General features: G+C 41.4%; 2 protein-coding genes across 3 annotated transcripts; one reads left to right on the top strand and one right to left on the bottom strand.

The window, feature by feature from the left end:
• Positions 1-2095: 2095 nt before the first annotated feature.
• On the top strand, positions 2096-6392 carry LOC147894148 (pentatricopeptide repeat-containing protein At2g33680-like). 2 transcript variants are annotated; one of them, XM_087385438.1, is made up of 4 exons: positions 2096-5197; positions 5264-5745; positions 5896-6032; positions 6244-6392. In XM_087385438.1, exons 1-2 carry the CDS (start codon positions 2572-2574, stop codon positions 5311-5313), a joined length of 2676 nt encoding a protein of 891 aa, XP_087241564.1. In that variant the 5' UTR covers positions 2096-2571; the 3' UTR covers positions 5314-5745; positions 5896-6032; positions 6244-6392. The 2 variants fall into 2 exon arrangements, with proteins under 2 accessions (XP_087241564.1, XP_087241563.1); XM_087385437.1 differs by having other exon boundaries at positions 2096-5745.
• Positions 6393-43707: 37315 nt separating this feature from the next.
• LOC147894147 (phosphoenolpyruvate carboxykinase (ATP) 1-like) lies at positions 43708-48366 on the bottom strand. The gene is made up of 12 exons (XM_087384510.1): positions 48107-48366; positions 47832-47992; positions 47598-47751; positions 47282-47366; positions 47048-47148; positions 46479-46777; positions 46214-46387; positions 46072-46137; positions 45518-45696; positions 44979-45148; positions 44405-44573; positions 43708-43940 (listed from the first exon to the last, which is right to left on the bottom strand). The coding sequence occupies exons 1-12, from the start codon at positions 48364-48366 to the stop codon at positions 43785-43787; spliced, it is 1974 nt and encodes a 657-aa protein (XP_087240636.1). The 3' UTR covers positions 43708-43784.
• Positions 48367-72089: the final 23723 nt, after the last annotated feature.

Below are 72089 nucleotides of genomic sequence, written 5' to 3'. Positions count from 1 at the left end.
CATTTTGAACTAGAAAAAATGGAACCACAAAGCACCATCTCACCAGACATAATCAGCAAGTATGCAACCAAATCTTCCCAGCTAAGGGACTTATGCCTTGCAAAGTTTGCGAGCTCATTCACAACAACCGAAAAATCAGAAAAAAAAAAAGAAAACTTGCAAAGATCATTTGATTCAACAACTACAGCAACACTAAAGACCCTCAAAATCACTACAGAGAATTGTACTTGCTATATCTGCCATTCATTGACAAAGAGCCTGACCTTGACGATGCAACACACATGGTATGATTTGTACGTGCACAAACAACAAGCAATAAACACTAACAAAGACAAGTTTAATCAAAACATCATTCCACAAAGCTGGCTCAACAACTGAACAATGGTAGCTACATCATCAAGCTCCCCAAACACTCAACAAACTTCTGGCAACGGTTTCGACCCGCGTGTTGAAATTGATGGTTTGCGTGATTTCACGTTCATTTGCATGCCAAACGCTTACTACTACAACGACCTAGGGAGACTAAACACCAAACAACGTTTGCTTCTCAATGACATACGACTTAAGAAACGATTGCAAAACACAACACCTATTCACCTTTTTCTATTTGGCGATGCCGGTACAGGCAAAACATTCACACTGTTGCTCTTAATACAAGCTTTGGTTCGCCATTACTCACACGAACAAGTGATTGCTACTAAGTTACCAAAAGTCTTGCTCCTAAAGTTGCATACAACATAGGTGGAACCACATCCACTCTGTGCCCCACCTGTCGCTGCTTGCAACCACTTACAAAAGCCTAGCTATAGAGAAGCTAGAAACACTATCGCAGATGTATAAAGATGTAATGAGGGCTTCTTATTCCCATTTGTACGAAGAAGGAATTCCAAAAACATGGACACCAATCTTCCAAATATCGCGAGAGGTTTCAAGTTGGCAAGAACCAACTCAACACTGTGTGCAGGTACTAATTCCCTATTCAACCATCTGCTGCAAGAACAATTCATCGTGCACAAGGACTATCTATGGACTCCCTCGCATTTGATATTCTAGAATAAAGTCCCATGGGCTTGTGTACACAGCGCTCTCTCGCGTACGTGATCTGTCAAATTTGTATATCTTACAACCATTGCAAAACTCGCAAATCAAAGTAGACAAAACAGTAATCAAAGAACTAGCTCGTTTGTGCGAGACGCGTGCATGACAAGCACAACAAGTTGACTTCAGCACATCAACGCTTGACACACTATCGTTGTAGTCATTGAACACAAGGTCTTTTGTAGCTCACTACGACAAAATAATCAAAACAACTAGCATGTTGGCAGCTTGCATCCTGTGCCTGCAAGAGGTACGTCTAAATGAAACCACCACATGTTCGTTGCCAGCGCATGCCTGTATCGTTGATGGAAAAGGCGTTGGCGTAGCCACATTCCACAGGAACGACATCGTGCTTATTGTGAAACATTTTATTCGCTCCAAAGGAGTCGAATGTTTGCTGACCACCTTCAAGAACATCAAACCTAGCAACGTCACCATCATCAACGTGTACAAACCACCGAAAGCAAGCACATTTAACCTCATAACCGCTATAGATCAACTCCTGCGACATGTCCATCCCCAGGAACCTCTTTACATAGTCGGTGACTTCAACATTTGCTTTAACAAGCCTAGCCAAAATCTCCAGACCCTAAAAGGCTTCATGGAAAGCCAAAACATGCACCAATTAATTGTTCAACCAACAACTATTTACAACTCCACGTTGGACCACATATGGGTACGCAATAGTCTCAGTAGTCGACACACAGGAGGCACAAACTATGTTCATTGGTCTGACCACTCATTGGTATACACCATCATCCCCAACACATGAACATATTGATTTCTTGTGCACCAACGACAAGAAAAAGTAGTCAAGCCTTGTAAACCAAGAGGTAACTTCAAGAAACCTAGGCAGGCCATATGAATCATAGTATTCGTCAAACTTGTGTCATTACGAATCACACGTACTGAAACCTTAATGAGACAAAGAAAACATCTCTGATAAAAGATCCTCATTGCACATCCAATGCTATCCTATTTGCTTACATGTGGAGGATCTGAATTCTTGTTCTATTGCCATTTACATGGAAGCTGTGGATTGAGTCAAGAACCTGTGTGGATTATCACGCAAAAGAAAGCTTTCGAAATCCATGCGTAGACGATTCCTCAATTCAGAGATGCAGCAGCAGGAAGCGAGCCTCCTTCTCCTATCCCATCTCTCTCAGTCGTGCCTTAGCATGGCTTTTGTCAAAACTAGCACGGCTCTCATCAGATCCAGCAGCACAAATCATCTGCTGCTGCGTTCCATCCGTAGTGTTTTGCATAAACCGTTTCTTGGGCGATCTTGCCCAGCCTGTGCTTCGCAGCTTTTCTGCATCACAAGAGTTTGTAGATGGAGTAGACTCGCTGATGGCACTCCATTTTTGCTCTTACGCAATTACCTTCTTCGTCTTCATGCTTGCAGCTCTCTGCGTTCTACTAACTTGACCTTATCTTGAGTTGTCTCTGCTGGTTGACGGTATCTCGTTACGCATGGGCTCTCAACTGAGGTTTGCCCTCCACAGTCACGTCTTTGGTGCAAGGAATGATGGGGATGCTGTAACCAGGGGGTTGCCTCAGCTGATGGTGGGTAAAGACATTTATACGCTTCCGAAGGAACGCTTAAATGAACGGATTAAGACAAACGATTCCATGCATATGTATGTGAAGCGTGGCAACATGGTGGATGCTCGTAAGATGTTTGACAGCACGCCAATGCGAAATGTAGTCTCATGGAACATCATGATCTTGGGGTATGCCCAACAGGAAGAAAGTGAGCGGGCCTTGGAATTGTACGCACTGATGAAGGAAGAAGGTGTCCAGCCGGATGACCGCACCTTCGTTGGCATATTGAAAGCCTGCGCTGGCCTGGCAGCACGGGAAGAGGGGAAGCGAGTTGGCGGGAAATTTGTTATAATAAGGTGCTTGGCAAAAGGTAGAGCCATCCACTCCCAAGCAGTAAAGAGTGGCTTTGAGTCAGATCTATTCGTGGGAACCACTTTGGTAAATATGTACGTGAAATGTGGTTGCATGGTGGATGCATCGGATGTGTTCAACCACCTACCTCATCGCAATGTGGTTACATGGAACACCATGATCCTGGGGTATGCTGACCTGGAAGATAGTGCACGCTCTTTGCAGTTGTATGCACAGATGTACCAGGAAGGCGTCCAACTGGATACTCGAACTCTGGTCGGCACATTGAAAGCTTGCAGTAGCTTGGCAGCACTGGAAGAGGGGAAGCAAGGGGATGAGAAATTTGTGAAAACATTGTGTCTGGTGAGGGGAAGAGCCATCCACTCCCAAGGAGTAAAGGCTGCCTTGGAATCAGACGTGTTTGTGGGAACCGCCTTGGTAGACATGTATGTGAAATGCGGTAGCATGGATGATGCACGGTGTGTGTTTGACAAATTGCCTTATCGTAATGTGGTTACATGGACTGCCATGATCCTGGGGTATGCTCAGCAAGAAGACTGTCCACTGGCTTTGGAATTGTTTGGGAGGATGCATCTGGAAGGTATCCAACCAGATGCTCGAATCTTTGTTGGTGCGTTGAAATCTTGTAGTAGCCTAGCAGAAGTGGAAGAGGGGGAGCAAATCCATGAAAAATTGGAGAAAGTAAGGTGCCTAAAGAAAGGTAGAGCCATCCACTCCCAAATAGTAAGGGGTTGCTTTGAGTCAGATGTATTTGTTGGAACAATGTTGGTGGATGTATATGCAAAATGTGGGAGCATGGAGGATGCAAGGTGGGTCTTTGACATGTTGCCTCATCGTGATGAGGTTGCATGGAATACAATGATCCTGGGCTATGCTGAGCAAGAAGACAGTGCCCGGGCTTTGGAATTGTATGGTTGGATGCATCAGGACAGGGGTGTCCTACTGGATGCCCGAACCTTCATGAGTGCATTGAAGGCTTGCACTAGCTTGGCAGCGCTGGGAGAGGGCAAGCAAAGTGAGGGGAAATTTAAGAACAAAGAAATCCTGGCAAAGGGTAGAGCCATCCATGCCCAAGCAATAAAGAGTGGGTTTGAGTCAGATATATTTACAGGAACTGCCTTGGTGAATGTGTACATGAAATGTGGGAGCATGGAGGATGCATGCCGTGTGTTTGATGAAATGCCTTATCGTAATGTTGTCACATTAAATACCATGATTCTGGGATATGCTGAGGTTGAAGATGGTGCACAGGCTTTGAGGTGGTATGCATGGATGCAGCAGGAAGGTGTCCAACCGGATGCTCGAACCTTTGTTGGACTATTAAAGGCATGCAGTAGCCTTGCATCCCTGGAAGAGGGAAAGCAAGGAGAGGAGAATCTTGCAAAAACAGAAATTTTGGCGAAAGCTAGAGCCATCCACTCCCAGCTAGTCAAGAGTGTCTTTGAATCAGACGTATTTGTGGGAGCCACTTTGGTACATGTCTATGTGAGATGTGGGAGCATGCAGGATGCATGGTGTGTCTTTGAGGATTTGCCTCACCATGATGTGGTTACCTGGAACACCATGATTCTGGGGTATGCTGAGCAAGAAGAAAGTGAGGAGGCCTTCAGACTTTATTCACAAATGCAAGAGCAAGGTCCGTCACCGAATAGCAGCACCTTTATCGCCACCCTGAAGGCATGCGCCAACGCAGCAGCTTTGGAAATTGGAAAGGAACTGCATTGTCAAATTAGCAGGGCTGGTTTTGAGACAATTGCAATCGTAGCGACTGGCCTTATTGACATGTATGGTAAATGTGCGAGCATGATTGATGCTCACCACTTGTTTGATGCATTGCGCACAAGGGATGCTGTAACGTATTCTGTATTGCTTGCAGGATATTCCCGCCAGGGAGAAAGTGAGCTTGTGTTTCACTTGTTTGAGCAAATGAGGCAGGAAGGCATACAGCCATGTGAGTTCACATTTCTTACTGTTCTCACTGTATGCAGTCATGTCGGTCTAGTGCGCAAGGGCCATGAGTACTTTCAGGCCATGAGCAATCAGTATGGCATTATCCCCACCACTGAGCACTACTCCTGCATGGCCGATCTCCTTGGCCGTGCAGGCCAAGTAGATGAGGCTGTGGCGATGGTAGAGAACATGCCCGTCCAACCTGATATTGTTGTTTGGATGGCTGTGTTGGGTGCTTGTCACAAGTGGAAGAATTTAACGGCTGGACTGCATGCCTTCGAACACCTGGTGAGATTAGACGAAAAGCTTCCTGCAGCTTATATCTTGATGTCCAACTTATATGTGTGATGTTCACTTGTGGGAGGTCTGTGATGATGAGATCCAAGTATGAGGAAGAGTGCCTAGCATGTACAAAGTCTGGACAGACATGGTTTATTGATCTTGGTGTGTACATCTGTAGGGTGGGATTGGAGAAATCCTTAAAAGCAAAGATCTCTTTGCAAAGCTTTTCAAATTCAGGGACAAAGGAAGTGTGCCCAATTTACGTTGCATGTTGCATGAAGTGGTCATGAAGACTAAAATGCATGGTTTAGGCACACTGAGAAGCTCGTATTTGCTTGTGTTCTGTCAGTATGCCTCAGGAACACGACACCGTATGTTGGGTCAAATGGGTATCATTTTCTATAAAGGTCACTGCCATATACAAAAAAGAGCAAATCATTGCTGATGGGTTCAAATTATGGTCAGAGGAACCCCAAACATCTTGTTGTAGAATGCAAGGTAATGTTAACTAGAGTGATGCTCAAAAGCCACGAGCATATTATTATTATTATTTCTACCATATTTTATTAAATATGCTGCGTGCTTTTTTTTCGCTTTGAGACATCTGGATCTAGAATTCTATCTTGTTTAATAGGTGGAATCTTGCAGAGTATATAGAAGTGAACTCCTGTATGTACAAGGCATGATGGTACCCGAACCAGTTGCTATCAAGAAAGTCAGGCTGGATGATTTGGAAAAAGACTAAGGTATATACAGGAGAGCTGAATAAGCACTCAATGCCAAAGGTATGACATGCACTTTTTACTCATATATATACATACACAAGCAATAAACTATTGTCCAAATTTATATAGAAGGGGATCAAAGCTGCAGCTTGCTCACAATAATTTGTTTCTACTTCCAGTAGAGCAATGCCGTATCATATGCAAATTTTGTAAGCTTTTGTGCTTCGATTTGTATTTTTGAGGCTGACTAAATGTAATCACCTCGTTGCAGGTAGCTTTGGCTCTTATGAAGAGTATGTGGACTATTTTCTGTTAGCTACCTTCGGGAAATTCCTGAAGGCGTGCACCTCCCATTGGGCACCAATGGCACTCATTGGGATGCCATGGACGCTACTTGTGTTATGCGTGATGGAGCTAATAGCTTCCACCGCTTTGTGAGTAGTTTGTGTGTGTGAGTGTGCTCTCTCTCACACTATGTTCAGATGTCGTTGCACTGGGGATGTGTACTAGCAGAAAGAAAGGAATCTAAGAGACTGCCATATGGGCAGATCTAAGAGAAAAGGGAGGTCTGCCACTGTTGGAATGGTTACCTCCCCATCTGTAAGCCCCCATATGAGGAGAGCATGGGGGAGGTAGACCTGGAGATATTGGGGCTGTCACATGGGTAACACATGAGCTGCCATGTGGGTAGCTATCAAAGCAAAGGACAGGTGTATGGCTTGCAACAGGGCCCTGTGAAGGACACACTGACATTAGCAGGGTACAGCCCCATTGTACGGAGGTCAACTTGGAAAAGAAGAGATCTTGAATAAAAGATAGAGCTTGCTACCAAGCTAGAGGCAGAGCAAGACACGCATCTTAAGAGGGGGAAGTTGACATACACGTGGGTGGAGATAGAAGATTCTCCATGTCAGGCTCCTTGGCTACTGGTTGGTTTTGTTATCTCGATCTCTTTCTCTCAAAATATGCAAGTTCATGATTTTGTCTATGTATCCCAATGTATACTCTGTTGAGAGTTCACGCTCAACATCATGTGATCATGTGTGCATAGCACCATCATGTGATTATATGTGCATAGCACTAACCCAATAGAGTGCTATAAAGAAAAGGGTTAGATATCCTAACCCTAACTCTAAATGGGGTTGTATATATTCAAAATTTTCAACTAAATCTAGTGTACAGTTAGTCATTTGTGGTGTGCTCTCTAGCTGTGTCCTCTCTCCTCATCTCCACTCTTCTCCTCTCCCCTCTTCATATTTTGTCATGGTATCAGAGCTCCCTTGCCTTCCGCTAAGACATTGTGATCCTTGAGAGCGTGAGAGATTGAGAGATCAAAAGAGATCGAGTGTCGAGTGTTCTCATCTTTCATTCCGTTGATGAAAGAAAAATTCCGTTCAGTCCCGTTCGTTGAGTATTCATTCTTTGAAAGATCTTTGTTCTTTTCGTGAGCATTTGAGAGAGATCAAGTGAGAGTTTCTTATCTGTTCTTATCCATTTTGAGAGAGATTCATTTAGCTGAGTTTCATTTTCTAGTTGGAGAGAGAGAGAGCTTTAGTGGTACTTCGACCTACAACTACAAGCCAAGGCTACAACAAGCAAGGCTAACAAAGGCAACTCTATCTCTATAGCGTGACAAGATTGTGAGCTTTCTCTTCAACAAAGACCAACGCAAGCACACGGGCGGTAGTGCTCTCAACGATCCGCATGCATCGCTCTTCGATAGACTTTCAAGCCATCCAGTCTCCAAACGACAAAACTCACAACCATAGCCTCTTCTGCAGCAGCAAAGAGCAACGTCCTCTAAGACACCAACAAGATAGACATAAGCGGTGCTCAAAACCGTTACGTGATGTTGGTTATCCCAACTCCGTCTCCAATGGCGGCTCTTGCAGCGACGCTCCATCGCCTCGACTAAGACTGTAGAATGTAAACCAGCTCCTTAAATGACCTACGTCACCAACGCCTTCTTCAACGAGCTTATGCAAGCTCCATACAAGCTGATGGGTCTCCAAACGATAGACTCAGCACCTCCAAGTGAATCCAACATCGACTAAGCTCCTCACAGCTTCGACGCACCTTCAAATGATTCGCATGCTGCAACAGACAACGCTCCCGGCTCCCTACAACGTTCTATAAAAGAAGCTCCTCTGTTATCTACAAGCGCCTCTCCAATAGCTAGAGCCTTATGATGGCTCCAGCAGCATCAACACACAAAGCACCTAGCTCTATAGCACACAAGAGGCTACTACTCCAAAGCTTCCACGTGCTACCACGCTCTCAGCAGTCGCCTCCTACGTGCTTTCCTAGTGGCCAATTCTACCATATCCAGCGGCTCCTGCAGACGAGCTCACAGCGCACCCGCATCTCCAACAAGATCGCCTCTCTAGCAGCAAACGGCTCACCTCTCTGTAACATGACCTTTAGCTCTCCAACAAACAACCGTGACTCTCTACTCCAACCAACACCTTCACCTTCGAAGTTCCATAGAAAGAATCTCTCAGATTCCATAAGTATCTTGCAAGATTTCGTTGCTCAGAGATGAACACGTGGCAAGAACTCCATCCAAGGGTTATCCTCCTGGGTTGGTCACCAGGTTGACACGTGTCAATCCCTATCTACCACGTGGCCCTCTTATCTACCATGCCATCACTTATCCTTCCACGTCAGCAGGCTATCAGCCACATCATCTTTGCCACATAAGCAGTCCATGTCAACAGGCCACATCATCATTGCCACTTGTCATTGCCATGCCATCACTTGACCCTGGTCAACCTGACCTTGGGTTAGTGAACTTGACCTTGGGTTAGTCAACTTGACCATGGTTGGGTCAACGTGACCCTGGGTTAGGTCAATCATTGCCACCTCATCTCCCAAGTGGCACTGACCCTCTGCAAGCACACACAGTACTCCACAGGCACTTCATGTGAACATAGGTGCCACTTCACCACATGGCTCCACAGGCACAATCCTTGCTAGGCACAATCATTGCATGTGACCCCTTGATTGCCACATCATCATTGAGCACATTTGCACCCTTCGCCTAGATCAAGGCGTATCTCTTGATCCAAGAAGAATTTGAGGGTGCTCCAAAAAGAAAAATAGATCAATTTTTCATGCTCTACGCGTTCGTCACATTACGTGCACATTTCAACACAAGTATCACTAACTTTTGAGCCTCGCCCAACAAATCCACTTCCTACACGCACATCAGCCTCTACATTGATGCATCTGACCCAGCACATAAAAAGAACCAAAGAAAATAAATTATTTGCTGTTCTTTCATCGATCAATGGTTGGTATAGATCTAGATCAGAGTAGACTAGATCACCATAGAGGGGACACTTTGAATCTCCCCAAGTTACCAATCTAAGCCATGCCCGAAATTCCCGACTAGTTCCTACTCGGAGTCAATCCCTATGCTCACATATGGTTTCACATCATCACATGACCTGAAACCTTACGTTCATCAGTTGAGTGAGCAGACTTCAGAGTATTCAGAGGCATTGCAGATTGATCAGTGGGTAGCTAGCACATGATTTGATTTCACATACACATGCCATCATTTCATGGCTATTTCATGGCATTGTGCACATCATTTCAACCTTGTAAAGCCTCTTGGCTATTCCTGGCATCATTTGCCACATGCCTTGTAATTGAGATTAGATTATATATATTGCAGTTCTACCTTCACCAATAGTTCAGATTTCACTTGCCACAGTCAGTGTTTTGTAGTTGATTCAGACAGTGATTTTCATGACACTTTGAGTCCATTTCTTGCACCATGTCTACAACTAGCAACCTCAATTTAGAGGCATTTACTAAGCTAGACAACTCCAATTACGGCACATGGAAATATCGACTGGAGACCATTCTTGTACTTCAGGACAAATGGGAGTATGTTGATGAATCTACACTTAGAGCATTGGACGATCCAACCAGCAGTAGCTCTACTCAACCTATTGTCGTGGGATCTACAACGGGGTCTCCAACTACACCAATAGTTTTCGCACTTGTAGTAGATCCTGCCATTGCCCGAGCTTAGGTAGAATGGGATACGAAAGATAAGTACACATATCATCATCTAATCAATTAGAGTGTGTAAGATGTCATGCTAGGACAGCTCAATACCATCAAGACATCAAAAGAAGCATGGGACATGTTCACAACTCTCTACGAGTCAAAGAACACTTCCAAGATTCTCACACCGAGAAACCAGATCAACCAGAGTTTTCGCAACAATAGTGAAACCGGTCATGCATACGTACTCAGGATCAAAGACTACAACAATCAACTCGCAACAGCAAGAGAGACTATGAATGTAGCAAAAATGGTCCAAGTTATCTTGAATGGACTAGGAGAGGGATACAAGAATCTAGTCCAGAGTATTGCCATTCAACGGAAAATTGTGACATTGGAAGAACTTCATTCAATCTTACTTGGTGAAGAACTCAGGACTCGAGCCATTCATGCAGGCAAAGGTCATTCTAATGATCATGAATTCATAGCTTCAGACAGAAGTAGAGGCAGAGGCAGATCATTCCAGAGAAGTGGTCATCACCAGCAACAGAGTCATCAGCAAAGACTGAATTAGCATCAGCATCATTCTCAGAAACATCAGCATCAGCAAAGAGAAAATCATTCCAATCGAGAAAGATTCTAAGGACAAGGGAATGCATCCACCAACATGTCAAACATCTAGTGCAACTACTATCATAAGTTTGGACACTATGAAAGAGATTGCCGCAAGAAACAGTACGACCAAGGCGGTCAGTCCAGTAGCAATCGAGGGAATTTCCACGGTAGAGAAAATCATCATGGTGGACATTCTAGTCACAATCATTTTGCAAATGAACATGGAAATATGTTTCTTGTAAACGAGGAAATGCAGCAAACTAATACAGTGTACCTAGACATGGATTGCAATCCAAAAGAGGATTTCAACTATCAAGACGACCAAGCAAATCAAGATCCTTGGTACACCAATAGCGGTGCATCATCTCACATGACAAATCATCAAGAATGGTTCACAGAGATGAAACCATTAGAAGGTCAAAAGAATGTCCACTACACAGATAATACACCAAATCCAGTTCAAGGGACAGGTGTTATCCCTATGAACAATTTCACTGGTACGAAAGGATTGGTGAAAGATGTACTCTACGTTCCAGAGCTCAACAAGAACCTTTTGTCAGTAGGTCAAATGATGGAACACAATCTTTGATGGAGATGAATGCACTATCAGAGACAAATCCAAAAGGTGTCAGCTAGTAGGAAAAGTCTCATCAAGAAAGGACGCTTGTACAGAATGCTAGCTACAGTACCAAATAAGCATGCCATGTCAGATCAGCTGCAACAGATGCCATTATCCACAAAATGGCATAAGAGATATGGTGATGCCAATTTCAAGAGCTCGTTAGATCTCATAAATTAGAATATGGCAATCGGGATTCCAAAGCTACAGTTTCTTGGAAAAGTTTGCGAAGCATGCATGCTGCGTTGGAAAAGAAAAGCGAACCAACTTTGGAGGAAGCACCTCTCGAGCACGAGGTATTCTTGATTTGATACATACAGATGTATGGGGTTATGCCCAGACCTGCAGCATCAATGGTTCACTTTACTAGTTGACTTTCATTGACGACTATAGCAGATATTGTTGGGTCTACTTTCTGAAAGAGAAATCTAAAGTGTTTTCCAAATTTCAAGAATTCAAAGCCATGGTATAGAACCAGATAGGAAGAAAGATCAAAGTCATGAGATCAGATAGAGGAGGTGAATACATGTCTTCAACATTTATGAACTTTTGTAGAAGTCATGGCATTCGAAGACAATTCATATGTGTAGATACTCCTCAGTAGAATGCAAGAGCTAAAAGGAAGAATGGTACTTTAGCAGACAGTGCTAGAGAAATGCTTAGTGAGAAGCATCTTCCAAATCAGTATTGGGCAGAAGCAATAGCCACTGCAAACTACTTGCTTAATCGGCTTCCTACTGAACCGATATAGGGTATGACACCTTATGAAGCATTCACTGGAGACAAGCCACACATTGGGCATCTCCCCATATTTGGTTGCATGGCATATTCCCACATACATGATGATCATTGCAGGAGATTGGATGCGAAGTCACGCAAATGCATCATGGTTGGCTATAGTGAAGAAAGCAAAGCATACAAGTTGTATGATCCCATCAATTGCGAGGTCATTATCTCTAGAGATGTAATCTTTGATGGGGAATCAGAATGGAAAACCCCAACACAGGAGATAGACACACCAATTTCACAGTCATCTACAAAAATGGTTGATGAAGAAGGGTAAGAATTGCCAGCAACACCCCAAGTAGCGCTATAGCAACTCATATGGTCTACTAGGGAAAGCAGACCTCCAGCAAGATTGACATATGCTTAGAAAGGCAAAGCAATTCAAGTTGAAACCACCAACTATGCTCTTATAACTACCATCATGGCTACAGAAGAGCCAATGTACTTCAAAGATGTAGTAGACAAGTCAGAATGGCAAACTGCTATGAATGAAGAAATGGATGCTTTGTATAAGAATAATACTTGGGAATTATGCGACCTTCCACCAGTAAAGAAGGCCACAGCAAACAAATGGGTATACAAAGTGAAAAGCATATACAATCCAGATGGAAGTATTCAAAGATACAAAGCGAGACTAGTTGCAAAAGGATTTGCATAGTAATATGGTCAAGATTATGATGAGACTTATGCTCCAATAGCAAAGATGGATTCCATATGGTTCTTGATATCACTGGCAACACTCAGCAGATGGATTGTGTGTCAGCTCGATGTCAAGAATGCATTTCTCGATGGTTACCTAGACGAGGAAGTCTACATGCAACAACCAGTAGGTTATGTTGAACCAGGAAAGGAGAATAAGGTTTGCCATCTTAAGAGAAGTCTCTATGGCTTAAAGCAAGCACCCAGAAGTTGGTACTATAGAATCGACAAGTATTTTATTGATCTGGGATATATGAAGTCCAATGCAAATCATACTCTCTACTACAAAGTTCAAGGGGAAGACATCACTATTGCACTTTTGTATGTAGACAATCTGATTGTGACCGGAAGCAAGGATAGCTTCATTAGAAAGCTAAAACAAGACTTATCTATAGAGTTCGACATGAAAGATCTTGGACTTATCCACTATTGTCTTGGAATTCAGTTCTAGAGAGATTCAGACATCACTTTCATGAGTCAGCTCAAGTATGTTGACAATCTCTTGAAGAAGTTTCATATGTTTGCAAGATTGTAGCCACTCCCATAGAACATAGTTTGAAACTTACAAAAGATTCAAAAAATCCTACAGTCAATGACAGGTACTACAGGCAACTCATCGGATCTCTTATATATCTGACTATCACACGACTAGATATTTGTTATGCAGTAAGCTCACTAGCACAGTTTATGGCAAATCCAAAATAGTCTCACCAGAATGCAGCCAAAAGAGTCTTGAGATACATCAGAGATACAAGATAGTTAGGGATAGAATACAGAGGAAGTCATCCATGGTTGCATGGATACTATGACAGTGACTATGCCAGAGATCATGAGACCAGGAGATCCACACAAGGATATGCATTCTTCCTTGGTCAAGGTGCTATATCATGGTTTTCAAACAAACAACCAATTGTTTCTTTGTCTTCGACTGAAGTAGAATATAGGTCACTCACTACAGGTGCATGTGAGGCTATACGGCTCAGAAGACTATTGTCAGAAACAGATTACTTTGACGAGTAAAAGCCAACAACAATATACTGTGATAATCAATCAGCTCAAGCATTGGCCAAGAATCCAGTATATCACTCTAGGACAAAGCACATTGATATCAGAGAGCAATTCATAAGAGAAAGAGTGTTACTTGGTGACATCACACTACAGCATTGTGATAGCAAAGAGAATGTTGCATACATTTTTACCAAACCACTCGGTAAAGAACTTTTCGAGAAATACTGACTAGGTCTTGGTTTGACGTAGAGAAGGACATTCCCATGAAAAAAGTGTGATGGAATGTAATGTTCAGTCCTTCTTTGATTCCCCAGAATCATCATCTTGAGGGAAGGCCTACTTCATGATGTTGATCTTAAAGGATGGTGTTGAGAAGTTCGCGCGCTCAACATCATGTGATCATGTGTGCATAGCACCATCATGTGATCATATGTGCATAGCACTAACCCAATAGAGTGCTATAAAGGAAAGGGTTAGATGCCCTAATCCTAACCCTAAATGGGTTTGTATATATTCTACATTTTCAACTAAATCTAGTTAGTCATTTGTGGTGTGCTCTCTAGCTGTGCCCTCTCTCTGCATCTGCTCTCTTCTTCTCTCCCCTCTTCATATTTTGTCACACTCCAGTTGTGAACATCTACTCACGTTCCTTCTCCTCCATATTTCAGTTCTTCTAGGGGTTGGTACCAAACTTCATCTAGCTGGTGATGGAGCTGGAGGTGCTTTTGATGTGGGTCATGGAGTTTGGTGTGTAGAACTTCTATTTGTTGTTGCTGAGCGCCATGAGCCCTCTTAGCATTAGTCAAGTATTCCTCGAGAATTTCTTCAAGATCTACACATTTTCTTTCCAGTCCATCATTGCAAGCCTTTTTTGCAACCAGCTCACTTTCCAGGGACATGAGTTGCTCCCTGAATAATAGGGTTGCTGTGCGGTCGTTTCTTGATCTTCCTTGCAATGTCATTCCCACTGCCTGGAGAGTGACGTCCTTATGCGGTTTGATCATTAGATCCTGTATGAACTGGCCGACCTTGGATGGCGTAAGGCAAGGTTTGAAGGCAGGTTTCTTAGCATCTATTATAAATATTGAGGGACATCTATGTACTCTAGACCAAGAAGTCCATGAACCTATCTTCCATTAAGTTTACCTTCTTTGGTGCCTTCTCTCTAAGTTCTTTATATTTATTGGGAGAGCTATAGGCTGGAGATGCACAATGGCCTAAAGCCTCTTATATCTATCCAATTTGCACTAGAGGAAGAAGCCTATTGTGGCATTGGAGCGTTGGACTGAAAGCTCAATAGCAACAACTCCATCTATTTGGAAATATCAAGGAGCATGCTTCGAGTGCTTGGGCTAGTAGGGTCGTCAAAGGAAAAGAGCATGTTATTGTAAAGTTGATCACATCGAGTGACCAGATGCAAAACACACTAGAAATAAATACATTTTGGGAGCCACGGATTATTGCACTAAGTGGTGGATAGAGGCACAAGCCAACAGGATAATTCATCTCATAGCATAACAAAGTTCTTGTACCATAACATCATAATATAGTTTGGATGTCCAATAGAGCTAGTATTGGATCAAGGAGGACACTTTCTAAATAGAACCATAAAAAAATAGACAAAAGTACATATGATTGTTCACAAAATAGCATCAACTTACCATCCACAAGTAGTCGGGCAAGAGGAAAGTTCCAATAAAATCAAGAAGCAGATTTTGAAATTGACAGTTTTGGAAAACAAAATAGACTGGGACACAAATCTAGATTCAACATTGTGGGCATTCCGAAGAGCATTTAAGATTAGCATGGGAATGACGCCCTTCAAGTTATTTTATAAAGTTGAGGTGGTAGTGCCCATGGAATTCATGACCACTAGCCTATGGGTTTCAGATAAAAAGCTGAGTCCGTAGGAGTTAGTGGATTTTTGACGACAACAGTTCAATCAATTGGAAGAAGAGTGACTAGAAGATCGACACATAGCACAAGTCATCCCATATCACAAAAGTCTTAGTGACAGAAACATAAAATTCAAATTGTTTAAGGAAGGAGATTGGGTACTCATGTTTGATACAAAATTGGGGAAATTCCTAGGAAAATTAAAATTGAGATACGATGGACCATTCAGAATTTTGAAGGACTTAGGCCAGAGAACATTTTGACTGGCTGATATGCATGGTAATATATGATTGAAATTGCTCAATGGTTTCCTACTAAAGTCATTTGTCGGTCCAAGGAAAAAGTATTTGGACCATTTTGTCAGAGTTTGGACATTCGGCGATTTAACGGTTGGGCACATTGTGCCTTTAAAAGGAGGAATCATGCAAGGGAGTGGTGATTGTGACACTTTCCTCTAGATTTGCTTCAATCGATTCATGGGGAAAGTCTTACTCCACCCACATCTCATTACACAGGTTTTGGTGTTGCAGCACATGCAAAAATTGGCAATTCAATTCCTTCACAAGAGTCATTATAGCTTTCCAATCGTCCTTCGCTTGCTTTACCCTACAAAGAATTGTCCATCTTATTCCCATCGATTTGTTAGCATGTGGACTACACTTAAAAGCATTATGGAAGAGCACACAGAAGGAGAAGGTGCCATTGCGATGGTCACTTTAGACTCAAGTAAGTGCCAACGTCAAAGAAAAGGCAGTGGAATCTCCTCGACTGCAGCAAAGAAAAGGTCAGTAGTAGCAGAGTATCCAACTTGTGATTTTTGATATTTTAAGCATGATTTAGATAGTACCAGTCCCCACAACATGCATGGTTGAGCAAGATGGGATCACATAAATACTATCACTTGCCTTGGTGGCAATGGGCCATGAACATGGAGGCATAGAGGTCATTGAATCACCTCTAGGAAACAACAAGTGTGCTGGCACCGAAGATTCCAGTCATGATAGAGTTAGTTGCATACGTGTCCAAGCTACCGATAATTCCAAATGTGCCCACTAAAGCTCCCATTAGATACCCCGACAAAGTGATGGTGTAGGAATTCAGGGATTAGGTGCACTCAAAGGGGTATTTTTATGTGAGGAATGCACTCAAAGGCTAGAGAAGAGATCAATGCAAGTGGTTCCTAGAGAGAGTCATGCTTCTAAAACTAAGTATGACTATATTTCAAAGGATAATTATTATTGGATGCATTTTTCCAAATTGGGCAATCAAGTTAACTAGGCAACAGTCATGCATGAGAGAATTATGGGGGAGATCATCAGAAATGATAAGAGGAGAAGTACAATGCACAAAAAACTTCGGTCTGTTTTAATGCTCTTTTCATTCAGATTTTGGATGCATCACGTCCCCACCAATGTTTACCTTTCTCTGATGAAGAAAACAAGGGAGAAGACAAATGCATCATGAAGGAATACCCTTGACAAGAAACAATGACTCTAGAAGGAGGTAGGGTATGCTCCAACAGATACAGAGGCAAGGTATGCTCCAACAGATATAGAAGCAGTAGTGGAGGCAAAGAAACACTTACAAGAATTGTTAGAGGTTGCACAACAAGAGGGTAAAGTGTATTTTTCCAAGCAAGCCAAGTTGAAAATTAGGTATAAAGCCACAAATAGAACACCCTGCAACTGAATGAACAAGCATCAAAGAAGGCAGTGAAGCAAGAAGCAGAGGAAAGAATGCTAGAACAATCAGCATAGGAAAACCAAGAGGACAAGGTACCAGGAACATAGGAGGGGGTACCACTGGTGGAGGATATGCACACAAACCCATTGAAACCATATAGTCCTACATAGCAATCACCACCAATATGAGAGAATGTAAATAACTAGGAGCAGATCCCTAAAGAGAAAGACAAAGGTCAAATTACATTTGTGGATGCTGATGAGGCAATTGCCTTGTTATAGAGATTCTAGATGCAGTAGAGAGAACAATATAGGGGAATGGAAAAAGTGTATACAAAATGGTAGTAGTTGAAGGAAGACAATGACATTTTGATTGAACAAAACCAATGTCTGAAGTAGGATATGTAATATAAAGTGGAGGAGCAAAAGTTGCTAGTATAGCAACATGAGAAAGAGAAAATTGAGTTGTAGTAGGCTGTAGAGCACCTAAAATTAAATTAGTGGAAAACCCCAGTAGATTTAAGAATCACTCAAAAATGGCCTATTCAAATTCAGCAAGGTTTATTAATGGAAATGGGTAATTTGACTGAGGAACATAGTAAAATACTATCTAAAACTATTTTGTTGAAGGAAAAGGTAGCTGCCTTAGCCCCACTTGAAGAGCAGCTGAAGGCAATGCAAGATGAAGAAGAGTTAGAAATTCCTAGAACTTTCATGCATGTAGTATCATTATCTAAGATGCAAGATAAGCTGACAGAGTCTCAGGTAAGCAATCGACTTTTACATCTGCAAACACAACCAATACAACACTGGGATCAACATACATAGAACCTATCTAAATTATTATTGAATTGGGAAGATTAGGAGCTGAAAAAGGAAATTTATACACTTAAGACCAAGATGGCTAGAGCAAAAGATTCAAAACAGACATGCTCTTTACTCTAGGAAGGATTCGATCAACAAATAAGGGAGGAACCCAAAGCCTCCTTGGCCCAATTTTTATCACCTGTCAAATCTTTTCTAGCATTTTCTTCAATTGAGCTAACAGTCATAGTAACTCCAGTGAAACTAGCTCAAGGAGCAGAATGTCTCACAACTACTGAAGAACCCTTGACCTTAGTAATGGAAAAAATATCCAAAAAATCAAACATTGTGATAGAGATACAGGATGTTCAAGATGATGACACAGAATTCACACTTATAGAAATAAATAAATCCTTGGATCTTTTAGTTCAAAAACATACAACTATTACCAATAATGACCTGGTTCTGGATGATGGACACCCCATTAACACAACCTAGGTACCAGCCCTCAAATTGGTTGACTATGTAGATTTTTATTTAAAAGGAGAAGATACCAATTTGGTTAACGCACTCTCACCACAAAAAGATATGAAGTTAGTGCACTCTGCCAAAGAAACCACTAGCCTTTGAATAATTTCTCAATTTCATTTCCTACAAGTAGTTTAATTCTGTAAGATAGTTTTTCAGTTTGTGCATAGTTTACAATAATGGTGTGATAGATACAGATGTTTAGATTTTTAAAACACAATATTGTAAATTTTGGTTTCTTCTTAGGTAGTGGATGATCAATAGTGTATGGGATCTACAAGCACCTTGGTACTGCACCAAGCTATGTTAGCAGATAACCACATAATTTCTATCTAATGGGATGTTTACATTAGAAACGTAAGTACATGACTTTCCAAAGAATAAAAATATGAAGCTTTGAGGTGGGTTTAGGTCTAGGAATTTAGTCCAAATTCCTATGCACTTGGTGTACCAAGTGTTAAAGGGTCAACTAATCAACCCAAAGCTAGTATTGGGATGGTTAAGTGTTTCGATAGTTAGAAGTTGAAACCATATATACAACTACCCAGTTTGGTAATAGAGAGAGTGTGTGAGCCAGAGGAGGAGAGCATGAGAAGAGAACACATAATACCTGTTCTTGTAATGATCTATTCTATTGGAAAATAAAGACTTGGATCTCTGACTCTCTTATATTATGTACATTGTTCATCTATTTTTGCTTCGATGCAATGTCTTGTGTGTTCTCTTTTAAATATGAAATGAGAGACAATAAGATGCATTTTTTTCATAATTGAGAGATTTTAGACATTTTGCAAACACCAGCATTCCATTTCAACAATGTGTTAGTAGTCTTAGCAATCTATTTACACAAAATCACTGGAGTCTTATATTCCATCAACACCTACTATGAACGAATTCTTGTGAGTTTCTTCTTACATCAAACTAATTACCTGACTGCTTAGTTTTGTTGTTGTTATTGCTAATGGTTTAGCAGATGCAGTCATATGTCAAGTCATAGTTATTGAACACTTCTCTTCCTGTCTTCCCCTTGTATCTCTCCCATAATCCATAAATGCATAATTTTTTCCATATCTACTTTTTTCTCTTGATTTTCTATAAAATAATGAGTGATTGTCCATAGACACATTATGTGAGAAGCAAAACTCTCTCCAAGTACCACAATAGTTGTGTATCTACATCGTTTTCTCAATCCAATGGTCGACACTGTCACCTCTTCCATCCTAGCTTCTTCACCTCCTCCCTTCACATTTTTATGTCCTCTCTCCCCCCTCCCCTTAGAGCTTCTTATCCTCCTAGCTCCAACCCCCTCACCCATCTCCACTCCCTCCTCCTCCTACTCCCTATTGGCATTCTTATAGTTCTTGATCAAATAATAATTCCATGGAGTGACTACTTTACCAAACTCCCTATTAGTAGTTATTGTGTACACTTAATTGGTGCCTTATTAGGAGCATCACGGACTAACAATTTGTAATAATTTCCTCTGTGATATAAATTTTTGAAGTTAATGCCTTCCAAAATTTTGCAAAGTATGAAACTATTCTGTAGCACCACGACTTATGGCCAATTTCCACCAATGCAAAGAATTATATTCATATAATCATTCACAACCAAAGTATGTTTTGTGCATTTTTGTTTTCAAGATGAAATTTAAATCTCTAAATCATCTCTGGCTAACCTTTCTCTGACCGGTGTCTAGTTCTACAATTGGGTCATCATCATTGATGACCACATGATTTGCATAGGAATGCATATTCTTATGAACTGTGAAAGAAAACCAATTTCATGCTAGATGAAGTGCTTCTAGCTTCTCCTTAATCAATATTTTTTGGGTGCATTAGCATCTTGATATTCCTCTCATGTTGGACAACATAGGTAGTGATTTGATGGGTCACACAACAAGGATGAGAGTGAGGACATGTACAAATTGAAATTGATAGTGATTTTGAGAGAAATTCCAACTCAACATCTAGTTTAGGTAGTCCACACATGCCACTAGTCAACTAATGGTATATGACAATACAAGCCACGTCTTATCACTTCTACACATCTGACTATAGGTCTCGACTGAGTGACACTTCCACATATCTGAACATACTATTTGAGGAAAAATCCATACATTGCTTTTTTCATCACATTATCATGAAGATCCATGAGCTAGAATGTTCCATATCTCGGATCCTAAATTATATGGAACAATTGGTCATATCTTAGTTTCAATTTCTTGGATATATTCCCAATCTAGAATTATACATTGAGACAAAATTCCCTTCTTTAAAGATTTTAAACTGTATGCTACAAGTCACCCAGGCCTTTTGCATCTCTTGGATAACTTGACTTGTATATTGACTAAGCAATAAGTCTTCATCCCACTACAACAATTGTTGTCGCCGAAACTCCATCAACTCTTTTGAAGTTAACTTTTTTGCTACAATTTATAAACTATAGACTGGAGGATATAAATTCTATTGGCACCACCTCTTCCATTCCATAAACTAATCTGAATGGGGTCAATCGTATTTTGAATTTGAAAGCTATGCAAAATGCGCACAACACAAAATCCAATTTTGTATCCCAATCTTTCCTATTTTCAAAAACCATCAATTTTAGAAGCCTTTTCATGAGCTTGTTGCTGCATTTTGCCTAACACTTTGCCTATGAGTGATAAGTCTTTATCATGCAAAATCATATGCATTTCCACCAAAAATTTTGACCACCCTATTCAAGAAATGTATCTAATCCAAAACAAATTCAATGGGGCACCTAGACTAGGTCATGATGTTCTCATCCAAAAACTTTGCCATGTTATTAATGGAATTCTTTCTTAGAGCTGCACTAAAATATATTTGTTGCTTGTAAATATTACTATTGGTTTGAAGGGTCTAACAAAAGTCGCTCATGAATGTTGCTGAACTCCTTAAGAAATGTTATTAGGTCATTTAGGTACTATCCCTCCACATGAACATTGACTTTTAGGACTCTAGGATTCTCCTCCCTACCCACATTGAGCTCATGGAGATAATCCTCCTTGACACATGATGTTCTCTGCATCTGTTTTCATAGGTTTCTTGTTAAATGACATACTCATTCCATGTTTGAGAAACTTCCTTGATAATAGATTTTTATTCTAGATCTGCTCCCTTTTCTCCTACTTTCTTCTAGTTTTATTTTGTATTATAACTCAAAAAATTGTAAACATCTCAATTTTATTCTATTCCACCCCATACATCTTGGTGAGCAGTTTGTCTCACACCAACATCAAAGATAAAAAACATGGATGGATTACCATCTAAGAATTGATTTTTCTCATCATCATCTAACTTGGACACCATACTAACACCTTGAGCCATCAATAGATTCACTTCCTTCTTCAACTCTACCTTTGATGTAATCTTGTGTGCACCCCAATCCTATTTGACATCTTGAACCATGATCTTCCTAGAAGCATTGGATATGGTATGTTACCTTCTATAATTTTCAAGACAACAAGATCAACATGAAAAATTAGGCCCTATTATCATGATTGTTGGTTATAGATTATGTTGAATGCTGCTTGAACTTTTTGTTAATCTGCCATCTTTACTTGAAATGGGGATGGATCCAAACTTGATTGACCCATGCATTCATACATGAACTACGAAAAAATGTTAATGCTTGATCTATCATCTTGTAATGTCTCGAGTAGCTCTTGACCATTTTAGTGCACCTTGAGCCATCAATAGATTCACTTCTTTCTTCAACTCTACCTTTGATGTAATCTTGTGTGCACCCCAATCCTATTTGACATCTTGAACCATGATCTTCCTAGAAGCATTGGATATGGTATGTTACCTTCTATAATTTTCAAGACAACAAGATCAACATGAAAAATTAGGCCCTATTATCATGATTGTTGGTTATAGATTATGTTGAATGCTGCTTGAACTTTTTGTTAATCTGCCATCTTTACTTAAATCAGGATGGATCCAAAGTTGATTGACCCATGCATTCATACATGAACTACGAAAAAATGTTAATGCTTGATCTACCATCTTGTAATGTCTCGAGTAGCTCTTAACCATTTTAGTGCACCTTCAAGGTTGGAACCTTGTAATCAACATTCTTTGATTCAAGTATCATTCAACTTGAAATGTTTACATGTGTCTAGTGGCTACTGCAATTCTTTACTAGACTTTTTCTCATCATCTAGATCATTTTTTAATGAAAGCTATTGTATCAAAATTTCTAAGATTCTTGTACCATGCTCAATAGCTAGTTCAATGTTATTTGGACATGTGCTACTTCAAATATTTGAATAGATTAGTAAAAAGAGTTTTCACCATAGATAGCCTACCTCCAAACTACGTTCCTCTAGCCCGCCAACATCACATTATTGGACTATACACCACTATGTAGGGATGCTACTATAGGTGGCCAAACTACCTTGCGCTCATCTTTTCACTACAACTTCTAAATCTCATTGAGTACCCCCATTCCTATTTCTTCTTGGACCTTCCAATAGATTTGTTTATACTTCAAAACTAGTTTTTATTGTTGGGATTCTCAAACTGGACCTTTGGATCAGGTAATTGTGAGAACATCGACTTTGTTCAAACCTTCTTGGAACTCCTCTATCTTCATGCACTCTGAGTAGTTGCATCATTCATGGAAATCAGTTTGATAAATAGAAGTCTTCTTATCGGATGTACTAGCAATTCTTGAATGATTATGGCATTTACTTGTGAAGCTTGTTGCTCCTATCTGTGACTTTTTTTGCCATAAAAAAGAAAAGTATTGGAATTCTATGCTCTTGTATGTTTTGCACCATAATGTATAATTGATCCTACATGATGTCCTTCTACTTGGTAGGAATTGAATACTTTGTCCATTCCTTGATTCTAGCTCTAGTTGTTCTTTTGCTAGTTCTACTTATTCCTTTGTTGGTTTTAGTTATTCCTTTACTAAGGTGCTCGAGGACCCACACTTGGTTCCAAGGCAATTTGATTTGCACTAGACCTCGGATTCATGTTACTTGTTGTGTTGAATTGAGTGATGCATTAGGATTGCACCAACACACCTCTATTGGGTGGTTTTTTTGCTTGTGGAAAGAAGAAGAAACCTTCAACAAGAAAAGGTGAAATAGCATGGATAGTAAAAGATGAAAAGGCTCTAGCAATTATTGCTTTGGGTCTTATTGATGAATATATTCATCACATTGATGGGAAGAACACTTCAAGAATGGGTGAAGTGCACACACAAGCACTTGCAGTAAAGTTTTCATCAAAGAGCAAGTACAAGGCATGAAAGCATTGTGGAAAGACCAATCATCTTGGAAAACATTGCTACAAGATCAATCCTTGCACTTATTGTGGCAAGAACAATCATTCAGAGAAGTTTTGCAATGAGAAGAAGAAACACATGGCAAATCTGGTTGAAGAGAGAATCCATTAACAAATGAAGTATCAAACTTTGTGGTAGAATATAAAGACTATGCCTTTTGAGCACTTTGTCTTTTGAACTTTAATTATCATCACTTGGTCAAATTTTGAGGTCCTCTGCCTAGAAAAGTACTCCAAAAAGAATGTGATGTGTTTTGTCTTTTGTAAATCACCTCTGGTCACCATATGATGTAGGCCATGTGATATGTGCTTACCCCCATGGTACCTCTTGCAGATATAATAAACTAGGTCCACACAAAGGCCTAAGATTCATCCTTGTACATGCAAGGGAGATAACCATTTGGGGGGTCTATCCCATTTTGTAAACCTTGACCCTTGGGCACCTTTGCTAGCATGAGATCCTATCCATAGATTTATCCTTGACCATCATGAGATAGCATGTGAAACTATGTGACTAGATGTATCCTTGACATAGCAAGAGGCAAACCCTTAAGGGGGCATATGTTGGGATATGTGTGATCAAGGGCTTGCTAGGTGCATGTGTGCATCCACTAGCAGTCATATGGTTGTGTGTGTGTGTGTAGGAGAGGCACACTTAGTGCCATAGGCCATGACAGAGGTGGTGATGTAATGCAAAGCCCCCACATGGGGTGGTGCCTATGATTGTGGAGTTCCTATGATTTAGGAGCTACCTCCTTTGATGTAGGAGAGGTGCCATTGATTTAGGCCACCCTCCCATTCTATAAAAGAGAGGACTTCATCTCAACTCAATGGAACAATTTTGAACTTGGTTCCCACACTCTCTTCCATGATGTCCATCTTCTCTCCCATTCCCCAAGACTTCTTTCCACTCGTTCCACCAAGTCAATGATTTGCATTAAAACCTCTTGCACCCACCATTGATATATCCAATCATTTATTTACACTTTGGATCTTTGGATAAAGGCCTCCACTAGCATTTCATTGGTCGGTCTTTCTTCCAGATCTAACCTTGCATTCAGGTTATGAAATTTATGGGCATAAGCCTCCACCAATAGTTTCCTCTATTTTAGCTCCCTCAACTTTTCCTAACATTGTTCAGGGTGTCATCCTTTTGAAATCATGCTAGTAATGCTGTTCTCAGGGTGTCATAATCTAAGTAGAGAGCCACAATACCATATGGACTAAACCAAATCATTTCCTTCCTTTGAGACATGCTAGCAAATTATTGCTCCTTTTTGGCATCCCTGAGCATCATCTCAAAGCCACTTGCTGTAACCAATGGCTCAACCCACGGCTATATGCATTACATGGTCATTGCCAGCACTGCCTTCAATGATTTATGCACCTGTGTAGTATTGTGCCTTCTTGCCAACATAAGATAGGGTTGGCTTGAAACCTAGCACACCCTCTATCTTAACCCAATACACTCTTCATTCCACTCCCCCACCCAATTCTTCTAGAATTCTCAATGCAGCTGGAGGGAAGTGTACCGTTGTATAGCACATGTTGGCAAATTTTGTGCATAGACCTATTTGTGCCTTGCCGTCTTGACTTCTCGGGTCAATCCTTTCTGAGGAATTGCCAGCAATCTGGGTATAATATTGGATGGCGACATTTGATAGGCAATCTGCTGCCCCTTTCTTCTTTTTGTTTTTTGTATGAATGGCAGCGCGGGATTCTTTCCATTCTATGAGCCACCTATCTAGCTTTGTCCTTGCTTCATCTATCAATGGTTCTAACTACTTTACCATTTCCCATTGTACAACCATATCACCCAACAGTCTAGGTAGGAAGTTTAGTACATCGTCTTTCTCCTCTGCCCACTCCACCTCTCTACACCTTGTCCAGTTGCTTTAAATTGAGCAAATATGCATTCTTGCATTTCATCCCTAGCATGGTATGAGGAATCTCTCTTATTTTCTCCTCATGAGCTCCTCACTCAGACTAATAATATGCCGAACACATACTCTACGGACAAGGTATTGAAACTCGATTCTCCAATTGTCTCCCTCTCTCTTTGAGGAGGTGGCTACCATGAGGAAAGAAGAGGTGGCCTTATTCTAATAGTTAAGCACCGACGTTTAGCATGCGTGGTGCTCTAATCATCGGTATGTAAGGCGGGTTTAAAAAGGTGGGTATATAGCAACCTTTGGTTGGTATATAGCGACGTTTACCAGACTTGTAAATGGTGGGTATATAGCAACGTTTACTAAACTTATAAAAGGTCATTATATAACAACTCTGAAACACTTTCCTATAGCAACGTTTTCCAGAGAGTATTTTTCTCCATACCAACCTTTGAAGAGAGTTTTTCCCAATGACAAAAAAAAAATCTTTTCATACATGTTTGATCCTTTGAAAGAATAAAAGTACAAGAGGATTACATCAAGTTTGAAGCTAATATATTCATGTCCAAGTTTGAGATGAAAAAAATCAATGCAAAGCATTTACATCAATGGCTTCATCCTGAGCCAAGTCCAACGTGCCAAACAAGTATATCTCCAATCAAGTTGATCTCCTATATCATCATCGTACTCTGGCATCATACGTTCACCTAAGACTTGATCTTCTTCAATAAATTTGGGTGATTCTTGATAATCATCATCTTCTTCCTCAATATCATGATCTCCATCTTCCTCCCATACAATGTCATTATGCGCATCTTCCTCTTGGCTCATATTGTGATCTTCATCTTCTTCGCTAGATCCATCTCCCCTACATTTTAGCCTGCATCACTGATACCTCTCTTTAAGTACTCATGGTACCATTCGAGGACATATCCAACAAGTACCATGTGAACCTACAAATGGAGGCAGAATATGCAAGCACACATTCTTTGGGATATAGTGGAACTCCTCAAAGTGTGCTCCACAGTCTTCGATTGCAAGGGAAGAAGCATCTTGACCTTTGGGTGGATGGAAACTTGTATCCTTTAGACCTTGCCACCCAAAAGAGTCCTCCTTTTCATACAGTGCATGATGTTGTTCGGTTTGTTGGCAATGGACATGCTGGATTGCTCACTTATTGCAATCGATTGAACCATTCTCAGACATTGGCTATGCAAGCAAGCGAAGTGCAAAGAGCCCAAGCAAAAGAACTTGCACATTTGGGAAATATTACTACTATGGCAATGCATAATAGTATGTAGGATCTCCAATTGCAAAACAAAGAACTCAATGATAAAGCACATGCACTGGACTTGGAGTGACATGAATTGGAAGAATCAATCCAGAAGCTTGCTAAAAGCAAACAAGATTTGGAAAGGTCTATCTATGGCCAAGTTCAACGTGCTATGGAGAAGGAACGAGAGAAGTTGATAGAACGAGTACAAAAGTTGAAGGGAACACCTTTGGGATTGAAGGAGAGGAAAAGACAATTGCAATCTATGGATACATTGTCAACCAATAGTGGTGCCTGAAAGAGGAGAATACGGGCTGCAAGGTTAGTTCCCCAAATTTTCAATGAAATTTCTTACCCCAAAATATTTGTGGTGTTGCATTCTTTCCACTAAGACTCATTTGTACTCTAGTTTAGGAATTTCATGGAGGATATGATAGGAACAATGGAAATGGATGATAGTGATCCTTCATATGTTCTAAGAAGTTTAATAAAGCCAAGTGATGTCATGGAAGTGTTGAAGGACCCTAGACAAAAAAGGCTACGTAAACAAGTTGCTAGAGAGGTAATGAAGGATTTCAAGGGCCTCATCCAAGCACAGGAGGTGCTTGGAGAGGTGCTTGGAGCTTGTGATGCTGCTGGTGTAAGTCGTGAAGCTTACAACTCTATTTTTAAAATTTTCAAGTCTGCCATGGAGGAAAAGTATAAGATATCTACAATGCCATTGCCAACACCGTGGTCTATAAGGCTTGCATGTCAAGAAACAAACCAATGTGCTAGAGAAAAGCTTGGAGGATACCATTGTGTAAGTGGCACAATGACTTGGAAGAGTAAAAAGAAATCTAGCATCCAAATGTTTGAGATGAATGCTTTTAATAATGTTTACGTGGATGTAGAGAATTGGCAGAGAGCCATGGTCAAATTCTATGGGATGAGAGAAGAAGGTAAGGGAAATTCCCTCTTCACATTCAACTTTATTTCTTCTGATTTCTATATCCTTACTGAATTTCTCTTTCATTGTACAGATGGCAAGCTAGTATCTATTATAAAAATGGATGAAGCTCAATTGGTAAAAGAGCACAAGCTAGAGAGGGTGAGCATTTGTATTATGAATGATGCTTGCATTTTGCTCAAGGGGATGAGGAAGTTGAGCAGGGTTTCTCAGTCTAATCTGAGAAGGACATATGGTGGCTTGCAGCCTTTGAGACCCCAAAGGAGTGCCACGAGACATTGAAGTGGGTTTTGGAGAGAACCGGCATCTCGTCGATTATTCAAAGACAAGAGGTAGGGCAAACATTAATTGTGGATGGGCATGGAACGTTTCAAGTTGAATGGCATCTAGCTGGTGATTTGAAGACCCTCAATTGCTTGTATGGTTGTGATACAGGTGTAGATGCAAAATGGACATGCTTGTATTGCACCCACTCTTAGAAGATGCAAAAAGGAAGCCTACAGTGGGAAAATGGCCTCCTTTCCTGCAACCAAAGTGCAGCCCCTGATCATCACAAAAAGGATCCTAAGTGGGATCCCATTCTATCAATTCCATTGGAGTGGGTACACGTGTGTACTTTGCATGCTAAACTACGTATACTTGATAAGTTACTCTATCTCCATCTAGTTTATGCTTGTAATTTGAGGCCACCGCAAGTATCTGCACAATGCATTGCAAAAGCTGAAGAACTACTCTCACTAATGGGACTTCATGGAGGCAATGTGAAGCTTAAGAAGGACAAGAAACAATCAGGAAAGACACAAAATCTTCCTGCTAAAGTGTCCATGGGTGGAGGAAAGGCAAGGAGGTTCTTGTCCAACCACAATGCTGATAAAGAAAAACATGCATTGGCTCAAAGCACCCTAGGTTGGGAGTATTGGAAAGATTTGTGTGAGTGCACCACAAATCAAGCTTCACATCCGCGAATTGCTACTTTGAGAGCAAAACTGTGGACAAAGCTTGATGCATTTATAAAGTTTCTTAGACAAGGTCAAACAGATGAGCTTTATTATGAGAGATTCAAGACAACATTGGGAGAATTCATATCATTGATGGTAGAAGCATGGGGGAAGTCACATATTACACATTACATGGTAATCCTCCTTAGGTTGAAATTTTGTGCATTAAAGTTGAGTCAGTTTATGTTTCTAATACAATGTTTTTCTTTACAACATATTCTTTATGCACATGCACCATGGTTTGTGGAGCAATGGGGCCCTCTGTCCATTTGGAATACTCAAAAAATGGAGAAATCACACTAGAGAGCAAAGGCAGCATACTTCAAGAATACAAGGCATGGGGGTGGTATCGTGCGAAGCGATGCACTACACGAAATGTTCGATTGGTTTTATAGATGTCTAGATGCCAGGACTCTCAAGCACGATAAAGTACAGGTCTCAAGTCTTGCAAAAGTGGTTCAACATGTCAAGAAGACAAGGAGATGTGCTACTTGGAAGTCCTCAACAGGGATCCAAGGGGTTGCACTTTGGTTGCAATGTAGAGTCAGACAGGGGAGGCGTTGGGTCCTAAGAAAACCCCAAATGTAAAATGTTTGATGAATAAAGTTAACACTATTTTGATTCAATTATAGATTCCAAAATTCACAAATTTGCTTGGAAATTGCAGAATTGCATGTGCAACATGGCAGGGCAGAGGGGTGAGTGGGTTGGGAGGGAGGGTGGTGAAGATTAAGTATTACTGAAGTGGCAACAAAAGACTGGGGGGGGAGGAGGTGCACTTAAAAAACCCTAATTTAAAAGAAAAATCCTAAAGTGCTTTAAAAAAGACTATATAAAGCACTTCAAAATCCTAAAATCCCTCATTTCTATGGCACGAGTTAAACAAGCTGCTAGACCCACTGGACATCATTTAGACACTACCCGTTGTCCTTCTCACAATGCCATGGCCTCTGAACACACTGCAAGCCCCAGTGGCCAAGAGGGCAATGATCACCAAGGATCTAAAGGCGGTTCTCATCATCAGGAGTCTAAGCAACATGAGTCCCCACCATTGACTCTCATGGGGGATCCCAGGGATCTCAGCACCATGAGGAATCCCAGCACGATAAAGGATCCAAGCACGATGAGGGGTCCTCTCAGTCCTTCCACACAACTAATCGTGGAAGTAGAGAGGTCTCCCGAGAGGGGCAAAATAGTCCAGTCAATCCTGATCAATTGCCCCTCCCTCCTCTGTGTGGTCTTGGCGTGGAGCATCTAGACCAACAACGGGAGCAAGAAAGGCAAAGAGTGGAGATGGAGAGATTACAGGGGCCACAACAAGAGGAAGTATTTGGCGGGCTAGTAGATATAATGAACCTTGGCCCCAATCCTCCAACCAAGCAGACCGCATGGAAGAGCACCATCAACCCTCTGTGCCTCAAGATGATTAGATATGAGGAGCCTCTAGTACGAGCTAAGCAAGAGCCTCAACCGACTGTCTCACAACCTCGTGAAAAGAAAAAGAGACCAAGGACAAAGCAGACCCCTAGGCGTGAGAGGCCACCTCAAATGACCCAGCAGACACAGGAAGAGGAGTCTGAAGAGGTGGTTGCAAGGGAGGAGAGGCAAAAGAAGTTCAAAGCAAACAAGCGGCCATGGAGCCATGTCCAAAGGCTTGTTTGACCAAGTCAAATAGGCCCCATACGTGCCATAGCAGGTTTTGCCATTTTTGGGCTCCCCGCGCGATGCCGAACACATTTGCCTTCTGCCGCGCAGTGAGATTCTTACTGGATTGCTAAAAAATGACCATTATAGCACAAATAGAGCGCAAATATTTATCTGATCGCATGCTTTTAAACAGAATAGTGAATGAAAATATTAATGCCAACAATAATTAAAGTTACAAAATACACTGATAGTATAAAATAAATTTTGTAAAAGAACACAAAATGCACTGTATAAAAAGTATAGCTGTATTCATATAAAATAAAATTTCTATACAATAAGGCTTCAGAGCGTTTCTCTCTTCTCTAAAACACTAAGAACATTGGGCTTTGAATTCCCAAATACACTCCTAGCTCTAAACCTAGTCGATAGAGAGTCAATTGCTATTGTCGTTGCTGGCCAGGTACATGGCTGCTACCGTCAATGCCATACCTTGAAAATTGGTTCCAAAGGCATTGAGGGTAGCCATGCGGTTCACCAAAATGACCTTGTCAGCATTGCGATTGATGTCAGCATGACCAATCACTCTTGACAAGGCCTTGCACTTCAGAAGGTCATTAGTGCCATGTGGAGAAAACTTTTTGTGGATAACCACAAAGCGCCTTTTGCTTGGCCAAGGTAATGTGCCAGTGAGTGATCTCGGCCGAAGCTACTGCAAACAAGGCGTTGCCGAGATGAGAATAGGTCGACCTCAAATGCCTCTTGCAACAGTCCAATATTACATTAGAATTCCATTAAAGCAAAAGTATACCAAGAGAGAAGAAATTCAAAGCTCATAGTTTCTTACCACTATGGAATCATCATGCTCAATCCCTTCCTCTTTGTCAATGAGGATGGATCCAGAGGCCTCCTGCTGTCTGGAGTGAGATGTGGTGGAACATCAGGTAGGTCGGAGTAGATTGATGTCTCTGCATCTTTGATTTGGGCCAGTGTTAAAGCAAGAACCTCTTCTATTGAATCATCTGCTCCCAAAAACCCAGGTTCTTGCATAGTCATGTCCACCTCATATCCACACAGGATACCAAGAGCTTCATCCTCCCGGAGACCAAACATAACCTCTATGTCATGGAGAAAGAGGTATTATTCTCCATCAACAAGAAGGGGAGCAAGAAACCATATCATTGTTGTGGGGTCAACAGAGGTGGTGCCCAAGGTGGATGGAATTTGAGAAGTAGAATGGGGTTCAGGAGGTCACTAGAGCACTTCCAGGGCCAATGCAGCTTCCCGCTCCTCAGCTTCTTCATCTATGGGCTCTTCATTGTAGATGTTGGGCTCATCTATAGAAATAAGAGGATCGAAAAGGGCAGGGGCAAGGTCAGGGCTTGAGGTTGAGGCCTCCTCTTCCATTTGTCCCTCCTGGAGAAGGAAAATAAAGGTCATTTCCCAAGATAGGAACCTATTTCCTATGTTTCTGATGACTCCACATGCTAGGAGGTCATCAGTGTCCACCTCCCTAAACCCTAGGGGTGTGAGCTGGGATCGAAAGCGATCTAAACGCTTCACAAACCTGGGTTCTTGATTAAACAAGTACTTCAAATAATCAATTGGGACCCATATTTTTGTAGACTCATCAAGTTGATATGCAAAACTCGCGATGTAGTCTTGCATGTACTTGATGAGGTCTTCAAAATCATCTTGAGCTCCCAAGTAGGTGCCTAGGACATCTATGCTCTTATCAAAGATTGGAAATAACTCCTCCTCTCTATCAATTAATGGAGTACGGGAGATGAAATCATCGAAAGCAGACCTAGTAGAATCCATGGTAGTTTGGTAGCTGGGAGAACTATGGCTATGATAGTGAAACTTTGAAACTAAAGTAACTTTATAACCTATATATACCCAAATGTTCTAAATATAAAAAATAAAAAGAATTATAAAATTTTTGGGAAAAACTTGACATTGACATGAAACAAAACCATTCAAAACATCAAAATTAATTGCACCACTATTAATTGGAAAATGTCAAAATCCGAGCAAAATCCACAATTGTTCCACCCCACATTTTCTAGACAATCTTCAATATTGTAGGAGGGATAAAAGTGGCACTATGCACGATCTTCTCTGCACGCTTTCCTACCTTTTCACCATTTAAGGTAAAGTGAAAGGACTCAGACATGCCATCCTCCATGACCAATAGGTGTTCCTGCATGTCCCTGAGAGTCCATTGTGATGTGACAGTCACATTCTTAACATCTCCTAAATGAGAACCAATACATAAACTTACCCTTGTATTATCATCATCGTTAGAGTCAAGGGGGAGCCAATTGTCACCTATTTTCTTCCAGCGCCTATATTGGAAATCAAAATATAACATTTGGCAGGAGATGTGGTACTTGACAACCACATTGTCCTTACATACATGGCATTGAAATAGATCACCCTTTTGTTCACCTGACCTGCTTCCCCAATTCACCCGAAGCAATTCCTCAAGGTCGAAAAAGAAATGTCACTATATAAGCATCGCTATATAGCAACTCTGATAAACGTCGCTATATAGAGACATTGATAAAGCGTCGCTATATAGCAACCCTTAACAAAACTTTAGAAAAACATTAGTGGGGCTAAACAGGGCCATAGCAAGCCCTGTTTTGCCCCACTAATGGTTTTTTTTTTGTAATTACAAAAGAATGTTTACAAGTGCACAAGCGAGATAAAACTCTCAAACCTTGGTTACAGAATTTCCCTTGTGAAAGGGGTGATACAAGATCGCTCAAACGAGTAGAGAGATAGAAGCATATATATGCTGAAGATATACAACCTTATTTGTTACAGAATTTCCCTTTCAAAAAGGGTGATACAAAATCACTCAAACGAGCCGACATACAAAAGCATATACATGCCGAAGTATATACAAACTACTACTAATACTACTACTACTATTGCTCATCTGAATCGTCGTCATTGATGTTGTGGTCATGCTGGCCTGGTGATCCCTGGCCCTCGTCAAATCCTTGTAAGACAAATCCCTCGAGATTTGCCTCCTCATCATCATCGCTCACCTCTGCTGATGGGACGTTCGGGCTTGCACCCTAAGAGTGAAACCATATTAATTGGAAATTAGATTGGAACTTAAAGAATAAAACAATTTAAAAAGTGAGATTACAAGTAGGAGTAGACTTATACCATGTGAGCAGCCATCTTATCCCAATCGACTATCTCTCCCATGTCCTCCATCTCAATAAACCATGGCTTTACTCCTATGCAGAATGTGTGTCTCGTGTCTTTGTCTGTGGGAAGGTGACCCATAGCAGCTTGCGGTGGGCCCAATTTATGAGAGTTAGATAAAGTGCATATAATATGTAATAAAATAGATAGAAAAATAAATTAAAGAAGTAGACTTACCACCTATGCCTCGAACACCAACCGTCTGCCTGCACCAAAGTGTGAAGTAACTACGGTGTCCAATCGTCTCCTCGCAGCCCTCCTCTGATTGTCGAACTTTTCGGGATGGTCCCTGTACTCCTTCTTGAAAAACTTCCAGTCAGCTTTGTCTGCCCAGCTGGGTTTATCCTTCCCCTTTGTGATGGAAGTTTGCAAGGTTGACCTACAATGCTTCAAGACAAAACACATGCGCTCTTTCATGTAAGTGTCATTGAACTCCCAATTTAGAGGGTTAGGGTATTGTATTTTCAATTCACCAATGATTGCCTTCTTCTTTTCGCCATCCTGGTACCTCCAGTCAGTAGCTATGCCGCTCTTGAAGTGGTGGCTCATCAACCGCCTCATGGTGACCAGCACTTCTGAGCCCTTTTTATTTTCTATTATCTCTCCACCCCTAGTGATTTGATAGTACAGGTCCTCGAGCAGGAATGGAGTCATGGGAGTGGCAGAGCTAGAGCGAGGGATGTTATTGCGAGTGCTTACGGAGCGAGGAGTAGCAAAGGGAGTGGCTAAGGGCAAGGGACTTGACTGGTACTAGGTCTCATGACCAAGTGGAGAGTTGTAGGGATGTGAGTGTGCTGACTCATCTACATCTCCCGAGTCTGAGTAGTAGCTTCGATGCTTCCTGCTCTTCCTCCCCTTATGATGGGTATGCCCAGGTGATGGACCCTCGATCGAAGGGGCTAGAGGGGATGGCTGTCGAGTAGGTCCAGTCGTCGATGTAGGAGAGGGAAGATTTAAGGTCCTCTGGGATAGCAAAGAGAAGAATCTCGCTGCCTCTGCATCACTCATCTGTGTGACAAGCTCGTCGGGACTCCCGGTGATGTCATGGGCTGCTAGAAAAGGAGTTCCCCCCGGGGGTAGTCACAGTGCTAGGCCCAAGAGGAGTCGGGCTAGGGGTAGTCACAAGTAGGCCCTTGAGGAGTCGCCTGAGTGGAATCAAAGTCCTCTGGAGAGTAGCGATCATGACGTCTCCTCCTACGAGGATTTCCATACTCATCAAACATGCGACATGATCCCATGTCTAATTTGGAAGGATTGGAAAAACGTAGACACAAACACGAAAACAAAAACAAACACGAGCGGGTAAGAAGCGGAAAGATAATTAATTAATTACTTAAGACAAATGAAATTCAAACTCAAGAAATTATGAAAAGATAATTAATCACTTAAGAAAATTATGAAATGACATCAATTATGAAAGGACAATTATTTACTTAAGACAAGTGGAATCCGAGAAGGTTTTCATATTTAAAAAACATCGCCAAAAATATTATTATTAAATAAGAGTTCTCATGTACAAAAAGAGAGCGTAAAATATTTCTCCAAAAGTATGCTTAGGCAAAATCTGTCTCCGCGGCTAGAACCCACTTCCAGGACCCTCGGACCAAGGCTCTTCTCTTCGACTCCTTGGTCCGACCAGTCGGTATATCGGAGCCACTAGGCGGGTCACTCGGACCTCATCCTCCACTTCTTCTAATATGAGGTCATGCTCTTCATGGATTATGAACTGGCTCTCCACGAAGGCCTCCACACAATCCATTATGTCCTTTATACATTCATCTTTGGTGCTCCAGCGGTCATGGCGGTCTCTCCAAAACTACGGAGATCCTGTAGGTTGTGTCGTGCATTCCTCAATCACCCCTGCTTCACTACCCTTCGGCTTGGACCCCACCCAAGCACACAAACTTGGACGTTGTACTTCACCTAGCCACTATCATGTGCAATCTTCTCTTTTACAAGAGCTAGCAAAGAAGAGATGTCCCGAATCACCCCAACGTGGGGAACCGGGTTGGGGTTTTGGGAGGGTAGTCATGGGTGAGGGTGTGGTTGTTCCATTTAGAATCTATTTGAAAAAAAAAAGAACCAAATATGGCTAAGGAGCAAAAGCAAAAAGAACCAAATACGGCTAAGGAGAGGGAAAAAAGAGAGAAATCATATGCTTATGCATGAGCATATGAGCATATGCTCATGCTTAAGCATAAGTATGTACTTTAGCATATGCTTATGAAAAGAGGGAAAAGAGGATGAAAGAGAGGGGAAAAGAGAGGGAAAAAGAAGAGAAGGAAGAGGGGAAAAGAAGAAAAAAGTGGAAAAAAGAGAGGGGAAAAGAAGAAAAGAGAGGAAAAAAGAGAGGGGGAAACGAGAGAAAGCATAAGCATCTACTTTAGCATATGCTTATGAAAAGAGAGAAAAGAGGATGAAAGAGAGGGGAAAAGAGAGGGAAAAAGAAGACTAAAAGGAAGAGGGGGAAAAGAGAAGGAGAGAGCACATATGCATATGCTTATGCATGAGCATAAGCATATGAGCATATGCTCATGCCTAAGTAAGTATAAGCATATTAGCATAAGCATATGCAAATGCATATGCATATGAAAAGAGAGAAAAGAGGAAGTGAGAGAGGGAAAAAGAAGAGAAGGAAGAGGGGAAAAGATGAGCATATTCTCATGCATGAGCATATGCTCATGCATAAGCATATAACACAAATGCATATGCATATCAAAAGAGAGAAAAGAGGAAGTGAAAGAGGGGAAAAGAGAGGGAAAAAGAAGAGAAGGAAGAGGGGAAAAGAGAAGGAAAAGAGAGAGGGGAAAAGAAGAAATGAGAGGAAAAAAGAGGGGAAAAGAAGAAAAAGAGAGAAATCATATGCTTATGCTCATGCATAAGCATAAGCATACGCAAATGCATACGCTTATGAAAAGAGAGGAAAGAGGATGAAAGAGAGGGGCAAAGAGAGGGGAAAAGAAGAAAAAGAGAGAAAGCATATGCTTATGCTTATGCATGAGCATATGCTCATGCATAAGCATAAGCATACGCAAATGCATATGCTTATGAAAAGAGAGAAAAGAGGATGAAAGAGAGGGGAAAAGAAGAAAAAGAGAGAAAGCATATGCTTATGCTTATGCATGAGCATAAGCATACGCAAATACATATGCTTGTGAAAAGAGAGAAAAGAGGATGAAAGAGAGGGAAAAAGAAGAGAAGGAAGAGAGGGAAAAAGAAGAGAAGGAAGAGGGAGGAAAAGAGGGAAAGAGGGGAAGAAGAGGAAATAAGAGAAGAGAGGAGAAGAGAGAGTTCCTACGCCTATCATTGCAGCTAGCGCTTAAGGCTAGCTGCGCTAGCTGCAGGCCAATGCAAATCACAGAAATAAAAATAGGAAAAGAGATTAAGCACTTTCTTACCTGAAAAATCCCGCTCGGTGTTTCGTGGGCTGGCCCTACGAAAGAGAGGAAACATACCATTTTTCAATTAACTAGTTAGAGATTTTTGCTTTTCCCACAATAGAGTTGTGAAAGACATCGTCGCACGGGGTTTTGGGTTTTAGCCCCCGGTGTCGCTATATAGCGATGCTATATATCCTAAAAGCATCGTTATATAGCGACGGCACAGGGTAAAACGTCGCTATATAGCGACGGTTCAGAGCACCAAATATTGCAAGAGAGAAAAGGAACTCATAAGTGGCTATTTTTTGGATCTTAATGGATTTCATTGCATTTTGTGTTGAGATTTTGGAGGTGTGCAGACAGAAGGGACGAGTGGAAGCTCGTCAGATGATGCACCAATGCCTAAGAATGTAGAGTGGCTTACGAAGAGGTTGTATTGTCATTGCACTCATTGCAAGCGAGAATTATGACATCAACACCGTATGGTCATGCGCCATTTGCGAATGTATGAGGAGGAGCCCGCACCAGTACCCACCGTTGGTGGTGCACATGGTGATGGATCATCAGTAAGTCAATTCTATTTGATTTTGTGATTAATATTGCATGTGTACACGACATGAAACCTTGAGATAGGATGAGGAGGATGGCGAGGGTGCACGTATATCCTCACACTTTGAGCAGGAGGATAGTCTCCCGGATGTGTCAGATGATTTGACGAGGGTATGGTGGACATGATGCATTCTATTTTTAGGAGCACTACATCACATTTACACGTGTGATGTCTGAGTCTGAGGCCAATATGCGAGAGTTGCAATCAACACAGTTGTATGAGGGTGCTAGGATGTCAAAACTACAAGCTTGTCTCTCAATCTTGAATCTGCAAGCAAAGTTTAGGTGGTCGAATACAAGTGTCTCAACCTTAATGAGGTTAGCTCTTGCATTAATTTGTCTCATTATTTGGATATTGTTTGTTTTGAGAATCGTTATAGTTTCTCATTATTCGAAGCCTATGTATGTTTGAATTGCAATAGGTTGCTCTAGAAGATGTTGCCTGCACCAAATACCATGCCCGCATCAAGAGATGAAGCAAAGAAGATGCTGACAACGGTGGGTATGGATTATGATACCATCCATGCTTGCCGTAATGATTGTATTCTCTTTTGTCATGAGCATGGAGATTCGGCTAGTTGTTCGGAGTGTGGGGAACAATGATATAGAGATGACTTGTAGGGTGAGCAGATCCTAGTAAAGGTATTGAGACACTTTCCCATCATTGCTAGAATACAGCACATGTTCCGATGCAAATCCATAGCGGAGTTGATGACTTGGCATGCTACACATCGATCCATTGATGACACGTTGAGCATTCCTGCAAATTGTGCAGCTTGGAAGCACATAGACAATCAGTGGCTGAACTTTGCGAGGGAGCCATACAACTTACATCTTGGACTCGCCATGGACGGCGTGAACCCTTTCGGGTTATGCTTGACATCTTGGTTGACATAGCCCATAGTCTTGGTGAATTACAATATCCCACCATGGCTACTAACAATAAAGAAGGGACACCTCATGCTTGCACTGCTTGTGCCAAGGAAGTACAAGGCCAAAAATATGGATGTGTACATGGCACCTTTGATAAAGGAGTTACAGATCTTATGGAGAGGAGTGCGGGTCTTTGATATTTCCAGAGCTCTTAGACATACTAATGACATTTTGGTCAGGGGAATCTTGATGTGGACCATGCATGACTACCCAGCATATGGAGAGTGTGCGCTAGGGTGGACTCCATCAAAGCCGTATGCTTGCTTGAGAAGCACTTTCCCTCGAGCATTATGACAACTCAAGTGCACTTGCTTGTGCACATAGTTGATGAGGTGGCCATTGCAGGTACTGTTCATAGTCGGTGGATGTTTTTTTCTCAAGCGGTTTATGAAAACTTTGAAGGTATTTGTAAGGCAGAGAATAAGATCGGAAGCAAGCATGGCAAAGGGATGGCTTGTGCAAGAGTTATTAGTATATATCATAGAGTTTCTTACATCCATGGATCCCGTGCCACAAGCTTGGCATAACAAGGATGATGATCGCATTGTTGGCGAGCTTCCCCAAGGAAAAGGGATTGAAATAAAGATGAGCGAAGAGCAAATGGGGAAATTTAATAAGTTTATCCTCAATAGCAAGGAGATGTAGACGTGGATTAAGAGATATGAAGCGGCCAAAGCAGAAAGAATAAATACAAGTATGAGATTCAGAGTAATGTACAGGCGATCGCAACCATATCCATGGGATCTTGCCCTTATCCCACTCACATGTCACTTGATTGGCTACAACTGGCTCTACATAAAGCCGAATGCGATGGAGAGACAATAAATGAGCGCGAGCGAGACTTATCATCTGGATGTATGATGTATTGACGTAATTAAGTATATATTTGTGGCAATATACTCTCTAAAATAGATGCATCCTCATTGTTTTAATGATGCTCTTTTGCAGTACAGTGCATTATAGTCATATGGACGACATTTTTGCATGGAACGCATCGATTCAAAGAGAGTCACATATGATTGTGGAATCATGGCTAACTTCACACAAGATAGCCGAGCAAGTGCTTCAGATACCAATCTTCTCTCCTCGCAGTTGAATTATTGTGGGACCATACGCAAAATCTATGAAATTGATTTAAGCCGATTTAGTATTTTCATTCTTGATGTAAAATGGTTTAGAACTATTTACAATAGTCCCCATGTGACAATGAGGAAAGATAGTAGTGGTTTCCTTGCGATAGACTCCACCAAACTTTGGACTGATGAAAGTGATACTTTTGTTCTTCTCGAGCATTGTGAGTAGGTGCATACTAATGATTTAATTAATCGAAGCTTTCATTTTTAATGATCAATTGGTACATGTAGTTAAGCATAAATTCATATAATTGATGGCATTTGACACTCATTTTCAATATAGGTGGTTTTTGATCCGGGATCGTTCTAATCCAAGATGGTGATACATGATCCAAGTTGCACCACGAAGTAAACTTTTGAAGATAGAGATGTAGATATGGAGATGCCACTACCAATGCTAGATCCAATTGGTCCGGATGGATCTAGCGAAGAAGATGATCACAATATGAGCCAAGAGGAAGATGCGCATAATGACATTGTATGGGACGAAGATGGAGATCACGATATTGAGGAAGAAGATGGCGATCATCAAGAATCACCCAAATTTATTGAAGAAGATCAAGTCTTAGGTGAACATATGATTGTGGAGTCATGGCCAACTTCACACAAGATAGTCGAGCAAGTGCTTCAGATACCAATCTTCTCTCCTCGTAGTTGGATTATTGTGAGACCATACATGAAATCTATGAAATTGATTTCATACGATTTGATATTTTTGTTCTTGATGTCAAATGGTTTAGAACTATTTACAACGGTCCCCATGCAACAATGAGGAAAGATAGTAGTGGTTTCTTTGCAATAGATTCCACCAACTTTGGACCAATGAAAGTGATACTTTTGTTCTTCCCAAGCATTGTGTGCGCAGGTGCACACTAATGATTTAATTAATCGAAGCTTTCGTTTTTAAATATCAATTGGTACATATACTTAAGCGTAATTTCATATAATTGATGGCACTTGCCACCCATCTTTTATATAGGTGGTTTTTCATCTAGACGATTGTTCTGATCCAAGATGGTGGTACATGATCCAAGTTGCACCACAATGTAAGCAAATTTTTTAAGGTAGAGATGTGGATATGGAGATGCCACTACCAATGCCGGATCCAATTGATCCAGATGGATTTAGCGAAGAAGATGATCACAATATAAGCCAAGAGGAAGATGCACATAATGACGTCGTACGGGAGGAGGATGGAGATCACGATATTGAGGAAGAAGATGATGTCGATCAACAAGAATCACCCGCCTTTATTGAAGAAGATGATCAAGTCTTAGGTGAACCTACAATGCCAGAGTACGATGATGATATAGGAGATCAACTCGGTATAGAATTGGAGATAGACTTGTTTGGTGCGCTAGACTTGGCTCAGGATGAAGCTATTGATGTAAATGCTCTTCATTGATTTTTTTCATCTCAAACTTGGACATGAATATATGAGCTTCAAACTTGATGTATATGCTCTTGTACTTTTATTCTTTCAAAGGATCAAACATGTATGAAAAGCAAATTTTTTTATCATTGGGAAAAACTATCTTTAAAGGTTGGTATGGTGAAAAACACACTCTGTAAAGTGTCTCTATAGGAAAGTGTCTCAGAGTCGCTATATAACGATCTTTTACAAGTCTGGCAAACGTCGCTATATAGCGACACTTTTTTAAACCCACTTTGTTTACCGACGATTAACGCCCCACGCGCTAAATGTCAGCACTTAACCGTTGGAATAAGGCCCATCTGTAGTAGTGGCAATCATAATTCACATAACCAAGATGATCTAGATCAATGATTGTGTGATCACACATCTTGATGTGGTTGGGAAGCATTTGCAAAGAAAAAAAAAATATCCAAATTAGCTAACAATCTATTAATACACCATATACATATTACTTGTCATTTTAAAATTATTTCTATAGATTATATATAGCAAATAACATTTTATGTCCTCCATACTTTTGAATTTATTGTAATCTCCATTTTCCCCTCTCAAATGCATTCAATGTTTTACTTTACTCATAAAAGATACCTATAGGCTTATGGCATTGGAAAGGAACAAGAAAGGAATTTGTGATTTACATGAACCTATGGTATACCTTGCAAATGGGATGGTGACATTCCAAGAGCAATCATGCTTTCAAGACATTTAAGGGTGAGTTTGGAATATGATAAATCTCAATGACAACTCTTTGGTCCCATTTTGAATTTATTGTAATCTCCATTTTCCCCTCTCAAATGCATTCAATGTTTTACTTTACTCATAAAAGATACCTATAGGCTTATGGCATTGGAAAGGAACAAGAAAGGAATTTGTGATTTACATGAACCTATGGTATACCTTGCAAATGGGATGGTGACATTCCAAGAGCAATCATGCTTTCAAGACATTTAAGGGTGAGTTTGGAATATGATAAATCTCAATGACAACTCTTTGGTCCCATTTTGAATTTATTGTAATCTCCATTTTCCCCTCTCAAATGCATTCAATGTTTTACTTTACTCATAAAAGATACCTATAGGCTTATGGCATTGGAAAGGAACAAGAAAGGAATTTGTGATTTACATGAACCTATGGTATACCTTGCAAATGGGATGGTGACATTCCAAGAGCAATCATGCTTTCAAGACATTTAAGGGTGAGTTTGGAATATGATAAATCTCAATGACAACTCTTTGGTCCCATGCCATAAGACAATAGGATTATTGTCTCTACTATTAATAAATTCTTTTACAAAAAGACAAAATAATGTATATGCAAAGTCATTAGACTATGACAGCTGAGGGTGAGTTTGGAATATGATAAATCATTCCTCTTTCAAGACATTTGAGGGTAAGAATTTGAGGGTGAGTTTGGAATATGATAAATTTCAATGACAATTCTTTGGTCCCAAGATTATTGTCTCTACTATTAAAAAATCTTCTACAAAAACGTAAAAAATATATATGCAAAGTCATTAGACTATGGCATTTGAGGGTGAGTTTAGAATATGATAAATCTCAATATGGCATTCTTTGGTCCCATACCATAAGACAATAGGATTGTTGTCTCTACTATTAATAAATTCTTTTACAAAACCGTAAAACAATATATGTGCAAAGTCATTAGAGTCTTAGACTACTAGTACTCTCTAATGATGCTCACCTCTTATTTTAAGGTGATAGCCAAAAGGTTGAGAGTTCAATGTAATACTTTGAACATTGCATGATCTGTTAACTAAAATCCGATGTGATTTAATCTAGCTAAACTCTGTAATATGATTTGGCTAAGTGTGTATTACTCACGTAGTTGGCTATACATCGGTTCAACTTGGCTAACTGTGTATTATTACTCACGTAGTCGGCTATACAATGGTTCAACTTGGTTGAATTCTACTAGTATTCAAATCGTTGCAACTTTGCAAGACATCGAGATGCACGCTTCCAATGTAACGGAGAATCACGTCTCGACTCTCATGCACTTGCCTCCACTCAGAATTCGACACTGAATTTTCAGCAAATACAGGCCAAAATTCTGAAATGATTGGTGTGCCCGTCGTAGTATTCAGTCTGACCGAATGATTGTTAATTGCGCACCAGCTGTGCATTACAAAGAGAGTTCATTGACACAAGTTGCAACACTGATGTGCTGATCTGAAAGGAATTTCTACAGAGATGGAGTTATGAATAGAAGCGACGGCTTACATTCAAAAGTACTGAGGAGATAAGACGTGGAAAAACAATTATGTACAGAAGAAGTGAAGAGATAATGTAGTGGGAAAAATGTTGCTTCTCCAGATGATCACTGCAAGATGATGATGTTTTGGAGGCAGTGAGCTATGATGTTTCTTCCAGCTGTGGACCGGCAGCGAGAATCTCCTTGGTCAGGCTCTCGTCGTTCCCCACTTTGTAGTCTGCAAACACCTCGAAATTCTTCTTGAATAATGTTGCTAGGCGCTTTAGCGTTTCCATGTAGGCTTTCTTGTCCGACCACTGCAACAGCACCAGTTCATCCATATCATCGTTTAGACACCCACACTCGATCATTTCAGAACTCTCTCGGTGTATTCCTGTCATTATTAGCAACCGAAGATGCGAGAAAGAACTGTCTGGGACGGTGCATGACTCATCTACATGATGCAGAAGCTAATCACTAGAGCGAGCCTCGCTGGGACTGAAGAGTCCGCTGGGTGAGGAATAAAGATGGATGTAGAAATGATACATCCGATCAATTCAACGAACAAAAAACGAGCCACTTTGCAACACATTTGAGCGCCTAAGCAAATCTAGAAACCATGCAAGATCGGAGATCCGTATGACCTCCACCGAATATGTGTGTTTCTTGAGATGTAAGGATTTACTGGAGAGGATTCGTGTGCCTTGTTTCTGCGAAATACGGAGTTGGGACGTAGAAATGCAGCAAAGAAATGGAATCAAAGAGAGGAATCGATGATCACCATATTCTCCGGATGGAGGATGTTAGACGGGACACCAGGCACCTCGCCAGGAATTTGCAAGCCGAAGATGGGCGTCTTGGAGTAGTTTGCGCTGCCGAGGGATCCGTCGTGGATTGCGTCGATAATCTTGCGGGTGTATTGCAGCTTCATCCGTTGTCCGACACCATAACTGTAAGCACGAAAAAAGCATGACGATCGACGGATTAAACGATGCAGACGGTGACAGATCATTTAACAATACAGATTGTCGGCAGCTGATCGATCAATTAACGATACAGATTGTCCGAGGCCATAACTGCAGCATGAAAGATGAATATCAGAATATCACGATCGATCGACGAACGATTAAAGACAATACAGATTCTCGTGAACTGATAAATCAATACAGATTGTCGGAGGCCATAGCTGCAGCATGAAACATGAATTGACGACCGACCAAATAACGAAACAGATTCTGGCAAGATGATTAATGAGAGAGTTTCGCAAGATAAGTGAAATGCGAATATACGAAAGATGGAACTGATTGTTGAAAACTGATGGGCCGGAAGGAAGTTTATAGAAACTTGAAAGTTACCTGCCGCCGGACCATCCGGTGTTGACAAGCCAGGCGGTGGTGCCGTGCTGCTTCATCTTGGTAGCGAGCATGGCAGCGTATTTGGTGGGATGCAGCATGATGAAGGCCGCCCCAAAACAAGCCGAAAATGTCGCCCTCGGCTCCTTCACTCCCTCTTCTGTTCCCGCCACCTGAGTAAAATCATCGATCAACATCCATCACCCTAATTCCATCAATCAATTGCTTCACATACTAATCCTCAGCTCCACCCTTGACCCAATTCGTCGTATCATAGTAATCATAGGTTTTTCTGTCCTCGCTCCATGAGCCTCCATCTATCTTCCCTATTGAAGTTTCAAAGTTCAAGCCCATCACATGATCTGGCTGCTCTTTCAGTTCTTATCTGCCTACAGCCTTTCATTCCGGCACTTTTTCAATCCAAACTTCCTCTCTATACTATTCTTATACGAACCCCAGCAGCTACTCATCACCCCCAATAATTTGCAAACAAAAACTTTTCACCCAATGACCACGTCAACGGCTGACATCCCCAAACTCACCAGTGCAGTGTAGCCGCTGATGAAATGATACATGGTTTGCGCCAGCGTCAATTTGCTGACGGGAGGCAGAACACCGAACGCGTCGCAAGCTAATAGAATCACGTTCTTGGGATGAGGCCCGACGCATGGCATCTTAGCGTTAGGGATGTATTCGATAGGATACGAAGCTCTCGTGTTCTCTGAGAAAGGGTATTTTGCCCGTTAGCAAGACGCACAATTCCACAGACGATGATAAATCAACGCAACACTAATCGCATCATCATTCTGTGTCTTTAACAACGTTCTTGGGATGAGGCCCGACGCATGGCATCTTAGCGTTAGGGATGTATTCGATAGGATACGAAGCTCTCGTGTTCTCTGAGAAAGGGTATTTTGCCCGTTAGCAAGACGCACAATTCCACAGACGATGATAAATCAACGCAACACTAATCGCATCATCATTCTGTGTCTTTAACACGCATCCAATTTGCTTGTCATCCATCCTAAACTCCACGAAACATCATAATCACCAATCAGCGCATATCCTACCTGATCTTACACAATTTGGTGCTTACCAGTAACGGATTTGTCAGAGTAGTCTATCACCCGGGTATGCTCCTCAAACACCACATTCTCCACAACTGCAGATTATCAAACCGCATCAGCACCACCCGACACAATTTCAAACAGAAACTTGCAAAGACTCCAAAGATATACCAGTCCCGAACTTGATAGCGTTCCAGATGTCGGGCTCCTTCTCCAATGACAAATCGATGCACTTCGCATAACAGCCACCTTCGATGTTAGAAACGCCATTCTCGCTCCAGCAGTGCTCGTCATCTCCTATCAAATATCTGTTATGATCTGTGGAGAGCGTGGTCTTCCCGGTTCCTGCTCACGCCCGAACGAATCTCAGCTGCCAGCCATACTTCGACGCAATTTATTGCAGCAAAACCAATGTATTCCTACGGGACTGTTATACCTGAAAGTCCAAAAAATAATGCAACATCCCCGTCTTTTCCCATATTGCATCCGGAATGCAAAGAAAGGACTCTCTTCTTTGGCATCAAATAATGCATTACGCTGAACAGACCCTTCTTCATCTCTCCCGCGTACTGCGTTCCCAGAATGACCATCTCCCGTCGTTTCAAATTCAGATCTATGCTAGTTGAAGAAGTCATATAATGCGTGTATCGGTTGCAAGGGAATTGGCCGGCATTGTAGATAGTGAAGTCCGGCTCCCCGAATATTTCCAGTTCTTCAGGGGTGGGCCGGATACACCTGCGACTTATATCCTTTAATCCCTCTCGGATCTCACTAAAAAGCATTTCCGTCTCAGATCATACTAAGGGCGCCCTTTCTTACAGACGACCCCCGGAAAAAGCGTAGATTGATTGAAATTCTCTCTTGCTAGGATTCTAATTAAATCAAACAACTCTTTGGAGAGAGCACCTCGAGAATCGGGTGCACAAGCCTTACAGCTACACTCAAATGCTGGCCCTGAACGAATGAACGTCCTCACCGCGAGCTCAAAGTGCGAAATGGACTTACATGTTGTGCATGAAAAGGGAGTGATAAGCACGCGCAGATATGATTCGGACTTTGATACGATGCTCCCGATCCCAATTCAGAAACTGGTCGTTCACAAATACCTGCATGCACCCCAGTGGCCCGCGAGAAGTCAATAAGCTGTTGACCTATATTCCTTCTTGCAGCAGCTCGAACATTCTGCAGGCTTTCGAGGCATAATGATATATTCGACTATAAAAAGATAGGACCGGCAACCTTCTCTAGCGAGTTAAGATAATCAACTGCTCTCTCACGGTTGACAAGGAACGTGTGCTCATCCATCTCGATGTTTGGAGAACCCCTGCAAACCATCAAATCGTTCCAGCAAGTTGTCAGCAAACATCTTCATGTACACACGGAAAAAACTTTACTTTTATGGTTTTTTTCACGAGGAAAATACTTGCTGCAAGTGCTTATACAGTCAACACATGCAATGGCAATGAAGGTAAAAGCATTATGATCAACGTCTGTAAAGTGTAAACATCCGATCGGATACTTCGAATATAACAGATGAAAGGGGACACAAACTTACTTTCCCCACCACAAATCATGTTCCGAAGTCGATTCTCTTACAATACGCTTGTCTTTTGGAGACCGACCAGTCTTGGCACCCGAAAGTGTTGCAAGTGCTCCTGTCGATGTGATGAATGACCCCTTCTCGTTCTTGACAGCTTGCTCGTACAGCTCTGGAAAAGCAACACAACCAGTTAGAACACCAGGACATCAGGTTTCCAATTTCTGCCTACTCGATCTAAAATTTACTTACCTGCCGGCGACAGATTGTACAAAATATGAGTGAATTTGAGCGCACTATCACTGATGTTAGGTCGGGGTGAAACCTCTGGCTTGAATGGCTGCGTGGTGACCTTTGGATCACCTCGTATAACCGTGGGACCTTTGTCGCGAGTTAGAGATGCAAGGGACGCACTGCAACGGCGGCATATGCGCGTGAATGACTGACTAAGACTTAATGTTGGTGGCTACGAATACAGAGAAAAATCTACAGAGAAAGTCTCTAATATCTATAAACCGTCGTCCCACCTTATAGACTGAAGCTGGCGCTGCCTCTGCTTCTCTTCTTCAAGTATGCCTCCCTTGATAGGCGTCCCTTTTGGAGTAGTCGGGGCTGACTTCTTTTTCTGCAACGAATGAAGCTCGTCGAGTGTCTGTGCTTTAATGGGAGGAGTACTGTCATCGATGCACACGGTGGAGGGGACATTGGTTGCTTGTGTTCTAACTTTCGGCAATCCATTGGGAACGGCCTTCCCGTTCTCCAAAGCCAGCTCCGCATCCTGACCCATTTCAAATACCGTCTGTACCAACAGCACAGCCACGAAAACGATCGACTCAACAAATCTTACGTCTAGAGCCTCGCAAGAAATCAAGATTGGCATAAGATCTTACTAGAAACAACAAAAATAGCAGGTTCGTTATTGCTAGCATGAAGTTCAAGATGGGTACGTGTATCTTTCCACAAAGATCGACGAAAGGACTAGAGAAGCCGCTTTTTTTCCAACACAATTGAGGTATGTCGCAAAAGAACAGTTAGAATGAAAGTTCTGCGGATAATTAGTGCTCGCCGTGCAAGCGTGAGCAGTCAGAACAAAGCATATCAAGAACAGCATATACAACATCAGCAATACGAGGAGAGGACGGTACCGAAGCAGAAGCTAGAGGTAATTTACAGAGCAGCAGCTATAGGAACGCGAGCATGGAAGAGGAGGAAGGAAGACGAAGTTGCAACCGGGAGGTGAACAGGGATCTATATATACGTATATATATAGGAATACAGAGTTTGCGCAAAGGATTTCGGCAGTGAAAGAGGGTGATGAAATGAAATCGATAAATAGTTGTGATCGGCGGAGGATTGACAGATTGACACATTGACAGATGGTCACAACGACATTCAACGGATTTACAGATAGTACCTGTGCATCATCATGCTCTACGTGTTGCATTTGCCGAATTGAATCCCTGAGAGATCGGGCGGTAAGTTTTGGATGTATATACGGTTTAGTGCTTGCGAGATCGAGTTTGCGTGGCTTCACCCACAAATGCAACAGTTGAGAAACAGCCAACCGGATGCATTTCCTTATTTCGAGTAGGGAATCTGGACGTCTTCCATCATTGATGGTGTCATCATCGGCAAGATCTTCATCCCAATGATTGTCCACTCCATTGACTCTCCCAAATTCACACTCGCAGTTTTTTTCCCCTACCCCATGGAAGATCTAATTGTAGGTTCACCGTTCCACTTTTGAGAACCTAAAAATGTTGATTTTTGGCCTCTCCTTTGAGGGTAGGCTTTAGTAGAGTTGTGAACTTAGGCTTTAGTAGAGTGATCACCTCTATATATCTTAAGGAGAGGGTGGCTGGGGGGAGGCTCGGAGAGGCTCATGGCAAGCTCGGGGAGCTTCGGGACATTTGAGAGAGGACAATTGTTCAATCAGCCAATGGTATAGGCGCGTATCTTCAATCCCGTCGTAGACGAGTGAGTGATGCAACTCGTTTCCTTTGTAACGAGTAGCTTAACCCATCTCCACTTTTGAGAAGCTAAAAATGTTGATTTTTGACCTGCCATGTGAGAGTAGGCATTAGTAGAGTGATCATTTCCTTTGTAATGAGTAGCTTGACCTGTCTCTGACGAGTTAGGGATAGATGGGTAAAGATTTCTTACCACCCTTTGGTTTTTCCAACCACTAAAGCTATGGACTCATACATAATCTTTGGTTCCTCACATGCTAAACTAAAATGAACTATTTTCTCAAACATTTCATCTTCATGAAAGATGAGGCAAGTGTAGCCTTGATATCTAGCCCTGATGACCTCTTTTGTTTTGTCCTTCCCTCTCTAGATCTCTCAGCACCCTATGCTCTCTACCTCTCTTTAAATTCCCCTCATTACTTCATGATACCTCCCACCTTGCCTCTCCCCGTCACAATAGTTGCTTCCCTCATCGTCAATCCAGCTCATTATCTCCCCTATCCTCGTGGTTGTTCCTTCACCCTCCCTTCACCTCCCCTCTCCTTGTCCTCCACCCCACTTCTTTGCTCACCACCCCCCTTGCACAGTTGCTCTCCACCTTCGCCTCCTTATTCTTACAAGCTAGCCTCCTCACCTAAACTCTACCTCCCTCTCCTTATAGATGTTCTCTCACCTTTTCTTCATGTCTCCCTCCTTTGTCCTTAATGTGGCACGACTGCTCCCTTTGCCCCTCAACCTCTGCTCCTACCACCTTCATTCACCACTTTTTTCTATCAAATGTCTCTCTGCAAGCCCCCTCAATTTTGTCCACCTACCCCTCCCCACTCCTTATGATTTCTCCCTTAGCCCCTAACCACTCCCTTCTTTCAGAGCTATTCTCACAAACTATAGCATCTTTGCTCCACCTTCACCTCCCCTCTCCTTACGATTGCTTCCCTTGCTTCTATCATCACTCAACCACTCCTCCAGCCCTCCACACCTCACCTCTCACCGACTCGTTGTTATAGATTTTCTCTTAGACCCCCTCAGCTTTGCTCACCAACATTCCTTGTGGCTACTCTCTGAGCCTCCCTCACCTTCATTCTACCACCCCCTTTCCTCTCATCGTGGCTGCTTGCCCCCCTTCACCTCCCCTCTTTTTGTTGCTACTCCCTTAGTCCCACTATGTGTGACTATGTGCTTCCATTCCAATGGCTATGCATGTGCATGCCCTCCTTCTCACAACAAGACAAAGCACCCATAGACGCGCACACAGACGCATTTATTGAACTAAATAAAAAACTTACGGGCGCATCTATTTCTGCGTCTAGAGACCCGCGTCTAACAGCGTGTCTATGTAGCAGACACATGCACGTATAGATGTGCATTTAGATGCCTAAATAGATGCTCTGCTTAAAAATTTTAAAAATAGACAGATGCATCATTAAACGCGTGTATGGATGCGTTTTTAAACAATCTTATAAACGCGTTTATAGATACGCAAATAGACGCTTCTTGAACAGACAAACGCGTATATAGACATGTTTATAGATGCACTGATAGACGCGCTTTATAATATTTTTTTTAAAATTTATAGAATACTGTGTATGTTGTGTATGCTATATAGTTACAAGAATCCCATTTCTACATTGTGTAATTCAATTCTTACAGCCAACCACATTTTAATTACAATTCCAATTAAAACATTACAACTCCAAAACGCAATAAAATTGAAAGCTCAAAAAGTGCTTGTATGTACATATAGCACGAAGCTAAGCCACGTCATGTGGCTTCAAGTACAAAAAATAAGGAAGCTAAGCCACGTCATGTGGCTTCAAGTACAAAAAATAAGAGGAGTGTATATACAAGAGGCACGAAGCCAAGCCAGTGGCTTTAAGTACAAAAAAGAGTAGCTAGCACTACTTCTATGACTAATCTATGTTCTCCACGTCCTCGCTCCCTTCCACGCTCCCTTCTGCGCTCCCTTCTACGCCTCCTTCCTCATCTTCTTCCTCGTCGTCTTGTGCATGGGCTTGTAAACAAGGGACAACATATATTAATGTATGAAAAATCAAATCTTTACTTATAATATTGACATTATTTAATTACTTTCAAATACCTCGGGGGCCGCTCCAGTAGCTCGGATATACTGTTCCTCAGTAATCAACCCATCATGATAGAAGTGCCTCCATGTATCTCCTCTGGGATGGTGGCCGTGGTGACAGGAGTAGGGTATCTGCCCACGATCTCAAGCTGCAAGACGACACAATTTGCGGAGGGATTAGTACAAAGAAACAACCTCCTAATAAACTACATAAGCAATATAATTTGAGATCGATACTTACAAATTGGGCCTCCCATGATTCAACACCCCCTGCTCCAAAATGCACGCTTCCATATTGCTCCATCTGGATCCTTCGTGCCTCCACGTGCTGCAGACTAGGGTCCTCCCTCGCTGACTTCATTGCTTTCTTCCACTCACGCTTGTGAGCAGTGTGGGGCGGGCCCCTTGGTGGTTGACCTCCCTCGAGCCTGGCAAGCTCCGCTAGTGCCTGCCTCTTAAGCTAAGATCTTTTATTGCCAAGTATCGTAACAATCTTTGACTTGGCCCATTTATCTGTGAACTGGTGATTGGGGGGTTTAGGATATCTAGAGCGAACAGTAGCGAGGGTCTCATCAGCCAACCTCTTTGGCTGGTCTTTGAAGTGGATAAAGCAATCTCTGTAATTGTTAGCAATTACAGAGTGCATGAAGGCCATGATGTCCTTCCCCCGTGCATCCATCAAGATGCCTCCTGTCTGAGTGATGTCATAGAATATTGTACCATCACTCGGAGGCACGTTTAAATCATCTGAATCATCATCGTCCCCACTGCCACCCCTCCCAAAGCATTGTGCCATGCATCCCCCACCGCTCTCCCTGCTACTACGCCTACTACTGTGTCGTGTCGAGCTAGTACGCTGGCCACTCGTAGCTGGAGACTGCATGGGACTACGTGGACTACTCGTAGCTAGAGAACCGAGTCTCGACTGCACAGGAGTACGCCGACGGCTCTGCGAGACAAAAGGACCTCCTGACGGCATGGGGGAAGGGGCATAAGACAACATGGCAGAAGGGGCATAAGACGGCATGGGGGAAGGGGCATAAGACGGCATGGGAGATGGGCCTGCGCTGTGTAGTCGGCTGGGCTGTGCTGACTCCACTGGGGTGATCTCAGCTAGTGTGGGGTGGTTTGGAGTCTATAGTGCCGACTCCTGGGGGGTGTTTAGAGTACCCGTCATATACCCGTATAACTCCGTAGGACTAGGAGGTTGACCTAAAAGGTTATATAAGTCCCTAAAAATAGACTCCCGGAGATCAGGTGAGCCCGAAGCGCTTCCTAGCCACATGATGAACTGGAAAAAAGAAAAAAAGACGATTACTGATGAGCTGAGAAGAAAGGGGAAGGGAAGAGAGGATTACTGTCGGAGCACGTCTATAGACGCATCTATTTTTGCATATAACAGCGCGTCTATAGACGCGGTTGTCTGTGTCTGCAAACAGGCTAGACGCGCGTCTAGACGCGCCTGTAGATGCAGTTTTATACGCGCTCTGAGATGCGCCTATAGATGCACTCCAACAGACGGACTTTTCTAAAAAGTAGAAAAGGACATGCGCCCAACACAAAAACGTAACACTGATACCCAAATCATGCATTTTTTGGATACGAAAAAGTACAAATCCAAAGAAAGCAAACTTCCAAAAAGATCAACTGCAAAAAGACTTACCTTGGATAGAGGTATGGAAGGTTCTTCTCCTTTTTCAAAGTTACTTCTCTTCCTTGTTCGCCCTCTTCTCCTTTAAGCTTGGAAGTAAGTGTGGGTGCCTTCCTCTTAAGCGTCAAAACTGTGGATCTGCTAATAACGAAGCAAGCAAGCTGCGCGAAGTATAAGTAATGTGAAGAAAAGCAAAGCGAGCGCGCTAAAAGCAGATTTAAAAGTCACATCTATAGACGCGTCTAATAGCGCGTCTATATACATGTCTAATTACACAGATCAGACGTGGTTTTAGATGCGCTTATAGACGCGCTTGTAGACACGCACCACAGAACAGACAGACGTGGTTTTAAACGCACCACAGAGTTTAAAATTAAATATTTGAAGAAAAGCAAATTTTTTTGGGTTGTTTGTTTGTAGGATGTCTTCATCTTCAACAAGTAGCTCCAATGAGGATGAATCCCTCCGTATCCACCATCGCAAAATGTGGTTGGAGCAAAAAATCAAATGTATGTGTGATCGATGTTGAGGAAACATGTATCGTGCACGCAGGATTACACTCAATCACATCTCAAAGTATGGAGAATGGGATGCGACCGTAAACATGGTAAGGATGAGATTGAACCGTAGCCCATCATTGATATTGGCAAAACTATTTTACATATTGTCTCATTCTCCTCACCTCACTTAATTCTTGTATATGTGGGCTTGCAAAAAAGCATTGATGTTTTTGTTAAAATTATGTGCTTTGGTAATCATGGGCAATGTTTGGAAAGCAATGATGTACACCAAAATCTCACTTTCTGTATTCTCTGGTTTGCGTCTAAATACGCGTCTAATTCCCAGTGTAAACGCGCTAATACATGCGCAAATAGACGCACTGATAAACGCAATGTTAGATGGGCCAGTATTTTCTCAGTTTAGACGCGAAAATAGACATGTTAATACATGTGCAAATAGACACGCTGATAAACGCAATGTTAGACGGGCTCATATTTTCTCAGTTTAGACATGCAAATAGACGTGTTAATACACACACAAATAGACGAGCTGTTAGACGTGCTATTAGACGTGCCTGTAATTCCTCTACTCAAGCAATGCCTATAGACGTGCCCGTTATTTTGCACGTCTACCAAGCACGTCTATAGTTGCTTTGTGTTGTTGTGTCTGTGCATCTCAAGTTCTCAACATCATGAGAAGGTATTTAATCCAAATCTCTCTCTCTCTCTCTCTCTCTCTCTTTGTGTCTACCTATCTATCTATCTATCTATCTATCTATCTATCTATCTATATATACATATACATATACATACACACACACAAAACACACACACACACACATGAAGTTATGTATATTATATATTATATAATGTATAGTATCTTATATAATATGATATATTATATAATATCATATATAACATGTAATATATTAATATATTATATCATATTAAATATATACTATACTGTGTAGATGTAACTTCTCTCTCTCTCTCTCTCTCTCTCTCTCTCTTTCGAGAGGTGATCCTCCTAGGAATGGTACTGTGGTAGCAAGACTAAGGTGAGATAGTTGCTCAATGATTGGTTGGTGCTTGTTAGTCGACACTTGGTCATTGGACCATGCAAGAGATCATGTATGATTGGAGGGTTGAGCATGTCATGGACACTTGGCAGTTCTGGAGAAAGAACTAGATGTTGCATGGAGGCAGTGATCGAACGGCGGTGTTCCTTGGCAACTACAAAGTTCTTCATGTAAACTAGTTAATGCCTTTTGTTGAGGCCACGAGCTGGTATGCCGTGTGCCATAGTCAGTAAAAGAGTCGAGCAGCTGCATAGGGTCATTAGTGAGTCTTCTCATATGTTGGGAACCGCCAACAAACTCAGTAGATGTGAGGCGTGGTCATCAGTCGAGTCTCTTATTAATGAATAGTAGTTTTTGGCTTAACATCTCAGATGTATTCTCTGTCTACATACTTTACTATTTTGCAAAGCTCATGATTGTTCATTGTATGTGAATTAGCTTTGTACATGTGAAGAGTGGATCTCTGTACATGTTCATTTGCTAATTCTAAAGAGTGGTATCAAAGCAGGTTGGTTCGAAAGCCTGTGAGCATCTCCTGAGCGTTTGATGTGAGGTTTTGATTCTTGCATGCATGTAGTAGAGAGGTCAGTCAAGAGAGCTGAGGCAGTACCATTTGTGTTTCCTTAACAAATCAGAAGACCTAGAAGTAAATTGTGTCAGCAAAGAAGAACCAAACTGGATGTGTTGGCCGAAGCATGTTTTCAAGAATTTTTGGGCATCATACCACCAATATATGGAGTTGATGAAGAAGCCAAAGACTGAGGAAACAATTTTAAAATTCACTGGACTGAATTTTGTGAGCTGGCAGTTGTCAACAAAGTTATAATTTATACAAAAAGGTTTGTGGGGTATTGTCTCTGACACTTAAAAAGAGGCTGACTTTTGGAGAAGCTAAGAAGTGTGCATGGAGGAAGGATAATGACAAGGCCATTGGCATAATGGGGAGAGCATTAGGTGAAGACTATTTCCATCATCTAAATGTCATGAAAAGTGTAGCAAAGAACTGGACAATGCTCGAAGAAAATGCGCCATTCTAAAGCCAACTTGAAGCGGCAACTCTACCACTTGCGCATGAATCATAACGAAGATCTGGCAACTTTCCTGAACCGTATGCAAGTGTTATTGAAGTAGCTTCTTGAGCTCGAATCCAAGGTTGAAGAGGATAATCAAAAAGCAATACTATGGAAAAATTTTCCCTTCCGATACAGTGAGATTGCTCGTATTCTAAGACTAGATGACGAGGCAAACTTCATTAACTGTGTGGGATTGCTCCTCAGCAAGGAAAAGTGGGAAGAGATCTCTTCACTAGTGACACTGCCTACTTTGCAAAAGATAAGTGAAAAATAGATGCACGCTCATGCTACTACTGTGGCAAGCCAGGCCACATCGAAAGATTTTGTGCTCAAAAATAGAAGGCTCAGGGGGGTCACTCATCATATGTAACCCTATCACGTGAGTTCAATAGAAGGATATTTTTTATTTCTAAAATTTACAAAAATAAATATACATAAGGGACTATTTAAAATACTTTTGGAAAAAATTTACAGATTTGTATAGAAAAAGGGTACATTTTATTAATGAAAAACTTACAGATAAGGGATTTTAAAAATAGGCCTTGAACGCACATGGTATAGTGGGTTTATACATAGTGACCCCCTCGAGATAGAAGGATGAGGCGAGGAAGAAAGAGAAGAGCAAACCTTGCATGGTTGAAGAATATTCACCGCCAAAGGAGATGCTGGGATTGGTCTCTGATGATTTACCCAATCAAGACTAAGCGTTTTGATTTTTTGATGGTTTTGAGGCTTGGCTACAATGCCAAACACTAAGCTTTGATGCTTGGAAGAGTCTCTGTGATTGAGCTACGATGCTCAGGAGTGTGTTGTGTGGACTATGATGTCCTTTGTTTCATGAATCTATGAGGCTTTGATTTTGTTTAAATGATTAGTTGTAATAGGGACAAGCACTACAAGACGCGGACTACTTTTTGACACCAATACCGACGTTAAATATGAAGAAAAAAATTTAACAAGTGAAAAGTGTCGGTGTGGACATCACAAAGAAACTGTCGGTGCGGGAGTCGGTGTCATCGTCGGTAATATATGCCTGATAGTGTCGATGTAGGCATTGGTATATTGTAGTGTCAGTAGTACAGGCACTAGTATATACCGACGCTTTTACATAAGCTTAACAAAAAAATTGTGGGGCAGGATGGGGCTTGTTTTGGGGCTTGTTTCAGTCCCATCCTATCCCACATATATATTTTTTCCATTAAAATCACGATTAAATGTTACAAATGTGAAGGTGTACATCACAAGTTTGCAAAGAAGGTCTACAAAGTAATGGCAAATGTTACGAAGCAATGTGCTACAAAATGGCAAATCCGCCCGCTAATGCGCTACAAAATGGCAAAAGCTGAACTCCAAAATGGCTAATCCACTAAGGTAATCTACTACAAAAGGGTAGAAGTGCCAAAATACTGAATGACTAAATTTCCTATCCTACTATTGCTCCTCCTCGTCTTCCTTGCCTTCCTTGTCCTCCTTGCCCTCCTCGCCCTTTGTCTCTCTACATGTTCCCGATCCCTCGCCCTCGTCTTCTGCTAGCCTAACCGCTTCTTCTTCAGATCCAATCTCTCCGTCCGGATCTTTGGATGGGTCGAACGTGCCTCCCTAACAATGAAACAAGTTAGAAAAACTAAGAGCGTCGATTGTAAGACAATGGTGATAGTCAAACGATAACAAAGAGGAATAGGGTATAGTCACATGATGTGCCACCACCCTTTCCCAATCGATGTGTACTCCTTCTTTCTCCTTCTCCTTAAACCATTTGTTGGCTCCAATTTTGAATGCCCTTCTCTACTCCTCGTTATCTAGACGCCTTCCAATCAAAGATTCCTGTGGATCCAACTTCAGTTAGTTAGATATGAATGACAAGACATTTGAATGATTGAACATATAATTAGAAATTCAGTGGAAGATAAATATACACTTACCACCAATGCCTTGTTGCCGAGTCTGCCACACCATGGCTCCCGAGGTGCGAAGGACCTTATACAACCTCCACATAATTTTTTCTGCTACATGTGATAGCAGAGTATTGATGTCCCGAATGACAACAACATGGGGAACCAAGTCGGGGTTTATAGAAGATTGTCACGGGAGAAGGGCGTTCCATTTTTTATCTGTTTGAAAAAAACAACCAAATACAGGCATATAAAAACACATAACAAATCATATCAGGGCACTCATTCAAGATCTATAAAAGAATTCAAGGTACAAACAAGCTACATTCACATTCACTTCTATTTTAAAAATTATATAGATTGCACAAGCCAATAAATTTTGAAAATATAATTCTAGGAAACTTTATTGCATCCACTCTCCTTTATTCCACAATTTGCGCCAATCACATCCCTTATCAGCCTATCCTCTTTATCCTCCTCAACTTTTGTACGTTTGATTCTTTGCTTTTCCCTTCTCCACTTCATCATCCCTCAATCTATAAAGTCTCCCCTCCTCTCTTCTTTGTCTCAAACTACTCCCCTATTATATCTCTCGTCGTTCCCTTTTGGTCTATTGCTCGTTCCCTTCTTGTCGCTCTCTTGTCGTTCCCCTCCTTCTACTCCTTCCACTATGTTTCTCCTCATCGCTTTCTCGTCATTCTCTCATCATTTCCTTCTCGTCGCTCTCTCTCTACTACTTCCAATGGCCCCTAGTGAAGAATCTCTGATAACGTGCTTGGAGGAGCTGTACCGTTAATATTACGATACAAAGGATGAGGAGGTAGATGTACCATCGCTCCCTAGGGCACCTCTGTGTCCCTCCACACATGCCACGAGTGAGGATTATTCCGACCAAGACAAGACCAATCGTAAAATCCTGGAGGATTCTATTGATTTTATGCTAAGCTACATCTAACAAAGGAGAGTGTAGCACTTCATTGAAGACCAAACAATAATAAGACCAAAGTATTATAGAGTACTCTGATTTGGAGAATGTAATTACAATTTCTAGTATATGAGAGCTCTCTCTTGGATATTTGTTGTAACCCCTCTTGGATATTTGTTATGCTCTATGATGAGATTAGGTTGTATCCCTCTCTTTCTTATTTGTTATGGTGTATATTTTTTAAAAGAGAGAAAAGATTTGGGACAAAGAGAGGAGAAGAGAGGGGAAGAGAGGAAAAGAGAGGGAAAGAGAGGAAAAGAGAGGAAAAGAGAGGGAAAGAGAGGAAAAGAGAGGAAAAGAGAGGAAAAGAGGGAGGAAAAAGAGAGGAGAAAATAGATAAAAGAGAGGAGAAAACAGGGGAAATAAGAGAGAAAGAGAGGAAACAAGATAGAAAAGAGAGGAAATAAGAGAGAAAGAGAGAAGGGAGAAAGAGGATGTGAAAATAAGAGAAAGGGAAAAGGAGAGGAGTGAAGGAAAAGAGAGGATGGAAGATGAAAAGAGAGGGAAGAAAGAGGGAAAAGAGAGGGGAAAAGAGGGAGGAAAAAAGAGAGGAGAAAAGAGAGGGGAAAAGAGAAGAGAAGAAATAAGAGATGAAATAAGAGAAGAGAGGAAATAAGAGGAGAGAGGAGAAGAGAAGAAATAAGAGAAGACAGGGAAAGAGAGGGAAAGAGAGGAAAAGAGAGGGGAGGAAGAGGGAGGGAAAGAGGGGAAAAGAGGGAGGAAAAAGAGAGGAGAAAAGAGAGAAAGCAGAGGGGAAATAAGAGAGAGAGAGGAAAGAAGAGAAGGGGAAAATAAGAGAGGAAATAAGAGAAGAGAGGGGAAGAGAGGAAAAGAGAGAGGAGGAAGAGAGAAAATAGTGGGAAAAACAGGGAAGAAAAAGAGAGGAGAAAAGAGAGAAAGATGAAAAAAAGAGGAGAAAAGAGAGGGGAGAGAGGGAAAAGAGAGGGGAAAACACGGAGGGAAAATAGAGGAAATAATAGAAGAGAGGGAGGAAGAAAATTGATGCAGAAAAGAGAGGGGAGAAAGAGGGTAAAGAGAGGGGAAAAGAGAGGAAATAAGAGGACAGGGGAAATAAGAGGAGAGGGGAGAAAAGAGGAAATAAGAGAATAGAGGGAAAAAGAGTGACAGACAAGGGAGGAAGAGGGAGGCAAAGAGGGGAAAAGAGGGAGGAAAAAGAGAGGAGAAAAGAGAGAAAAGAGAGGAGAAAAGAGGGGAAATAAGAGAGAAAGAGAGGAAATAAGATAGAAAAGAGAGGGAAGAGGGAGGCAAAGAGGGGAAAAGAGGGAGGAAAAAGAGAGGAGAAAAGAGAGAAAAGAGAGGAGAAAAGAGGGGAAATAAGAGAGAAAGAGAGGAAATAAGATAGAAAAGAGAGGAAATAAGAGAGAAAGAGAGAGGGGAGAAAGAGGATGTGAGAATAAGAGAAAGGGAAAAGGAGAGGAGTGTAGGAAAAGAGAGGATGGAAGAGGAAAAGAGAAGAGAGGAAATAAGAGATGAAATAAGAGAAGAGAGGAAATAAGAGGAGAGAGGAGAAGAGAGGAAACAAGAGAAGAGAGGAAAAGAGAGGGGAGGAAGAGGGAGGAAAGAGGGGAAAAGAGTGGGGGGAAAGAGAGGAGAAAAGAAAGAAAGGAGAGAAAAAATAAGATAGAAAGAGAGGAAATAAGAGAAGGGGGGAAATAAGAGAAGAGAGGAAATAAGATAAGAGAGGGAAAGAGAGGAAAAGAGAGGGGAGGAAGAGGAAAAAGAGAGGCAAAAAGAGGGAGGAAAAAGAGAGAGGTAAAAAGGAGGAGAAAAGAGGGGAGAAAAAGGCAAAAGAGAGGGGAAAAGAGGGAGGGAAAAGAGAGGAAATAAGAGAAGAGAGGGAGGAAACATTTTTATGGAGAAAAGAGAGGGGAGAAAGAGGGAAAAAAGCGGAAAAGAGGGAGGGGAAAGAGAGGGGGAAAGAGGGAGGGACAAGAGAGGAAATAAGAGAAGAGAGGAGAATAGCAGGGAAAAGAGAGGAAATAAGAGAAGGGAGGGAAAGAGAGGGAAAGAGAGGGGAGGAAGAGGGAGGGAAAGAGGGGAAAACAAGGAAGAAAAAGAGAGGAGAAAAGAGAGAAAAGAGGGAAAATAAGAGAGAAAGAGAGGAAATAAGATAGATAAGAGAGGAAATAAGAGAGAAAGAGTGAGGGGAGAAAGAGAAAGGAAAAAGCAGTGGAGTGAAGAAAAAGGGAGGATGGAAGAGGAAAAGAGAGGGGGGAAAATTAAGAGAGAAAGAGAGAGGGGAGAAAGAGGATGTGAAAATAAGAGAAAGAGATAAGATAGAAAAGAGAGGAAATAAGAGAGAAAGAGAAAGGGAAAAGGAGAGGAGTGAAGGAAAAGAGAGGATGGAAGAGGAAAAGAGAGGGGAGAAAAAGGGAATTGAGAGGGGAAAAGAGGGAGGAAAAAAAGAGAGAACATCAAGAATGAAAATACTAAATCATCTAAAATCAACTTCATAGATGTCACGTATTGTCCCACAATAGTCTAACTGCAAGGAGAGAAGATTGGTATCAGAAGCACTTGCTCGGCTATCTTGTACAAAGTTAGCCATGACTCCACAATCCTATGTGACTCTCCTTGAATGGATGCGTTCCACCCAAAAATGCCATCCATGTGACCACAATGCATTGTACTTTTTGTACTACAAAAGAACATGATTAAAACAATGAGGATGCATTTTGTAGCGATTGTGATCATAAATACCCAAATTCAATAGAAAGATTAAAAACTTACATGTGGCATATGGGACATGTGTCTGGGGAGAACAGCAAGGTCCTGTGGATATGGCACCCTCTGCCTGTGTATAACTTTAAATCTTGCCCTCTCATTTATTCTTTTTGCTTTGGCCTCTTCATACCTCTCCACCCATCTTTGCATCTCAGGACTATTAAGGACACAAAACTTATTGAATTTCTCTCTTTGCTCTTTGCTCATTTTTCTTTCAATTCCTTTACCTTGGGGAACCTCTATAATGACACGATCACATTGTCCCTGATGTTCCAAGCATGTGGCATATCGGGATCCATGGATGCAAGAAACTCTGTGACGTATACTAATGACTCTTGTACAACCCATCGCATGCTTGCTTCGGGTCTAGCTCTTTGCCTTACAAATCCCTTCAAGGAAAAACATCCAATGACTATGAACGATTTCTGCAATGGTGACCTCATCAACTACATGTACAAGCAAGTGCACCTAAGTCGTCATAATGCTTGAGGGAAAGTGCTTCTCAAGCAAACACATAGCTTCAATGGAGTCCACCTTAGCCCTCTTGATGCTCGATACAGAGATCTCTTTTTGTGAGATCCACCTATTCCACATGTACTTGTAAGATTCAATATTTTATACCTATCATTTAAAATTGTATGAAATATAATGAAGGTGATATGATAGTAAGCATACCTGACATTGCGACTAATCTTGTAGATAATGGTTCTAAAATCTTCTGATATGCATCCTCTCACTATAATTGGGAGGATAAACTACCCAAGCAGCACAAGAGTTATAACAATGTGTCACAATCATATAAGTTACACGCAAGCATCACAATCTTAGTTCTACTCTTTTTTCAAGCCAGCATGTCGAATACTTGTAAGACCTTGTGCCAATCATGGGACTTGATGCCACTAAGCTTATTGTCCTCTCTAAATGCTCCCCTTAGGCAATGCATGTGTCCCGTGCATGTCTGAAAAGATGTAATATCTGCCTTGACCGTTGCCTCCTATACCTTGGAAAGGATCCATGGTGCCTTTGCAAGAACAATTCTAGGAGGATGCTCTTGGGTTCTTGAACCACCCTCTTGAGTTGTAGAACCACGCTCTTGAGTTCTACGCACATGCTCTTGGGGCCACAAGTGAGGCATTGTACCCATCTCGTGCAAGTCTTCTCGCACTCCCCTTGTGTCTTTGTCACCAACCAAGTGTGCCGAAATAGAAGCCCCCACATTCTTGAAGATGTGCATGGGATCCAAGAGGTGATTGATTTGTAACTCGCCCCAATATGGAAGCTCGTGAAAGATAGACAGCCCGTCCATACCAAGAGGAGGCTCCTCACTATTAGGCTTTAGCTGTCCAATCGCGAGTCCAGTCACTTGCCTTCCTAAAACCGGTGGTAGATCAAGTTGACCTTCACGTGCAGGATGATCAAGTGGAAGATATTGAGCATGACCTTCATAAACCATCTTCCTCATATGTTTGGAGTGTCGTACTTTCAAACTAGGGCCACAAATAGGACAAGCATGGTACCCTTGTGTTTTAAGTCCTACATATATGCATGGACACATAGGTCATTGGACATGCATAGATCACACCAAAATAGAATCATAAAGGTATCAATAGGCATGCAAAAGCACGTACATGTGCATCCCCCAAATCTTGGATAGTCATGTATGGTCCACATCAAAATTCCCCTCATGCACATGTCTGCAGCCCTGCCTCAAGGATCTAGAAATATCAAAGACACGTATGCCCCTCCATAGGGTCTGCAACTCCTTGATTGAGGGGTACCATGTACACGTCCATATTTTTTGCCTTGTACTTCCCCGACAAGCATGAGATGTCCCTTCTTGTTAGCCATGGTGGGATATTGTAGTTCACCAAGACTATGGGCCTTGTCGACCAAGATGTGGAGCATAACCTAAAAGGGTTCATGCCATCCATTGTGAGCCTAAGATTTGTGTGGCTCTCTCGCAAATGTTGTCTATGTGCTTCCAAGCAGCACAATCTACTAGGATCCTCAAAGTGTCATCAATGGACCAGTGTGTAGCATGCCACATCATCAATTGTGCAATGGACTTGCATCTAAACATGTGTTGTATTATGGGGATGATAGAAAATTTTCTCATAACCTTCACTCTCCCTTCACTGGTATTGTCTCCCCCAGCAAGTCCTATCTATAGCAATGTGCTCCACACTCTGGGCAATTAACTTATTGCCATACTTGTGACAAAACAAAATACAATTATTAGGGCAAGCATGGATGGTATCATTATCCATTCCAACCATCGTTAACATCTTCTTTGCTTCGTCTCTGGAATTGGGCATGGTATTTGGGAAAGGCAACATCTTCTAGAGAAACCTATTACAATTTGCATATCCAAGAAACCTTGTGAATGAGATACTAATGAATTAAAACTATTAGGAATGAGATACCAAGATCAAGGCTCCAAACCTCATCAAGGCTGAGACGCTTGTGTCTTACCATCCATACTTTGCTTGCAAATTGAAGATCAAGAGGCAAGCTCATAGTTTTGACATCCTTGCACCATCATACAATAGTGTTGATGCCAAATCTCACATCATGGTCTCATGCTCAAAAATCTCACCCCCATCTCCCGTGGTGCCTCCAAAAAAAGAATCCATCATGTCTACCATACCCTCATCCTTCCTTTCTCTAAAGTTTCTCTCCTCCTTTCCTTTCCTTTTCTTTCTCTAAAGGAAGAAACAATACATGAAAAACAATCATGAAAGAGAAGAGTATGAAAGCTCTATCTATTGCTTTTGTGCTTTCTCCTTGTTTGTAGGCTTCTCTTTGTCTCCTCAATCCGTACCCTTTGGAATGTTGCTACTCCAAACTCCTGCTTTCACAAATTAGTTTTCTTAAACTGGTACATATTTCCTCTCTTTTATAGAGCAATAAACACGAAACACCGCCTCTTCCAAGCGGGATCATCCAGTGCCAAGACACGTGCTTTCTAGGTAAGAACGTGCTTTCCAGGTTAGAACATTCTTCCTCTCTTTTTTTGTTTTTCTTTTTGTGAATTCATTGGCCTACAGCTAGTGCCTTAAGCACTAGCTGTAGTGATGGGCATAAGAACTCTCCTCTCTTCTCCCTCTTTTTTCTATCTCTTTTTCTCTCTTTCTCTCCTCTTTTCTCTTGCTCCCCCCTCTTTCTTTCCTTTTCTTGGTTTAGAACTATCTACAATGGTCCCAATGCTATAGTCAGGAGAGATAGCTGTGGTTTCTTTGCCATTAACTCCACCAGACCCTAGACCAATGAAATAGATAATTTTGTTCTTCCAGAGCATTGTGAAATAGGTACACACTAATGAATTCATTAAAAGCTAATATCTTCATTTTCAAACAAATGTTGGTAGATGTTTATTTTTTTAATATATAATTGAGCATAAATGAATATAATTACTAGCACCTTATTTGTATCTTCAACGTAGGTCATCTTTCATCCGAATCATTTGGATCCAAGATTGTGGTACGTGGTCCAAGTTGCTCCTCGAAGTGAACATATTTTTGAAGATAGGAATGTGGATACGGAGATGCCAGTAGAAGATCCAAATAATGATGCCGATGGATCTAGGGAAGAGGATGAAGATGACGATTGGGCCATGAAGAAGGTGGCAATAATGACACTGTAATGGAGGAAGGTGGAGATCACAACTTTGGGGAAGAAGAGGGAGAACTAGAGGCCGATGAACTAGAGGATCAAGTCTTAGATAGACATACAATAGGGGATGATGATGTAGGCGATCAATTGTATGTAAACCTTGAGATAGACATATTTGGCATGCAAGACTTGGCTCAAGATGAAGTTGTCGATGTAAATGCTATTGATTCATAGTTTTGACATCAACGAGACTTCTTATGTGTAATTTGGCCCTTACATTTTTATAGTGGCATTTTGTACGTTGATTTGTATGTTAAGTTTACTATCAATATATGAGTGTTTTGATCTCAATTTTGGTGTACATACTCTTATATTTTTTATCTTTCAAATACCAAACTTATGGTCCAAAATTATTTTGGGACCCTTGGAAATGACGTTCTGTAAAAAAGCCAATATAGAAAATTTTACCCATAAGTCGGTGAAAGCGTCAGTAAAAGTGTCAGTGCAAGGGTTAGTAGCAGTCGGTATGGTAGTTGATATATATGTCGATATAGGGGTTGGTATATACCAACCCCTATACTGACATATATACCGACTACCATACCGATTGCTATTTTAACGTCTACAACAACACCTTCCCCGCTCGCCAATCGTACCGAGATAATCTTAGTGCTCGTGCCCGTGAAGTGTCCATAGATAGCATCAAATGGAGGCCGTGTCTTGTAGTGAAGTCTAGTAGGAACGAGCCATTTTTTGTTGAGGTTTATTGTTGACTCCCCATTCGGATCAAGGGCTCAAAGGGTGTTGAAGAGGTGATCCGCCTAGGAATGGTACTATGGTAGCAAGACTAAGATGAGATAGTTGCTCAATGATTGGTTGGTGCTTGTTGGTCGACACTTGGTCATTGGACCATGCAAGAGATCATGTATAATTGGAGGGCTTAGCATGTCATAGACACTTGGTAGTTCTAGAGAAAGCACTAGATGTTGAATGGAGGTGGCGATGACGAGATCGAATGGTGGTGTTCCTTCGTGACTTCCAAGGTCTTCGTGTAAACTAGTTATGGTCCTTTTATCGAGGCCACGAACTAGTATGCCATGCACTACAGTTAGCAAAAGAGTCAATCAGCTACATAGGGTCATTAGTGAGTCTTCTCGTATGTTGTGAACTGCCAACAAACTCAATACAGGTGAGACGTGGTCATCAGTCTCAAGTCTCTTGTTAATGAATAGTAGTTTTTGGCTTGATATCTCGGATATATTCTTCATCTACATACTTTACTATTTTGCAAAGCTCATGATTGTTCATTGTATGTGAATTATCTTTGTATATGTGAAGAGTGGATCTCTGTAGATGTTCATTTGCTGATTCCAACATCTCTCTCTCTCTCTCTCTCTCTCTCTCTCTCTCTCTTCATCCAATTCATCTTTTTTTTCCCTATTTTGGATGTTGGGCAGGCCTTATGAATAATTTTCATCATTCATCTTGTTTAAAATGCATTTGGATTTTTTGTTTGCCTAGGTCTAATTGGAGCTTCTACTTTGAGAAGCTAAAAATGTGGATTTTGAGAATTCTCATTTGATTTTTATGATTGGGCCAAGTTGCAAATAGCATGATTGGGCGAAGTTGCAATTTTTATTTACACCCATTGAATTTCTCTCTCCCTCTCTCTCTCTCTCTCTCTCTCTCTCTCTCTCTCTCTCTCTCTCTCTCTCTCTCTTCGTCTAATCTCCTTGGCCAACAAGCTACCCACAACATGATCAAACTTCAATACTCCGTCAAGTGCAGAGTTATTGATAGTTGTGCGGAAGGTAGCTCATGAGAATGGCAATGAACATGAGGAATATCGCCTTAGTCTCCACATCAAGATTCAGCTTCTGAGTCTGAAGCTAGCTGAAAATAATATTGAATTCATTTAAGTGAGAAGCAATGGAGACCCCTTCCTTCACTTGTAGCTCAAATAACCTCTTCCAGACATAGTTGCAGGCTTAGTTGCAATCCCTTCCAAGGGTTTACTCTTCTTCTTTTAAATGAGCACATCCCTTATCTATTCTTTCTGTAGAGAAACATTTGTCCCAGCAAACTTTTTAATGCTTAAAAGGTCATTTTTTGACATGTAAGAGGATGCCATGATGCAAATAAAGCGAAATCCCAAATACTAGTTCCTACAAGAAAGAATCACACCAAATACCAAGTGCACCCAAATATGAATGCCACAACGAAAGGTAATATCACCAAACCTCAAAGCTCAAAGCATCAAAATGCATCTGACTCATGTGCATATACCATGCATCCAATGAGTAGATCTGGCCCAAAAGAAAATGCCAACCTGCAATGACAAAACAATGGCAAACCCAATGCCAATAAGAGCCAAATGATGCACGCATAAACACCATCCATGGTCATTAGCATCAATAATGTCTCATCCAAGAGAGCATAGCATTATCAATGCATCAATTGCAATGTGTCAAAGCATCTATGTGCTAAACATCCATCAATAAAGCATCCCACAAGGAAATATGGACCTATCAGCACATCTAACAAGGATTACAATGCATCCAAATGGCCTGTAAACATCCACTATAACTCAATGCACACCACGAATGAGCGCATATGGCTTAAATTGCAACAAGAGTGATCTACATAGAGTACGCCCGAAATCACAGCCTCAAGGCAATGGCCGAGCCTCAAGGCAATGGCCGATACTGAAAATCAAATGTGAGATGCCTCAAAAAACATGAATGTTGCTGCATCTGGACTCAGTGATGCAATATGCACATTTCTCCTTTTTGTCCCAACTCAAAAATCTTATCCAGTGAGGGAGTAAAAGCTAGTCCACGCTTGCAGTTGTCTTGAAATTGAGCCTTTGAATCATTTTCTAACACAGAGAAAAAGGAGGCAATTCGATGTCTCATAGAGACAGAACTTCTTCGAATCTCCACGGAATCATGCAAGAGTTGACAGGTAGGGGTTTTGGAGACTTCGGAATGCAATGGAACAGACGGTTTTGGAAACCGTGGTCCCAATCACCGAGTCCAACATATGGATAGAAAAACGTTTTTGCAAATCGATATGTTTGTAAACTCTACCAAAGTGTGAATGATGAGCAAGATAGAAGTTTTAGGACACCTGAGTCCACTAGAACTGACAGATCTACAAATGGTTGCTTCAAACTTGAGTTCCAACACATTGGCAAAAAAATTTGGAGAGATAGTGAGTCAAAAATCCAACAAAATGATCCCAAATTCAAGAATAAAGGGGTTTTCAAACTCTTAAAGTGCAATGGACACCAAAATCAAGCAATGGTTGCCTCTGCAGGTCATTTCGAACTCTCAGTCTCATCGAAAGGAATAAGGGAATCATCAAAAAACATCTTTTGGCTCCAAAACCACCTGCTATGCAAGCTTGCAAAAAACCACTCTTCTAAAATCCACTTGCGAGCTTCTACAAGGTTCCAATACCACCTCGGCAGCTCAAAAAAGCACCCACAAGCCTCCCACAGAGTTGCAATAGCAGTAGACTCTAGGCTCTAGGCACACACATGGGCTCAAACTGCCCACAAGCATTAGATAGACCACTCGGTCTTTGATACTAGTTGAGAGTGCTCTCAATAACAGAAGCGAAATAGAAGAGGGTGAGAGAGAGAGAGAGAGACAAAAGAGATCCACATACATTTTGGTGGGTGCAAGACACCCTAATATTCTATGTCATCCACATGTGTGTGTGTGTGTGTGTGTGTGTGTGTGTGTGTGTGTTTAAGCATTGTACGTAACCAGGGTTAAGCCAATGTGTCCTTTAACCCCCACAACAACAAAAAACAACTTGCCATAGTTTGGGTAGAGTTTTGATGAACTCAGTGGCTATTTGGAAGAGGGGGATAGCTTTGCAGTTGTCGCTGCCTCTAGGGAGAACGAGGTAGATGACACATACTTTGTGTTATAGTGCACAAAACCTAAGCACAAGGTTGAGGAAGAATTTAAGAATCATTGGGGAATAACTCATGAGAAATGGGATGTAGTAGTTGGAGCTTTTTGGTACAAAAAAATATCCAAGAGAGGCCAAAATTACATTCTGTTACATAAGAGTCCTCAAACTTTTGTGTACTCTCATCTAGTAAGAGTTATTGAGTTCCTGATGCAACTTATGCCACAACAAAAGAAGGGCAAGAGTGTCTTCAAAATGGATTTAGAAATGATGCATGAGCACATCATGGGGTGTCTTGGAGTAGTGGACAAGGATGACTAAGATAGTACTACGAAAATTTAGTCTCATTGCAAAGAAAACGGTATTCCACTTATCCTAGAAAATGGAAACTATATTTGAGGCTCCACTTCTTTTAGTAAATCTCAAACAACCACTGCCCCTGTTTTTGTAATTGTTTTTGTAAATCATAAATCCCACGCTTGTTTTTAGAATATCCAAACAACCATCACACTTGTTTTAGTAAATCTCAAATAACCACTGCACTTGTTTTTGTAAATCCCAAATGATAGATCCTGCGCTTGTTTTTAGTATATCCCAAACAACCACCGCGCTTATTTTAATAAAATCCCATAACTGTAAATCCTAGTAAATCCCAATAAACCTCATGAGATTAGCTTACATCAGACTGTTATAACAATAATCCTTGAATATGCACTCAAGGATTAGCATTGAGCTAGAATCATACTATAACAACAATAGGAAATCTAGCTATTAGAATTTCAAATTTTCTAGTTCTAATGCCATTCAAAATGGTTAAAATTTTCAATATTGAATTATTATGATCTTGGCTCTGATGACCAAGAAATTATCCCATGGAAACTATCTAATTGCATGTCATGGAATTCCTTGGTTTCACAAGGAAAATAGCTCCCAAAACCAGTGCGGTGGTTGCATGGAAATACATGAAAAATACAATCAAACTGTTGGAAAATGCATTTGTTTATGGCATTCCCTTTAGGCTGGTTCTCTTTAACTATTATTAGATTTCAACAACTGGGCTTATGACCATAAATCCACAAATCCTAAACGAATGAATTGTATGCCATTCATCTTGTAATAATAGAATCAAACCACTACTCTGGTGGCAGTTAATATCCTAGTGTGCAATCAACCATCGCGTTGGTGACCACTTATCCTACACTAAGGTTGTGCTATCCTAAAACAAATCATATTGTTGCAAATTGCTAAAGCATTCCTCTTTAGGCTAGTTCTCTTTATTTATTATGTCAGATTTTAGCCACCACGTTGGTCACCATGAATCCTAAATGAATGAATTGTATGCCATTCATCTTATAATAATAGAACCAAACCACTGCATTGGTGGCAGTTAATAGCCTAGTGTGCAATCAACCATGGCGTTGGTGACCACTTATCCTTTACCACAGTTGTGCTATTCTAAAACGGATCGTATTGTTGCAAACTGTTATACTAAAACAGTCCCCTTTAGGCTATTTCTCTTTATCTATTGTCAGATTTCAGCCACCAAGTTAGTGACCATAAATCCTAAATGAATGAATTGTATGCCATTCATCTTATAATAATAGAAGCAAACCACCGGGCTGGTTGCATTTAATCCTAGTTTGCAACCAACTACCATGGTGGTGGTAGTTAATCCTAGTATGCAACCAACCTCGGAGCTGCAACCAACCAGTGCTATACTAACACGAATCACATTTCTGCAAAGTGCTATCCTAAAACACATACATTTCTTGAGTAAACTTTGGAGAATATTAATAATTCAATAGATTACATACATATTACATCTCAAAGACTCCTTTCTTTAGGGGACTAGTTCCACATTGCTTTCAGTAGGTCGACTTTTTGAGCTCGTTGATTACAGGCTCGACCCTCCTTGCTCCTTTCCTGAAGGGGGCTGGTTCATCCCTTTAGGGGGCTAGCCCTCCCTTGATGTTGCTTAATCTTTCCTTGCTTTGAGCTCCTTTGTTGCAAGCTCAACCCTTCTTGCTCCTTTCTTAAAGGGGTTTGGTTCATCCCTTTAGACGCTCCTTTTCTTCGTAGTCAAGCTAGGCTTCTTCAATTCAAGCTCCTTGTCTTTTGTAATTTTTGCTGAAATGGCAAATTGAGTTGCAGCATCTACTTTCCCACTTCTAATAGCTATAGCAATAGGCACATTTGATTTGTCCATGACTTGGGCAGTGGCACCTTACATAGTCTACATGCCAATATTACATCCACAAACACCGCAAAGTAGAAAACATACATAGGGTGGTAGCACGAAGGCCATCGGATCATGTAGTCATCTATGATGTGGGTCTTGCAAATAGAGCATTTTGGACCCTGCTATGTAACATGATAGGCACCCAATTTAACCATTAACAAGTGGCCATCAACACCACAGTCTCGGACTCAGTACATGAAGAATTTGTGTCTTGACTCCTTTCTCCCTCATGCTAAGGTTGCAAATGTTCTCCTTCATCTCCTCTACTCTTTGCTCACTCCATGCAATAGCTTCATGGTTTTGATTCCCTCAGTATCTCTTGAAGTTTCTTAAATTGATCAATAGCATCAAGATGGGCCGTTTCCGTTTCTAAGACTTCCACTCTAGTTTGGACCTCTCTCACGACGATGGACTACTTTTCAAAACTTTGAAAAGCCACTACAAGCTCGTGCACAACCTTATTGTAATCTTGTTGCAAGGTCTTGTGCCTATTTTTCCAAAATTGCAAAAGTGGTTCTAGATAACAAGTTCCACTATGGTTGCTGCTACAACTTGCTCCACCATGGCTGTTCTATGCATCCTTCCTAGCTTGGAGAGCTTCCTCATTGTTTTCTTTATCGTGGCTACTCTCTGCCCCATCCTTCATGGCCTTAAAGATCTCTTGCAGCTTTTGCATCACCGCTCTAGTTTGTGCAATGTCCCTTTTCAGTTCCTCAATCATCTTGTCTTTTTCAATGTTTAATGCATTCTGGATGTT

The sequence above is a fragment of the Dipteris shenzhenensis genome, chromosome 14 (genome assembly GCF_047967505.1).
Source record: "Dipteris shenzhenensis isolate YYH24624 ecotype China chromosome 14, Dip_SZ_1.0, whole genome shotgun sequence".
In the NCBI taxonomy this organism is placed as follows: domain Eukaryota; kingdom Viridiplantae; phylum Streptophyta; class Polypodiopsida; order Gleicheniales; family Dipteridaceae; genus Dipteris; species Dipteris shenzhenensis.
The sequence above is the reverse complement of the archived record's forward strand: the minus strand, read 5'-3'. Positions and strand labels throughout refer to the sequence as shown.

What these genes read in the sequence shown, in the direction of transcription:
- LOC147894148 (XM_087385437.1), top strand. Translation starts at nt 2,572, where the DNA reads ATGGGCTCTCAACTGAGGTTTGCCCTCCACAGTCACGTCTTTGGTGCA.
- LOC147894147 (XM_087384510.1), bottom strand. Translation starts at nt 48,366, where the DNA reads ATGGGTCAGGATGCGGAGCTGGCTTTGGAGAACGGGAAGGCCGTTCCC. An exon ending in GTACAATCTGTCGCCGGCAG is followed by an intron (nt 47,752 to 47,831) that starts GTAAGTAAATTT and finishes TTGCTTTTCCAG; the next exon opens with AGCTGTACGAGCAAGCTGTC. An exon ending in ATTATTTTTTGGACTTTCAG is followed by an intron (nt 46,388 to 46,478) that starts GTATAACAGTCC and finishes GGGCGTGAGCAG; the next exon opens with GAACCGGGAAGACCACGCTC.